The sequence below is a fragment of the Gorilla gorilla genome, chromosome 15 (assembly GCF_029281585.2).
Source record: "Gorilla gorilla gorilla isolate KB3781 chromosome 15, NHGRI_mGorGor1-v2.1_pri, whole genome shotgun sequence".
NCBI classification, from domain to species: domain Eukaryota; kingdom Metazoa; phylum Chordata; class Mammalia; order Primates; family Hominidae; genus Gorilla; species Gorilla gorilla.
This window is the reverse complement of record NC_073239.2, coordinates 99,540,954-99,613,042: the sequence shown is the minus strand read 5'-3', so window position 1 is coordinate 99,613,042 and position 72,089 is coordinate 99,540,954. Positions and strand designations below refer to the sequence as shown.

At 35.1% G+C, this 72,089-nt stretch overlaps 1 long non-coding RNA gene and 1 pseudogene across 1 annotated transcript; one reads left to right on the top strand and one right to left on the bottom strand.

Annotated features, from left to right (window-relative positions):
• Window positions 1–18,534: 18,534 nt before the first annotated feature.
• On the bottom strand, window positions 18,535–71,383 carry LOC115930578 (uncharacterized). Its single transcript, XR_004067208.3, has 4 exons — window positions 71,281–71,383; window positions 62,929–63,001; window positions 26,088–26,143; window positions 18,535–18,613 (listed from the first exon to the last, which is right to left on the bottom strand). It is a non-coding gene; the product is annotated as an uncharacterized lncRNA (long non-coding RNA).
• Window positions 20,254–21,354, top strand: LOC101133625 (alpha-endosulfine-like; annotated as a pseudogene).
• Window positions 71,384–72,089: the final 706 nt, after the last annotated feature.

Below are 72,089 nucleotides of genomic sequence, written 5' to 3'. Positions count from 1 at the left end.
AATATTCATTACAAAGTTTTCATGCTATTCACTCCCAGTAATGCAGTACATATGGCATCTAGGAACTAACAGACTTCATTTGAATTTAGGAGACTAAGATTTAAACCCTGACACAAACTGTGTAATCTGGATCATGTTAGTGGTTTGAAGTATTCAATATTGTAGTCCATAAAAATAAAAGTACTTCCCAGTCCTTGAATTTGGGAATGCCTTCTGTGCATAAGGTACTTGCTGTGTGTCAAGCAGAGTGTTAGACACCAGCAGAAAATTTGCAGAAAGTAGAATAAGAAACTCCTTGGTTAATATATTATAACCTCTTTAAAGTTGAATATTTCCTCTCAGAGCTAATTTCACCTTGCTTGTACTGTCCTTGAAGCCACTCAAGACTACTAGATTATTTGGGAAATGTGTTGATGCTCATACATTCATAATGGGAGAAGTGCATACTTGGATGGAACCCTGATTCTGCTTTTCAAAGTCCAGCACTAATTAAAACCCATGCAGTGGTCTGTGATTCCTCTCCTACTTACTTGCTGGCTCTATCACTTCACCATCCTCATGTATGCCTTCATTTTGTGCATAAAAGTCAATGAGGCTTGAAAGGGTGACCGGTGGATGTTTCTCTTAACGAACTCTGCTTGTTTCCAGCATGGCAGCTTGGATATTTGGAATAAGCCTGCAGGGCATTTTGTTTGCAAATATTGTCACTTTAGTCTCTTTTTACTTCCCAAAAGTGCTTGAAAATTTCAGCGGAAACTGTGTGCACAGCTGTCATCTCTGGGGCCCCTGCCATGCCCCCATCAAATGTTCCATTTGGCTTTGCAGTCTTTGTCATAGCAGCCACTTGTCTGTCTGCCACAGCATCTGGATATCTGCCCTGGTGTAGTACCTGGGCATCATAGGACTTACTACCACTAAGTATCATGGGGCAAGTTGCACAAGAATCACTAAAGTGGATTCACGGATTAATAATGAATAGTACATGTCCCCAAAAGGCTCTAACCATCCATTAGGAAAGATGGGCATAAGCATAAATAACAACAGGAAATTAGTAAGATAGAATGCCTAATGATAGGGCAAGCAAACCAACTTCAGTATTTCAAATCGGCTCACTGGAGCTATATAGTGCGACATCCATTGTAAAATCTTAGCGTCTTTGGGTTTAGTTTCCTCATCTGTAAAATAAAGATTGGACTTTATGTATCTAAATTCCCGTTCACTCCTCAAGTCTCATGTCATTGCAAATCAATACACCTTTCAGAGGTTGGATTTCTCCATTTTTAAAATAAAGACTTTAAAAATCACTAGCACAAGATTGGCACATAATAGGTAACCAGTAAATGATGTCTATCTTTGTAGTATTTGCTATTGTTATTTGAGTATAGATGGTCTGGGTGGTAAGATTTGTGGATCTAACTGTTGGGTTTTTTGAACCCAATAAGTTCCATTGTTCTTAATGTGTTTTGTTTGTTTGTTTGTTTGTTTGTTTCAGAACACCAAGGCTTTTGTTTTTAAGAACTTTTCACTGAAATGCTGGCAAAATGAAGGTGTATATTATTGTTTGATGGGAATAGGGATAACTTAAACCTGTAAGCTAGTACCTCTAGTATCAGATATCATTAGGTAGAAAAAAACAAAGTAAAGAGGGAGGGGGAAGTCTTTGAGCAGCAGTACAACTCCATCAAGAAACTGAAGAAAATAGGAGCAAAATTTCTTGCAAATGATAGAAGCCAAAAACCAGACTCTGTTATCGGTGTCCATCCAAGGATCACTTATAATGCATACAGTGGACAGGAATGGCCACTTAAGAGTGAGAAGTCTACAGCAAGAAGATTCCAGGTGAAACAAGGAGAATGACCCCAAATGGAACAGCATCCCTCAGCTTCGGCAATTGTTTGCTATGTGAGAATGAGTTCCCAGGGCTGTCTGGCATCTGTTCATTTGATTGCTTTTTTATCAAAAGCCAGAAATCAAGATTCTTATGATAAGCTTCTTAAGCTTTAAATACTAGCAAATTATTAAATGATAAAAAAAATCAATGAATATAATCTTAATGAAATGTATATTTGAGGTAATGTTCCCAGAGTGCGGTCAGATAGACATGTCTGAATTTGGCTTTCAGGCAAGTTATGTGGAAGCAACACTTAAGAGAGAGAAAAAAAACAAAGTGGTGGGTAGACAGAGTAGACTTCTCTTCAATCTAATCTAATCTAATCTCTTTATCATTGAAAAATTAATAGCACTTCACTGTCCCTTAGATGCACTTCCTATGTCACCTATTCAAAGGATATTAAACATGCAATTCTATGCGTTTTCAGAGTGTAATGCGAGGGAGGCTGATGGTGACTCCCCAAATCGGAGATAAAGGATCATAGGATATTAGAGCTGGAGTTGCCTTCATAATTGTCTCATGCAGTTCACATTTTAACCCTGAAACTGAGTTTCAGAGAAGTTAAGAGATTCATCTAAAATCACACAACTTGTTAATAGCAAAGCTGGTACAATAATCCGTGTATTTTCATCTTGCTTGTAGAGAGTCCATATCTTCTGAATTTAGATCTTCTTTTACAAACTGTCCACTTATCCCAACCAGATATCAAAAAGTCAACCCTCTTTTTGTTATTAAAAATATAAAATCACTTGGGCCTGTCTTCAAAAGTTTCTCCACATGGGCAGAGGTTAGGAGTGTGAGGAAAATGGCCTCTGGAGCAACAATGATTTAGAGCTTGAGCCGTAGCCTTTGATCACTAGCACACTTTGCCCTGCTGTGAATTCCACAGATGGAGTTTTCTCGGGGAGCTATATAACTTTCTTGCTTATGTAGTTGAAATAAATCTCCCTCTAAACCCACTTACTTTGCTCTCCTGCCCAGTTTTTATTAACTACAGGTTGCAAGGCAAGTTTGGAGGCATTCGCTCCAGCCAAGTTTTGTGCATGGTACGCCACTGCCCTCTACTGGTGGTACTGTTCAAACCCCTCCTTCTGTCTCCCAGGGATGTGATGTGTTTAGTCCCAGGTTAAGAGGGAAATTTTGTGATGCAGACAGTTCTTTTGCCTCCAAGACATGCAAATAAAGGGCAGTAACAAATGATGTATTACATTAAGGAATTTATTTCAGGTAAATGAGTTTCACCATTTTCTGTGTTAATGTTTCTGTATCCCTGGTGAAATCAAGGATAAATTTTGTGTGTGTGTGTGTGTGTGTGTGTGTGTGTGTGTGTGTGTCTACATATTGGAGACATCAGGCCTGTGGGTTCATAACTGTGGAAGGAGAAATTAAACCAAAGCAAAACACCTGTTAACTTATGCCAGTTGGTCTTCTGCGGTGAAGGTGGAGGGAAGTTCTTTGAAATATTTACTGGTTTGTATCAAGCATAGTTTCAAGTATAGTTGAGTTTTAGTCCTAGACCTTACTTAATATATAGGTAATGAGGTTCATCTGGCTCAAAATATTAAACAGAAACTGCATTTTGCAACTAGTATAATCTATCTTCTTTCTCTCTTTTGAAACAGTGGTTCATAGATAGTCAAATGTATTCTCTTCTGTTTTTCATTAATGCTAAATTGAAGAAGAGTTGAATTTATTTTTTCTATATTAATAGCACATGGATTCACACACTGAAGAGCCAATGAACACGAATTTTGCAGGAAAAAAACAGGATTTCTCTGTCAACATACCCAGGGTCTCAACAGTTTCTAGGTTATTAATGTGCCTCAAAAACCTGTAAGAGCTGCATATGTATTAAGACAGCTAATCATTTTTCCATCAGCTTTGTGTAATCTTCCAATTCTGGATGCAACCACTTTTCAACACATTGTGAAAGAAAGGCAAATGCTCTTGCAACTGGCCTCATGCCATGTAGCAAAACACAGACTCGGAACAACTAATTTGAAGCTGAAATTAATGCCTTTTTTAATTCTGGGGAAACTGTTCTCTTGAGAAAGGTGTTTTTCCTTTTTTTAACCTATATGTTACATGAGTGTCAGAATTACATATTTTCTCACAAGATTTTACATCAGCCCTGATATTTCTATGCTGATAAAAGTGAATCCATGTGACAATGGAAATATTTCCTATAGAGCATTTAAAATAAACATATTAAATAAAATTAGAATTCAGAGGGATCTCAAAAATAATACTTTAGGATTGATTACATAGGCACTCCTTTTATTTTGGTTGATCTATGTATCTATCTATCTATCTATCTATCTATCTATCTATCTATCCGTCTATCTAACAGTTAAATTGTAAATGCATCCATTTTGAATCCTATGGTATTTAACAGACTTGAACAGTTGGAATGGTCAAGTTATACTTTTTATTTCCACCTGCCTGAAATATACACAGTTATATGACAGTGGCAATGAAAATCCAATTTCTGTTCCACAGATAAGAAAGTAATTACTTATTATTCAACTTTTTAAGTGGTCAAATGTTTATTTCTTAATTGGACAACTACACTAAAAGTACTTGTTTGCTTGAAATAAATCTTGTGCCTAATTTTTTCTGTGTATTGGTGGCTAACTTAGTCAATTCCATCTTACTCTTCTTCAAAAAACGGCTTTATTGAGCTATCATTCACATACTATACATTTCAGCCATTGAAAGTTGCAGAATTCAGAGGTTTTTAGTATATTCACAGAGATGTGCAGCCATCACCAAAATCTAACTTCAGAAAATTTTTGTCACCCCAAAAAGAAACCCCACTCGCATTGGCAACCACTCCCCCATCTTCTCTCCCATCCCCCTCCCACCACCCTTTCCTATCCCTAGGGAACCATCAATCTACTTTTCTTGTCTATAGATGTGCTTTTCTACATATTTAATTTAATAGAATCATACCATATATAGTCTCTTGTGACAGGCTTCTTTTACTTAGCATAAAGACTTTGAGATTCACCCATGTAGTGGCAGGTATCAGGTACTTCACTGCTTTAATGTCTGAAAAAAGTATTTCTTTGTATGTATACACCACATTGTATTTATCCATTCATCACATAACAGAATAGACATGAGGCTTTTTAAAATTTTTATTATTATTATTTTTTAGACAAGGTCTTACTCTGCCATCCAGGCTGGAGTGCAGAGGCACGATCATGGCTCACTGCAGCTTCAACCTCCCCAGGCTCAGGTGATCTTCCCACCTCAGCCCCCTGAGCAGCTGAGACCACAGGTGCAAGCCACCATGCTTGGATAATTTTTGGATTTTTTGTAGAGATGAGGTTTTGCCATGTTGCCTAGGCTGGTCTTAAACTCTGGCCTCAAGCGATCGTCCCACCTCAGCTTCCCAAAGTGCTGAGATTATAGGCATGAGCCACCGTGCCTGGCCTGACATTTGGCTATTTCACTTTTTGGCAACTATGAATAATGCTGCTGTGAGCATTCATAGATACATTTTTCATTTCTCTTGAGTGTATACCTCAGAGTGAAATAGTTTAGTCATATTATAACTCTTTGTTTAAATTTACGAGAAAATGCCAGCTGTTTTCCAAATAAGCTCCAGTATTTTACATTCCTACCAGTATTATGTGAGAGTTTTACCTTTTCCATATAATCTCCAGCATTGTCATTGTCAATCTTTTTCATTATAACCTTCCTACTGGGTAAAACTGGATTATATATCTCTTAGTTATTGAGTTGTAAGAATACTTTATGTATTCTAGATGCTAATCCGTTACCAGACATGTAATTTGCAAATATTTTCTCCCATTCTGTGGGTTTATCTTTTCATTTCTTGATTATACAATTTGCAGCACAAAATATTTTAGTTTTGATCAAGTTCTATATATATATAACATGTGCTTTTAAATATATATATATATTTAATGGGCATATATATATATGTATATACACACACATATATATTTTTAACATGTGTTTTTGGTATAGAGAAAACACTGCCTGAACAAAGGTCACAAAGACTTATTCCTCCATTTTCTTCTAAGTGTTTTTCGTTTTAGCACTTACGTTTAGGTCTATAACCCATTTGAGTTAATTTTTGTATTTAGCATAAGGAAGAAGTCCAACTCCATTTTTTGTATGTTGCTATCCAGTTGTCCAGTACCATTTGTTTAAAAGACTATATTACCCCCAAATTAATTCTCATGATGTCTTTGTTAAAACTTCATTCACCAAGAAGACAATGGTTTATTTCTGGACTCTCAAGTCTGCTCCATTGACCAATATGTCTACTTTATGTTAGTGCCATACTGTCTTGATTACTGCAGTTTTGTAGTAAGTGTTGAAATTGGGAACTGTGGGTCTTCCAACTATGTTCTTCTTTTTCAAGTATCAATTATATTTTTCTTAATTGGACAACTTAACTGGAAATATCTATTTGCTCTAAACTGAATGTTGTAGATGTTTCTTCCTATACATTGGTATCTGCTTTAGTAATTACCATCTTGTTCTTTTTGGTTAAAGCAAATTACTTGGTTTTAATCTTATGTCTGGCAAAATTTACTATGCAATTTGAAACAAACATGAGGAATTTTAAAAAGATTGTTGCTTTTTAACTCACGTAATTTTGCTTCTAAACGTTCTTCCAAGAAAGGTACACACTGTGTGGTCTTCTTTGATGCAACTGGGCAAAGAGCCAGGATTGGAACTATTAGCTTTCACTGGGCCCAGGTCAGTTGCAAGTCAGGGGTTCCATAATTGAGAGAAAAGAATGAAAGAAACTGTCTAGGAAGAAAAGAAGAGTACCAGTGTAACAGGAAACAGAAACTAGCAAAATGAAGTAAGTTAACTTTATATTTTTGCTCACTTTTCTTTCCAAAGAAGCATTAAGTTTGATTGTTAGAACTGTATGATGAGAAGAAAAAAAGTTTTGGTGAATGACCTTGTTCTCTTTATAGCAAGGAGGAAACTAGAATTCTAATAAAATCTAGAATAATTTCAACATTTTCAAAAAACACTGTTGACTACTCCAAGATTCTAAGTTTGAAGATAAGCAAGAACCCTAGATGAGATAAACAAAATTGTCCAGATGGCAGACACCCAAGCCACTACTGAAACTAAGATCTTTTAGCTCCCAGGTCAGATTTAATAAAGGTTTACCTTCAGCAGAAGTTACAACAAATAAGAGTTTTGTTTTAGAGGAAGAGTTGAGAGGAAAATAGAAAGAAACAACAGGAGACAATACAACCTTGTATAAATTTGGCATTCCTAAATTTTATATATATGGCACAGGAAGTCAGGGGTATCAATGAAAACTTGGGTTTATGTCTCCCAGTGAATCATATTGTCTGCCTAATACCCTATTTTAAGACTGTGCTAGAACCCCCATCCAAGACTGATTGCAATAAGCAATGACTGACCTGCATCTCTCTCGGCTGGAGCCCCCAGGAAATAAACAAAAGACCGTTGGCTACAACCACTACTAAGGTCCTTTCTTCTGCTGCCTCAAAATTGAGAAAAAAGCAAACGACTTGGAAAACATATTTTAGGATCTTATCCAGGAACACAGGCTCAGTGCTTTGTGTTTTTCTCTTTTGCACATGCTCCATTCTTATTCCATAGGATGATAAACATAAACCCTAATGTCACCTCAGAGCTGTGGATGGCAGCTCAGGAGTGCCAAGCCGTAATCTACAGCCAGCAGTCAAGTGGGAGAAGAGCCCACGCTTGCAGAACATTGAGAGGGAACATGACTGCAACTGTGAAGAAATATATGAGAGCCACACGACTGAGCAAGAACCAACTACCTGGCCACTATGCCTAAGTGCTACTTACTGGATCACACCTCTGAGCTTTAAGTCCAAAAATACCTCACTAATATAACCTGTGAAACCAAAGACAAGAAGTCAGCTATAAATAAAAACACTGCACAAAGGCTCAGCTACGTGAAAACATCCAGAAAAGAAGTCTGTTAACTGTACCTAATCTACATCACAGTTAAAGGAACACCTACATGTAGATATGAAAAAGAACTAACTCAAGAACTCTGGCAACTCCAAGGACCAGAGTGGCTTATGTCCTCCAAATCATTGTACCAGTACTCCAACAAGAGTTCTTAGGTTAAGCTGGCTGAAATGACAAGAATAGAATTCAGAATATGGAATGAAGATCATTAGGATTCAAGAGAACATCAAAACCCAATCTAAGGAACCTAAGAATCACAATAAAATAATACAGGAGCTGACAGATGAAGTAGCCAGGATGAAAAAAGAACCTAACTGATCTGATAAAGCTGAAAAACACACTACAGGATTTTCATAATGCAATTGCAAGTTTTAACAGCAGAATAGGCCAAGCTAAGGTAAGACTCTGATCTTAAAGACTGATTCTCTGAAATAAAACAGTCAGGAAAAAAAAAAAAGAAAAGGAAAGGAAAAAGAGAAGGAAAAAACATATCCTCTGAGAAATATGGGATCATGTAAAGAGGGAAAAGGTACAAATCACTGGCATCCCCAAAAGGGATAGGCAAAAATCAAACGACATGGAAAACATATTTTAGGATATCATTTATAAAAACTTCCTGAACCTCACTATAGAGGCCGATAGTCAAATTCAGGAAATGCAAGGAACTCCTGCAAGATTCTACGTAAGATTACCCCAAGACACATGATCATCAGATTTTCCAAGGTTGAAATGAAAAAGAGAATGTTAAAGGCAGCTAGAGAGAAAGGGCAGGTTACCTGAAAAGGAACCCCATCAGGCTAACAAAAAACCTCTCAGCAGAAACCCTCCAAGTCAAGAGAGACTGGGGGCCTATACTCAACATTCTTAGAGAAAAAATGTTCAACTAAGAATTTCATATACAACTAAATGAAGCTTTCTACATGAAAAAAAATAAGATTGTTTTCAGATAAGCAAATTCTTAGGGAACTCATTACAACCAAACCCATTTTACAAAAGATCTTGAAATGAGCACTAAATATGGAAAGAAACGACTAACTAGCCAATAGAAAAAACAGTTAAATACACAGACCAGTGATACTATGAAGCAACTACGCAAACAAGCTTGCATAATAACCAGCTAAAAATGCAATCACAGGATTAAATCCACACATATCAACACTAACCTTGAATGTAAATGAGCTAAATGCTCCATTTAAACAGCAAAGAGTGGCAATCTGAACAAAAACGAAAGACCCAATGATATGCAGTCATCAAAAGACCCATCTTACATGCAGTGACACCAATACACTCAAAATAAAGGGATGGAGGAAAATCTACCAAGCAAATGAAGAAAACAGAAAAAAAAAAAACAGGGGTTGCAACCCTAATTTCAGACAAAACAGACTTTAAACCAACTAAGATCAAAAAAGACACAGAAGGCCATTACATAATGGTAAAAGGTTCAATTCAATGAGAAGACCTAAATACCCTACATATACAGCACTCAACACAGGAGAACCTAGATTTATAAAGCAAGATCTAAAAGGAGACTTATTTAGACTCCCACACAGTGATAGTGGGAGACTTCAATGCTCCACTGACAGTATCAGACAGATCATTGCAGCAGAAAATTAACAAAGATATTCAGGACCTTAACTAAACATTGGACCAAATGGCTCTAATAGACCTCTGCAGAACACTCCACTCCCAAAACAACAGAATAGACATTCTTCTCATTGCCACATAGCACATACTGTAAAATCAAGAACACGGTCAGAAATGAAACAATCCTCAGCAAGTGCAAAAGAACCAAAATCATATCAAACACACTCTCAGACCACAGCACAATAAAAACAGAAGTCAAGACTAGGAAAATCACTCAAAACCATACGACCACATGGATATTAAACAATGTGCTCCTGAATGACTTCTTGGAAAATAATGAAATAAATGCAGAAATCAAGAGGCTATTTGACACTAACGAGAACAAAGATACAACATACCAATGTATCTGAAACACGGCTAAGGCAGTGCACAGAGGGAAATTTATGGCAATAAATGCCCACATCAAAAAATTAGAAAGATCACAAATTGGCAGCCTAACATCACAACTGAAAGAATTAGAGAAGCAAGAGCAAATCAACCCCAAATCTAGCAGAAGACAACAAATAATAAATATCAGAGCTGAATTGAAGGAAATTGAGACACAAAAAACCGTTCAAATGATCAATCTTTCACTGGTTTTTTGAAAGAAATTAATGAAATAGTCCACTAGCTAGACTAATAAAAACAGAGAGAGAAGATCCAAACAAACACAGTTTGAAACAGCAAAGAAGATGTTACCACCCACCCCACAGAAACACAAATAACTCTCAGAAACTACTACGTACAACTTTATGCACACAAACTAGAAAGCCTAGAAGAGATGGATAAATTCCTGGACACATACACCCTCCCAAGACTAAACCAGAAAGAAATTGATTCCATGAGCAGATCAATAATAAGCTCCAAAATTGAATCAGTAATAAGTACCCCACCAACCAAAGAAATCCCAGGACCACATGGATTTACAGCTGAATTCTATCAGATGTACAAAGAAAAGCTAGTACCATTGGTATTGAAACTATTACAGAAAATTGAGGAGGAGGGACTCCTCCAAAGCTCATTCTTCGAGGCCAGCATCATCTTCATAGTAAAACCTTGCAGAGACACAAGAAAAGGAAAAAAGAAAACTTCAGGCCAATATCTTTGATGTATTTTGATGCAAAAATCCTCAATAAAATATTTGCAAGCCAAATCTGGCAGCATATCAAAAAGTTAATCCACCATGAAGAAGTAGGCTTTATCTCTGGGATGCAAGGTTGGTTCAACATATGCAAATCAATAAATGTGATTAATCACATAAACAGAACTAAAACCAAAAACCACAGGATTATCTCAATAGCTGCAGAAAGGCTTTCAATAAAATTCAATATCACTTCATGTTAAAACTCTCAATGAATTACATATTGAAGGAACTACCTCAAAATAATAAGAGCCATACATGACAAACCCACAGCCAACATCATACTGAATGTGTAAAAGATAGAGAAGTGTTCCCCTTGAAAACTGGCAAAAGGCAAGGATACCCTCTCTCACTACTTTCATTCAATGTAGTATTGGCAGTCCTGGCCAGAGTGACCAGGCAAAAAAAAAGACATAAAGGGCACCCAAATTGAAAGAGAGAAAGTCAAACTTTCTCTGTTTGCAGAAGACATGATTCTATATCTAGAAAAACCCATGGCTGGGCGTGGTGGCTCACACTGTAATCCTAGCACTTTGGGAGGCTGAGGCAGGAGGATCACCTGAGGTCAGGGGTTCGAGACCAGCCTGGCCAACATGTTGAAACCCCATCTCTACTAAAAATACAAAAATTAGGCAGGAGAATCGCCTGAATCCAGGAGGCGGAGGGTGCAGTGAGCTGAGATTGCGCTACTGCACTCCAGCCTGGGCGACAGAGTGAGACTCTGTCAAAAAAAAAAAAAACAAACCCATAGTCTCAGCCCAAAAGCTCCTTCAGCTGATAAACAACTTCAGCAAAGATTCTGGATACAAAATCAACATTAAAAACTCAATAGCATTCCTATACACCAATAACAGCCAAGCCAAGAGCCAACTCAGGAGTGCAATCCCATTCACATTTGCCACAAAAAGAATAAAATACCTAGGAATACAGCTAACTAGGGAGGTGGAAGATCTCTAGAAGGAGAACCACAAAACAGTGCTCAAGGATATCAGAGAAGACACAAACAAGTGGAAAAACATTCTATGTTCATGGATAGGAGGAATCAATATCATTAAAATTCCCATACTGTCCAAAGCAATTTACATATTCAATGCTATTCTTATCAAACTAACAATGACATTCTTCATATAATTAGAAAGAAAACTATACATATACATATACATAACATACATATGAAGCCAAAAAAGAGCCCAAATACACAAGACAATCCTAAGCAAAAGGATCAAAGTTGGAGGCATCATGCAACCTAACCTCAAACTATACTACATGGCTACAGTGACCAAAACAGCATGGTACAGGTACAAAAATAGACTTATAGATAGACAATAGAGCAGAACTGAGATCCCAGAAATAAGGCTGCACATTTACAAGCACCTGATCTTCAACAAAGCTGAGAAAAACCAACAATGGGGAAATACTCCCCTATTCAATAAATAGTGCTGGGATAACTGGCTAGCCATATGCAGAAGATTGAAACTGGACCCCTTCCTTACACCATATAAAAAATCAACTTAAGATAAATTAAAAAGTTAAATGTAAAACCCCAAACTATACAAAAGCTGGAAAACAACCTAGGCAATACCATTCTGGGCTAGAAATGGGCAAAGATTTCAGGATGAAGATGCCAAAAGCAATTGCACCAAAAGCAAAAATTGACAAATGGGATCTAATTAAACTAAGGAGCTTCTGCACAGCAAAAGAAACTATCAACAGAATGAACAGACAACCTACAGAATGGGAGAAAATATTTGCACACTATGCATCTGACAAAGGCCTATTATCTATAAGGAAATTAAACAAATTTACAAGAGAAACCCAAAGACCCCTGTAAAAAAGTGGGCAAAGGACCTGAGCAGACACCTTGTAAAAGAAAACATACATGCAACTAACAGTCATATAAGAAAACCCTCAATATTACTGATCATTAAAGAAATGCAAATCAAAACCACAGTGAGATATCATCTTATACCAGTCAGAATGGCTATTATTAAAAAGTCAAAAATAACAGATGCTGGCAAGCCTGCAGAAAAAAAAGAAATACTTATTCACTGTTGATGGGAGATAAATTAGTTCAACCATTGTGGAAGATAGTGTGGTGATTCCTCAAAGACCTACAGGCAAAAGTATCATTGACTCAGCAATCCCATTAGTGGGTATATACCCAAAGGAATATAAATTATTCTACCGCAAAGGCACATGCATGCATATGTTCATTCTAGCAACATTCACAATAGCAAGAACATGAAATCAACATAAATGTCCATCAGTGGTAGACTGGATAAAGAAAATGTGGTGTACATATGCTGTGGAATACTACACAGACATGAAGAATAATAAGATCATGTCCTTTTCAGGGACATGGATGGAGCTGGAAGCCATCATCCTTAGCAAACTAACGCAGAAACAGAAAACCATAATTTTCTGTTATTTTGTATGGGTATAAATATTCCTTGCCTCCTGGAGATTAGTAGAAAAGAAAAAATAAGAACATAAAGAGCTTAATTAAATCTCTTTGACAAACTAGTTCAATAAAAAAGGTTACATTGATTTTCCTATCATTCAGTCTTCATGCACACTGTTGCATTTTTGAAGGAAAAAGAGAGTATGCATCTTTTATTTTTTTTAAATATCTGAATTTACTGGCTTCCGCTTTCCAAGCCTGAAATCTCTGAGATGTTTTGAGAAGGAGAAAGTAACAAAGGCCACCATGTTCTTCCTCTCTCAAAATTATCCTCCAAGGAGAGTTTTGCCACTTCACATTTTCTCAAGTATGGCTCATGAAGCAGCCTCTTAGGAAGAGGGAAAAGAAAAGAAATGAAGTTCATTAATAGTATTAAGTTACAACTAGGAAATATGTTTCAGAAAGTCCAATAGCATCAGCCTTAACAGCACTTTTCTCTCAGTGTCTGCCTTTGTACCAAGCTGTCATATTGCCAAAATAGCACTACAAAGAAAGCATAATTACTTGGTGGCATCTGACAAATTTCTTGTTCTTTTTTGAGATTTTAAGTATTTCTCCACATTATATGTTAGCAATTGATCCTGGCCTGAGGATGTTCCTATGTCTGTCCACTGGGTCTTCTCAATTCTCACCCCTACTGCCAGGCATTTCCCTCCTCATATTACTTGAGATGGTCTGTTTTCTTTCTTTGCACCTAGGTCCTTCTACATCCTTCTCCTGTAATGCACATCTTCCATCTTTCCTGGTGCTTACATACAATTTCTTTTTAATGAGTAAAAATTGCTTCTTTTAGCCAAGACTTTTCTATGTGTAACCATTACAGAAGAGGGAAAGTCAATGTTAGGGAGGAAGTACAATGTGTGCTATGCTTGTACAATTAAGAGAGAAACATGAAAATTATAGAAAAAGACCAATGGCTATAAAAGCAAACAGAAACATGATTGGATGTTTATGTACAGTTGCAGGCACTGGTGGTAGCTTTTCCTATTTCAAGGATCCTTTTCTTCTGATGTAACAAAATATTAATTTTGTTTGGGTTGCCAATGGGCTTTTTACAAGGATTCAACCCCCAAGACTTGCTTGTAAGTATATGTAATCATGTGACACAGATCTGCCTGATGGGATTTGAAAAAAAAGTAAATCTGTTTGACATTTTACCTTTTGTCTTTCTTCTTCTTTCTTTCTTGGAATAAAGATATGATTCCCAAAATGAGAGAAATTGTCTTGCGACCTTAAGGAAGAAACCACAGAATATTGTTGGCTGATAAAAGATACCAAGACTATCAACCACACACCTCTTGACACATCAGAAAAATGAACTACCTTGCTTGTGTGTGTTATTGAGTACTTGGAAGCATCTAAGTAAAATCCCAATATGTTTGTGCATGAGTATATGTGTCTCTGTATGTGTATTATAAATTATAATACCAACTATACTCCTAAGTCTAGAAATAACCTTTTAAAACACATTATAAGTGTTTCATAAATGAATATACCAACATTTATTTAACTAATGCCCCATTACACATGTTTAGACTACAGCTTCTCAAACAAGGCTAATATTATTCTCCTAAGGGGATAGAAATATGTGTCGGTGGAGTGTTCCTGGTTGTTACAAAGGTTGATGTAGGCACATTTCTGGAATTTCATGGATGAATGAAAGGAATGTAAAATCTCCTGATACACAGGCCAGGCACACAAATGAAGAACTGCTCACCTAAAGTGCCAATACAGCCCGATTGATAGCCATCAATTTAGGGGTTTTATACTTTTTTAACATTATAAACAATATAAAAATGTTTTGATTAAAATTTGTGTACAAGCAGCTAATTATTTTCTTAGTGTAAATGACCTAGAGATAAAAATACTGGGTCCAAATTCAGTTACTTTAAGATTTTAGGATTCTGTACACGTGCATGTATGTATATACAATGTTTTCCAGTTGTTTTTCAGAAAATCTGTGCTAATATAAGTTTTGAAATTATTTACATCTTGCCAATTTAAGGAAATTAGTCTTTTAACAGTAGTAGTTGCTTAAAGCAAGGGTTAACTTAATGGTGGTAGAGATGATGGTAAATAATGATGGTTAACTGATAGTATAGAGTTCATTTCATCCCTACCATCAGGTTCCATGCCATCGCTGCTGTGTAAACCATTGTGGGGCTTTCAAACTAGGTGTGCGGGCTACATCTGAGGGCTCCTGAACCAGGTGCCCATAGGTAGCGTTCCCATGCTGTCCTGGGCAAGCCTCACAGGAGTGTGCACCGTGATGCGTGCAAGTGACTCCAGGACATGTAAATGAACTGGTCTTGTGTCCTCAGGGGTGGAGCAGGTATCAAGAAAGGCTTCATTTTTCCTTTTTTAAAAATAGCATATTAGTAGTGTCCCATAAGTTCAAATAAAAGAATATCATTTCTCCTTTGGGGTTAAAGAGCCAGGGAATGCTTCTTTGAGATGCTCTGAACCATTGCTTGCTGAAAGCTGACTCTCCCTTAGCAAAGGCTGCGATGTGCAACCTTTCATCTGGTGTCCAGCGCCCTGGGTGAGACCACCCCAACTTCCATTCAATCTTTATTTTCCACTATTGGCTTCCATAACACCCATGCCCTCCTGATCGAAGTAAAATTCAAATGCCATTTTCTCCATGAAGACTTCACATAAAGAAAAATACATATACATTTTCCTAATCTTCTCTTAGAAACAATGAAGTCACTCTCTCAATAATAGTAACAATGAAAACAGAAGAACAAACATTTGCATAGAACTTTGTGGACTACAAGCTGCCCTAGGAGGTACTTTTATTTTTTTAATTTTAAAGATGAGGAAATAAAATATTGACTTGTTTGTGATAGGAAGGAAAAAAGAATGAAGCTTCTTAGAAATTCCTGTTGTAAAAATGAGTTCAAATATGCTGTGAATTTCTTTGTGACATAAAATTATCCTAGTAAATTATTAATAAATTATAATTATTTTGTTTAGTGTGATTCTAAAACTTAAAATGAGGCATGCATATTATATAAAATTTAGGAAATAAAGCCTGAACAAAGAAGTTTAACATCACCATGATGACTGTTAATATTTTGGGGTGTTATGCATGAGTACAAATATTTGTATTTGTGTATTTGCATATATACATTCTTTTGTACATATCAGATAATGAAGTATATACTGCAATGTGTGACATATTCATCCTTTTATTTCTAGTGTTCAGCATGTATCACGGCAGTCAGGGGACCCTCAATATCTGTTGAATGCTGTGCCTGGAGGAAAAATGTCAGAATTGTTTTAGACTGTGATTTTTTCCATGTGTACAACATTAGAGTTTGTTTTCTCAAGTACTAAACATCTGCTCGCATGACAACACAAAATATGAGTTCTCTTTTACGGATGAAAGTACTGAAGTTCAGAAAAAAATGATTCATCTCACATTGTGCAGTTAATAAACTAGAATGCAATCGGAGTCTAGGTCTTCATATTATAAGTTCCGTGTCTTCACATTTTGAGTTCAGGATTTCTAGCACAGTTTCCTCAAGTTCCTTTGATTTCCTGGTTAAGATTACATTAAAAAGTGAAATACAACTTACTTTCATGAATTTAAGAATGCTGCAATAAAAATGAATGTGTGTGTGTTTTAGTTTTAGAATCACACTAAACATACATACATAAATATATAAATTTATAGAAGGATTAGACTAAACTGTTATTTATCACATCAAATTTAACAAACTCTTTATAAATGTACACACTGAAATTGCCTGGTTACCTGAAACTCTGTGGGTTTCTGCCTATAGCCATCCATATCCCTGCGTGGCTAGCTATATCATGTGCAGACAGGAGGAAGTCTGACTTTAAGATGGCATCTTGTACGTGAGAAAATGTTAATGGCAACGCTTATACACAAACTGTCAATGCTATTCATACTTGGGGAAAAAAAGACTAATTGTGCCCTTTGAACTAATACTATGATATTGTGGTTTACTGGGATACAAATCAGGAGCTCTGATTATATCATGTTACTGTAATTTGTATGTCTCATTGCCAGAATTATTTTTCTGTTTGCAGTTTTTTTTTTTAATACTTGCTGTTAACGGCACAATTGCTGACGTGAAAGACAGTAATAGAGTGTAAATCTTTTTTCCCATACCACTCCTCATTGACCTAAATACTTCTACTCTTACTCCTCACCACCATTATTTCAGCCTTTTAATTTGGATTCCCTGATGCTACAACTGATTTGTATGTCAGTATCTCAATTTTTTAAACATAAATTTAAAGTATGTGCATTTGACTGCTCTTTCTTACCCAAGAATAATAAGATAATATTAAAGAGGGTTAATGAAAAAGAAATGACCCTTATTTACTTTGGGAAAATAAGAAGGAATCAAAATCCAAGACTTCTCAAAGGAAACAATTCAACTTCAAAGGTTGTAGAAAGTAAATGAAGCACCAACTCTGCATTTAACTGGATGATAGAAGAAATGTCCGCCATCCACATTTTACTCACAGGAGCTTTTGGGTTTCATCCAGAAACAACAAATACAATAAAAGATACAAAATAGACTACATGGAAAATATAATTATATTATATAAATATATAATATATACATCTTTATCTATAAAGATAGAATTGTAAGTGCTTAAATAAGTGATACAGGGGCCGGGTGCAGGGGCTCATGCCTGTAATCCCAGAACTTTGCGAGGCCGAGCCAGGCCGATTGCCTGAACTCAGGAGTTCCAGACCAGCCTGGCCAACATGATGAAACCCTGTCTCTACTAAAATACAAAAAATTACCCAGAAGTGGCGGCATGGACTGTAATCCCAGCTACTCGGGAGGCTGAGACAGGAGAATCGCTTGAACCCAGGAGGTGGACATTGCAGTAAGCCGAGATCGCACAATGGCACTTTAGCCAGGGTGACAGAGCAAGACTCCGTCTCGAAAAAAAAGAAAAAAGAAAAAAAAGTGATACAGGTATGATGTATAAGAGTTTGAGGGAGCAATCAATTTAATTTGGAAAGATATATAATTCTGATTAAATCTTAAAGGTGTTTTGTATACCACACATGTGTCTCATATGGACACTCTCCAAGGTCGAAACAATACCACATCAGAAATTCTACATTCTTTTCTTTTTTTTCCCCTGTGAACAAGAAAAAAAATCAGGCCGTGCTTTATTCTCACGTAATCACCTCTGGGGAACACACTGAGAATTTTCTTCTCTGAATCACGTTGGGTGGCATCACACATGAATACTGACATGAGGAATTCGAGCCAGAGCTTCCTTTTACCCATGAAGGTAGGTGAGCATCACCTTTAGGGGTGGGGAAGGTCTCCTGCCATTGGCTGGTCACTGGTTTGCTTGTAAAAAACACAAGTCCACTTTCCCAACTGTGTAAACATGAACAGATTTGCTGCCTTCAGCTTTGAGTAATATAATTTTCAGTACCTCAGGCCTTGCCTTTCAGAACTTGTTGATAACCATTGGACTCTTTCTCATCTAGGGTAGCATCTAGGCCCTGTGACCCCTGTAAGAAATGTTGAGTGAAAGAAAATTCAATGAATACCCAATAAAATATGAACTCTATTTTCTCATTCTATGTAGTTCTGGATATGCATATTTTTATTGGGTTATAAGTTAGGAGGTGTATTTAGAATGGTCCTTGAACTGAAGTAGACTCACATTCAGGTAAGGGTAGTATTACTACAGTTACAATCTTGTTATCCTCATGCTTGTGTTGGAGATCCTACACAAGAACAATTTGGTTTGTGTAAACATGGTATATTTCTTGGCCAATAAAATAAAATTAAAACTTCCTTTAGCCAAATGGAAACAGTTTAGATTGACTACTAGGAACCCAAACCTCCAAAGTAAATGTAGCAAAAAAATTAAGGAAATACAAATTACATAGCTTGATGGGGACATGGAAAATATAATTATATAAAATATATAATACACACATGATTTTTATATATATCATATATATAAATTGTATATAAAAAATCATATATATATCAAATACATATATCATATATATTTTTATATATCATATATAAAATATATTATATGTACATATTATATATTTTATATATCATATATTACATATTAAAATATATAGGATGTATATAATACATAAAAATATAAGAATCACTTGGAATTAAAAATTCCTTAGTTGACTTTTTTTTTATTTTCCAACATGTGGCTATACTATTCATGATCTTTAATAAGAGACTTCTCTCTCTCATGGGAAGCAACACACTGTAAGATTCCTCCCATCAGCTGACTGTGGAAAATGAATCTGTATCAGTCCCCCAATGCCAGATCAAAAGGACTGGCAAAAAATGTCAGTACTTGACAATGATAACCAACCGTTATTATGTACTTCCTATTTTCTAAGTGTGGTCAGCTGTTATTCTACATATATTCTATAGATGTAGATGTTAATCTACATCTATACTCATTTAATGTGAATAACACCTATTACCATGAAGTCAGAAAATATCTGAGGATAGAAACCAGACTACATGAGAGTTCACTCTACTCGAGAAAGAATACAACATTTTTACTGAAGAAATGAGAGAAATGAGGTTGAAATATTTGTTACAGGAAAATATTTTGTAACAATGATCTATTTTAATATTAAGAAAAAAAAACCAGCCAATTTAACACTGAACTAGGGGATTAGGGTGATTGCTATAATCAAGAAGATTAATGTGACTTTCAAAGTCCTCATGAATGCCCAACCTACAAAGCTATGGCGCCCATAATCACTGTTTATATAAGGAAAAGTGGACAGTTTAGGAATTCACAGTGTTGGAATACTGAATAAGAGCTAGGTTGGATATAGAGGTATCCTGGTAAATTAGAAGACACTCTAGTTTGTAGAAAATATTAATCTGGTTGAAATCCAAATGAGATCTATTTTTCTATATTACATAAGAAGTTAGTACAAAATGGAGAGTCCATAAAGTTAAAAATTAAATTCATTAAATGAATTCCAAAGCAACTATATTGACCAAATTAATAAATTCAAAAATATGCTCTGAATCCGCTAGGGGTTAAACCAACCATGCCAACTGCTCTTGGACTGTTATTGCTGTTGTGTCATTGCCATTATTTTACTAAACCTATACTGTTGAAAAGCCAGAACAGGGGCAAAGGCCGCCATTTTGACTGAGCAACCCTAGTGACAGGAGCCGAAGCAGCAGCGCAGGTTGTCCCCGTTTCCTCTCCCCCTTCCCTTCTCCGGTTGCCTTTCCGGGCCCCTTACACTCCACAGTCCCGGTCCCGCCATGTCCCAGAAGCAAGAAGAAGAGAACCCTGCAGAGGAGACCGGCGAGGAGAAGCAGGACACGCAGGAGAAAGAAGGTATTCTCCCTGAGAGAGCTGAAGAGGCAAAGCTAAAGGCCAAATACCCAAGCATAGGACAAAAGCCTGGAGGCTCCGACTTCCTCATGAAGAGACTCCAGAAAGGGCAAAAGTACTTTTGACTCAGGAGACTACAACATGGCCAAAGCCAAGATGAAGAATAAGCAGCTGCCAAGTGCAGGACCAGACAAGAACCTGGTGACTGGTGATCACATCCCACCCCACAGGATCTGCCCCAGAGAAAGTCCTCGCTCGTCACCAGCAAGCTTGCGGGGTAACCTGAGCCCCCCTCTCCTCCCCTTCCTCAGCCACTGGACTTTTATATATTATAGGCAGGGATGAAATGGGCACCTAGTCAGATCTTCTCAGCTTGCTAGCCAGAAATGACTGTGATTCTGCTGGGGGCTGCTGAGAAGGTAATGTAGGTTGAAAAGGGGCTCTAAGTTTATTTCTTTCATTAGATTGACACTTCCACACACTCCCCGTAGTCCAGGTAGGGCCCAGAAATAGGAAAGGCTAGGATTGGACAACGCTGCAAATGCTTTTTTTGTGTGAGAAACTGGAGAGATGTGATTTCTTCTTTTGGGAGAGAATGTCCCAAAATTGATTAGGCTGAGCCTTGGGAATAATTTGGCAGGTTTAACATCCCAAGGCTAACCTAACATAGTTGGGAAAGGTAGATTGAATGAGACATGTTTTCTGTGCTTCTAAGTGTTCTGTCCCTTCGGCTGCTATTGCTTCATGTTTCCATTATGGAGGGTTTAGAGAATCCTTAAAAAGAAAAATTGACTTGCTTGCCTAAAACTACAGTGCCCCCTTAGCCTCCATTACTTAGTATCTCTTACAGTTTGCTCTGGCTCTCAAATAATGTAAAGATTGATGAACATTATTCACAGAAAATGGGCACCTTCTCTCTCTTTTCCAGCATGTTGCTTTTGAAAGTATCATGGGATAGTGGGAAGAGCACTGGTTTAGGAGTCAAGATGTCTGGGTTCTCACTCTACTCAGTCCCAGCAGAGCTGTTGTATAACCTTGGTTAAGTCATTTAGCCTCTCTGGATTTCTATTTCCTCATCTATAAAATAGAGTTAAATGTATGTAAGATTGATTCTGATTCTGAAGTCATAACTGCCAGCAGAAAAACTCCATACTGTTCATTGTAAAACTAAAAGTGAGGAAGGCTCATGGGTAGTTAACCTCTGCTCTGCAATATTGGGAAAGTACTACAGAGGGGAACCATTTGAGGGATGCATGAGGAGAGAGTAAATTGAGGTTTGGGGATTATAAATTCAGGCAAGAGAATCTTATAGATATCACAGTCTTGAGGGTCAAAAAAAAAAAAAAATACTTAGGAAGCTAGCCATGGAAGCTTCTTACCTCTGACCCAGCCCACTTTCCCAGCCTACCTCTGGGCCTTAGCTGCTAAAAAGCTTCTCTGGCAGCAGAGCTGCAGGCCTGAGGAAACATGCTCAGTCATGCACATATGTTCACTCATGTTTCAGATGCAGTCTGATGCCAGGTATATTGTTAGGGAAAGAGGAAGAAGGGTAAACTGAGCTAGCCCCTGGGGCTGAGTACTCCTGCAGGGCTGGAGGAGCAGGTTCTTAGAAGATGATTCACCTTGGAGGAAGCTGGGGAAAGTGGTTAGGGAGGGAGAGGAGGAAGACTGAGAAATCTCTGCATTCCCAGAACTCAGCAACCCAGCTCTTTTATGATGAGGAGAGGTAGCCATGCTGACTCATGAACAGGTGGAGGGAAGGGGTTGCAGGTGACCAGCATCTTCAATCTAGTTATCACCAGCTTGGCTAGAATCTTATTGAACGCAACTTGCTAGTTATGACAGAGAGGGCCAGGGTGAGAACTAATGTTCAAGAGCATGAGATTCTGTAATCCTCTTGCCCTCTCACATCACAAATTCTGATATGCCAAACATTTGGCCCACTGAGAATGACGGATAGACTTAATGATGCGCATGTGCGGGGATGAGGTGTGTATATACTTTCCTCCTGACTGGCCATTCAGTGTTCAGGCTGTCATTCAATTTGGATAGGAAAAAGTTGGTGAGGAAGGAATGGAGAGAGCAGGATCCCTGGACTCCTTGGTCCCCAAACTCCTTGACTGTCACTTGTAATTGTATGTATATAATTTTTGTGTTTCTTGCTCCATTTCCTCATGCTGTCATCCTTAAAATCCATGTGGGAAGGGGAAAATGCTGAACACCACTGTATAGTTTCTTCAACTGTCCCAGCCATGTTGTACATAGATATGTCATGTTATTATATATATAAATATATATATAATTTTGTACATTTTCTTCATCTCCGATTTTCTCGAATTCTGTACTTTTTTTTCTTTTCTGTCTGAGCTGACTTCTCTATCATTCAGCTTGAGTCCTCAAGACTACTGGTCACAATGAGTCTGATTTTTAGGAAGGAATAGGAGGAGCAGGGAAATCAGAAAAAACTGCTGGTCTCACTCTGTCTCTCTACCTGGTCATCTTCAATGCTAAGAAAACAAAGAAACAAGCTACATTCTGTATTTGCCAGTTTCCACAGCATGAAGTACATAGCTTCCTTAGCAAGGAGGGGTCATTCCAAAATCCAAATGCAAATTGCTTTGATTAAAACTAGATTATTAAATCCAAAAAAAAAAAAGAAAAGCCAGAACAAAAAAGACCTCTTTCTTCTCATTTTGCCTTGGATAATGCCCAAATGCAAAAATTTACAATAACAGTAGCTAACTTATTTAGTTCTTTCTATGCGTCAGCCTCTACTCTACATGCCAGGCAAAAATAAACTCATTTCATATTTAAGTCATTAGTTTTCCTTTAGATGATGGGATATGCTAGGGACTTTCAGTAGTATTGCATCAGCCAGTGGGGTTGCCCATTAGCCATTTTCTTTTTGGTGATGCTTTCTTCATTTATGAGAAAACAGAATTGATATACCATCACTAGGCAAGCATAGTTCTATAAGGCTTAATTTATTCCATTGTGAGATAATGTTTATCATTTTCAACCAGAAGAGAAAAGAAAAGCATGATGCTACTTCAGATAAATATATCTGCTGCTTTATAATATTAATTAAAATAATTTGCCCCATTTAGTAAGGGAAAGTTATAATCATATATCCTCACTTTCAATCATCTTGGGAATAAAAGAAAAAGATGGGTTTACTTCCAGGGAGATCATGTCCATAGGTTAGACAATGAATGATCCTCTCTTCCACTCTTTCCAAATGGTAAAGTCAGTAAGGGACTTCAGTTTTGCTTTGAAATAGAGCAAAGATACTTCATTTAATTAATTGTGAAAAATAATTATGGGCAATAACTATTAATTATTATTTCAGTAATGAAATGAAAGTATTTTTGTTGTATATTTATTTGAATAATGCCTTTTGTAGATTTCTGAACAATTCTTCCACTGCCTTATAAAAAGCATCTATGTAATATAGTAACCGATAAGGAATTGGGAGTTCCTCCAAATCTTTATTATATTCTGCTAGGATATAGCTTTAGGCAGCTGGACTAAATGATAATTCCCAGGATGAAACACAGTGGTTTGTTCCCCCAAAGAGCAAACTAATTTCAAACTAACCACACTTGTTCTAATGAACAAAAATTCCATACTACTCCCCTAGCACCTCAGGAGATGTAGACTTTCCAGAATATTAATATTAAAAAATAAAAGATGATCATATCAGTTGTTCATAATCATGATAGAAAGTCTTAATATATATTTTATCAATGGAAGACCTTTTACTGATCACAGAATATTTCTTCCACTGCATCCTACAAGTATTCACACAGAGGAGTCATCCCTTTCATCTTTGCTTAGATGGAATATAGTGATGAAATATTCACTAATAAAAGCAAATCCTACATTTTGATAATGTTAACATACTAGCTTAAAGTGAAAAACGTTGCAAAGATAACCTGATGAGCCTTATCTCAACAGACTTCTGGTGCCTATAGAAAAATGAAGAAATGGGGAAAATATCTAGCAGGAATATTTTTTTTTTTTGCAATAGAAGAGGAAGATAATTTCCAAACACAAATATATTGGCAGATTCTTATTTAAAATTCAACTCTCATTAAGGTGAAGGTCCTAGTTAGCAATTGGGTGTTTCAACTAGGAAGCCATCAGGATATTTTAAAAGTGTTTGCTAGAAGATGCTCATGTTTAATGAGGAAAGAGAATTGATTGTGTATTTAAGGAGGAAAGAGAACTGATTGCTCAGGCACCTCTTCTACTGCTCACAGACAAAACATATAATGAAAAAGGGTAAAGGCAGCTTTGTGAGACAGAGAATCAAATGGAAGCAAATATCATTTGTTTATCTGAAATATCCAAATACTTATGAATACGGGAAAGCAGAGCCTAAATCATGGAGATTTTGACTCAGCTTGTCACTCATTTTCCTAATATCAGCAAACACTTCAGCTACGTATTTAGTACAAAAATTCCCAAAAAGTCACTGTCATGGTTTGAATTCCTCCAGAAGCTAATCCCAAGGCAAGCATTTGAGTTCAAGTGATTTATTTAAAACATGATATTATAAGACATAATTAGGAGAATAAAGAAGTGAGAGAGAGACACAAGGATAAAGGTTGAATTGCCAAGACAGCATTCATTCTGAGCAATTGGATCTCATTCTGATTACAGAGCTTCGAGGAGACATAAGAAATAAGAGCGCTCTCAACTGAGAGCTGAGGAAGCTGGTGCACTAATCCACTCATGCCCTATGTCACTAGTGGGCATGAGTGAGAAAAATAATGCTGTGGGTGGAGACCTATAACTTCAGTATTTTTCCACCTTCTTCATTCTGTCTCACCAGTTCACCTGAATATATCCCTGTTTAATAACCTTGTCTGTTAGTTCTAAATCTGTTATAGCTTCAATTTGGTTTTGGGTGATATCTTCCTGCTTCTCTGAATGTCTAGTATTTTTCTTTTGATGCTAGTCATTTTGAATTTTACCTTATTGGGAGCTAGATTTTTTTTCTTTTTAAATTCCTATTAGTATTTTTTAGCTTTCTTCTAGGGCATAATTCAAGGTTCAAAGCTTTCTTCTGGAGTACAAACTTGGAAAGAGTTTGATTTTGGAGGTAGAAAGAGAAGATCTTACTTTTAAGATTTGTTAGGAGGAAACAGGACTGTGCTTCCTTTAGGGCTATTTTTCCCCACTTCTGAGACAAAAGCCTCTGTGTGTTCCACTCAACAAATGCCCCCTAAATAATGAGGTTTTCTAGTCTGGTTGGTTGAATCAGTACAGTTCTAAACTCTATGTCAGTACCACAAACTGTTCCCTCCAATCTTTTTTGAGTGTTTTCCCCCCTCACTTTGGCATGGTTCCTCACATGCAAGTGTTGAGTAGTATTGGTTGAATAATCAAGTGAAACACTATAAAATTTTAAATTTCTCTCTTGTTTAGCTTTGTGTGCTATGGTTGGATACAGGTTTATCAACAGTCAGAGGGTTTTTTTTGTGTTTTTGTTTTTTAAGTACAGGATGATTCCTACGTAGCAGCTTGTTTAGGCATTATTGAATAGTTAGAAAATAACAACAGTATATTAAATATGCTACAGCATTTATAGCATTGAAATTATCTCAAAACTTTACAGCAATGGTACGTACCTGGTTCTTCCACGAACTGCGTAGCTCACCTGTCCACCATCATCTTCATGTTTCACCTTAAAAAAGAGACATCAATTTTCCCCCTTTAATCATCTTGCTCAAATTTTCATGAAAAACTCAAGTAAAGCCAAGTACTAATTTTAGAAATATCTTTAGTACTGTTATCTTTGCACTGTTATCTGTAACAACAATAGCAAAATTCCTGGTAGTCCTGTGATCGAACCTCCCTTCTGCAACCAGATCATTTCTATGTCTAATGAGTAGATTTTGATCTGACTACCCAAAATGTGGAGATAGAAACATACAGGTGATACTCCAGTTCTTATCTACTCTGTAAATGTGGTACCTTTGCACTGTTTACAATAGCCAAGATTTGGAAGCAAACTAAGTTGCCATCAACTGATGAATGGATAAAGAAAATGTTTTATATATATATACACACATACATATATACATATACACATATATATGTACATATATGTGTGTGTATATATATATATATTTATATATATAAAATGAAGTACTATTTGGTCATAAAAGATAATGAGATCCAGTCATTTGTAACAACACAGATGGAACTGGAGATCATTATGTTAAGTGAAATAAGCCAGCCACCGAAAGATAAACATTGCATGTTCTCACTTGTTTGTGGGATCTAAAAATCAAAACAGTTGAGCTCATGGACATAGAGCATAAAGGGATGGTTACCAGAGTCTGGGATGGGTAGTGGGGAGGAGGTGCGGATGAGGTGGGGATGGTTAATGGGTACAGCAAAATAGAAAGAATGAATGAGAGCTACTATTTGATGATAGTACAAGAGGGTGACTACCGTCAATAATAACTTAAGTGTACATTTAAAAATAATTCAAAGAGTGTAATTAGATTGTTTGTAACTAGGTGGATAAATGCTTGAGGGGGTAGAAACAATGTGGTAGCTTTGGTAAGAAATCCTGCCTTAATTGAGATAAAGAAAATTTTCTCGCAAATGAGCCATTAAAATTCTAGCCATAGATATTTTTAAAAGTTGAACTGAATTTAGAAAGCTGTGTTTGCAAATTATAAATATTGCAGAAGGTCTTAAATGGTTTCCATTGTGAGATGTGAAAGAGTTCCCTGGTAATAATTCCTGGGTTAAATGAGAATGAGTGATTCATCAGTGCTTTTTAAGTTTAGAGAAAAAGGTGAATAAAATGAAATGGGAAAAATTTTAGGGAAAAATAAATACTCACAAATTAAATCTCTTCAGATCTATAAACACTCTGTAACTCTGCGGAACATAACATTTTCTTCTTTTTGGTTCTCTATTCAAGGATAACTGCTATCTCTTTTCACAAATAAAAAGCCACAATGTTCACTGCCTGACATGAGAATTAAAATTAAGCCCAACGATCTTTTTGCAATAATCCGGGTCTTTCTTGGTGATATTTCCATTTTCAAGAATGTTATTTTTAATATAGCAGCCATCACAAAATAATTCATACCAGTATGTCTCAAAAATATAATATGTCCCATAAAATATTTATTAAAATGTTTCCTGAAAAAACAAAAGATTTCCTTGTCAAAAATGTTTTGGATAATCTAAATATTAGATAATTTTCTCAGAGACTTAAAATGCACATTGTCATATATTGAAGAGTTCTGTAGTAAGTCAACCTATATGATTGTTTAACTTTGCAATTCTTGAGCATATTTAATTTAAAACTGTGTATTTTCTATAATGTATAAATACTATTATTGAACATTCAGAGAATGTTGACACAAGTTGTCTTCAACAAAATCTTTTATTTTTATTGTTTTTCTAACTTTTTTTGTTTTCAGTTAAGAGCAAGCTTAGGAGAGAGGCATAGCCCTGGAGATGGTGGCTGGGCTTGAAAGACAATATTGATCACCTTCCTTATTAGACCCAAGGATACCACTGCTTGACTCACCCACGATCCCACTCGTAGATCCTTCTGGCCAGAAAGCCCAGGATTTCAGCCCCTGCAATAGCATTGCCTGAACACAGTAAAATTTATTCATCTCAATAGCTTGAAAAGTCACTGGCCCTGATTTATCTCATATCTGCCCCATCCAATTTCTGAGTTATAAAGTCAAATATCTCTCTGACAATAATATTGTGAATTCCTATATGTTTTGTCAGGGAAATTGGAGGAAATTTCATCTTCTCCTTATTTATGTGTATAGCCATAAAAGTTACAATTTTTTTAATATGATTTTCTGTGGCTTCTAAATGAGAAAGTATAACCTCATATTTCAAAACATGTAGAAGAGGAGGTAATCTACATTCTTAGATTTGTGATTTTTAAGAAAAAAAGCTCTGGAGGGAAAGAGAAATGGGAAAGAAAAAAAGTACTAAAATGTCATACTGAACTTCAACTTTTGGATTTGAATATCTTTACTAGAACTTGTGCAGATTTTACTCAGGTGATTTAGGGCTCAGTGTCTTCACTTAGATTTTCCAAAGCAACTAAACCTCAACTTGTTCAAAATTAAAATCATATTCGTCCTGCAGATCCTTTGTCCCAAGCTGGATATTCTCCCTTGGGGAACAGAATCACTATTTAACTAATTGTAAGATAGAATCATAAAGCAGATTCTTGCAACTTCTTCTTAATGCCTTAAATCTAATCTATTGCAAATGTTTTTCAGTTTAGCCTACTAAATATCTCATGAATACTTTCATGTTTCAGTTTATCAACACATGTCTATAGAGGCCCTACTAAGTGTCTGTCATTGTAATAATAGACACAGAACACACAGCTCTGAAGATAACAGACTTCCTGCACTCAAGAGTGTTTATTCTAGTGGGGCAAGGGTGCAGGGTGTAAACAAATAAGTAAATATCTGATACATCAGATGAAAATAAGTGTTATTACAAACAATAAAGCAGAATAAATCCAATAAATAATTACCATTGGACACATACCATTTTATGTGGCAGCTTTTTTTAAACTGAAAATTAGAGTCATATAATCCATTCAGTGAGTGAAGGCCAGCATTTGTAATAAATTGTATAAAAAAGTAGAATCCAGAAAGAAAATTTCAAGTGAGTATTTCACACAGTAAAAATGACACTACACCTTGTTTTGTAGTTTTTTGTTGTAATTTATTAGGGTTTATGTATGTGTATTTATGTAACTAATTTATAAGTCTCTCCTAAAATACCTTTTAAATATGTCTTACCATGAAGCATCACTAAAAGAAAACCAAAAATTCAAGGAAAAGAAAGAAAAAAATATATCATATTGAACCATTGTAAGAGAAAAACACAGCTATGTGGTGGAAGAATATTCAGAAAATAAAACAACTTGTATATGGACTCCAAGGTAAGAGATGTGTTCAAGGAGCATCAAAGATCCCTGCATAGCTGCAGTTCAGTGAGAGAGGTGAAGTGTGATAGGATATGTGGCTAGACCATTTAGGGCCTGGTAGACTAGGGTTAGATCTTTCTAATTTACTCAAAGTAAGATAGAAAATCACTTGAGGGTTTGAACAAAAATGTCATTTTCTCATTCACTTTTTCAGAGATGTTCCTGTCTGGTATGTGGAGAAATGTAGGGAGTCAAAGATAGAAGCTAAGAGAACAGTTCGAGGGTAGAGCATGTAGAGTCTAGAAAGATATGAGAATTGACTTGAGACCAGGAGGTAATTGTGGAGAAACAGAAAAGTCATTTGATTCTGGTCCCATTTTGAAAGTATGGCCTAAATTATTTCCTAGTGAATTGGATGTGGATGGGAGAGACATAGAGGAATGAAGAGCACCAAGAGGTTTTGGTCTGAAATAGAGGAAATAGAGTTTGCATGTACTGAGAAATTCTATGAGAGGGGCACTTTTATAATCTGTAGGGAAGATAAGTGATCAATTGAGATTGAATTTTGAACAAGCAGTAGGGCATATCGGCTTAGTATTTGGGGATGTGATTTAAATTGGAAGTTAACAGAAAATAAATGATATGTGAAGTCTTGAGAGCTAATGAAAATAGCAAGGCAGTTTATTTAGACAGAGAAAGAATGCAAAAAAAACAGAAAGGAAGGAAAGGGAAAGGAAATGAAGGAAAGTTAAAAAAAAAGAGATGTAAGGACTCAGCCTTGGGGCATTCTAATTTTTAAAGGTTTGGATATTGAAGCAGAAAGAGCAGCCAATAATATAGAGGAGAAAAGAAGAGGAAGTAGAATCCTAAGTAGAAACTAAGAGAGAAAAGTGTTTCATGAAGGTGGTAGTGATCAAATATTTCAAATACTGATAGGTCAAATAAGATTGAATTTTTTAATGCAGATATTGGTGACTTTCGTAAAAGCGGTTAGATTGGTAGAAATTAAAGCATCACTGGAGTTTTCTACAGAAAACTGGAGCAGTAAAAGTGGCTAGTAAGTAAAGTTAACTTCTAAAGCTTTAATAACAAAGGGAGCAGATAAATGGAAAAGCTGATCATTGGTGGGGTATGTGGGAATGAGATCTAATTAACAGATAGTGGAATTAGTCTTAAATAGAAGGATAAACCTTTTCTCCATAGTTTCAAAGAGAGAGGAACAGAATATAGATAGAGACACAGGCAATTTAATAGAGGTGTGTGAACGTTTTCAGCTGATTTCTTTCATCTTCTCAGTAAAATATAAAACAAGACCATCAAGCAATGTTAAGAGGAACAAAAAGGTGATGGGGGCTTAAGGATTATTCATTAGGTCTTTGAATCTTCAATAGCCATCTACTTTTGCTCCTAATTAAACTATTTGTCCAAGTATCTAGAGTACTTCTTCAATTCGATCTGAAAATGGTACTATCTAGAACCATTTAAAAACTTAAAATTTCAATAGCTCCCCATTGCTCTTTAAATAACACCTGTAATATTTAAGTGGCTTATAAGCACCTCCAAGAACTGGCTCCTTCTGCATCTTCACCATCATCTCTCACCTCTTATCTCTCCAACTTTTAAGCAAAACTGACCATGAAATATGATTTTTTTGTTGTTGTTATCAGAGCCTTTTGGCCTGCTATTTTCAATACTCAGAAAGCCATCTAGCCTTATTCTTGCCTATTTAGCCTATTCATCCTTTGCAGCTTAACTCAAATGTTTCTTCCTCATAGAGTCTGTTTCTGACAACTCTCACTACCTTCCCACTCACAAGACTAGACAACATCCATTTGTTATATTCCCTGTTGGCTATTTTGATTTCTACCATTAGATTCTTATCAGTTTATAATTCTTTAATTTTCTCAATAAATACCTGTGCCCCTCTGTGGTTTCTTTGGGAACACTGTCCGTGATTGTTTTGATCAATTCTGAGGTCTCTAAAACAGCCCACTATAGAGTATCCTTCTTTCTTGACAGAGTTCCAAAGTGATTAAGAAACAAGACAAAGGGTAAACCTTATGGGCACCAAAATATCACCCTTATGATTGATAAAGTTTAAATAGTAAGATATACCTTGTATCTGAAGGCATATGAGCTCTCTAAAACTTATCCCCCAAACCAGGCAGACTCACATAATTGTGGCAGATCCTCCCTCCCTCTCCAGAAGCAAAGAGTATTAGTTTTCTGGAGCAACTCACTTCCAAACATAATGCAAGAGAAAGGTGTTAAACTATACATGCCCATTATTTTATTTCAAAATCACTAATCATATTAAACCACTGCTCTACTCTTGGGAAGAATGAATGAGAGGAAAGAAAGAGGAAAGAGCTCTTTCATTATAGGAGAAAACATCATGAGTAGGAAATAAATATTCCATGCTAACATGGATATAATGCAGCACTGGAGTTTATTCAAATCAGTGTTTTGTTTATAGCATACAAGCAACGCAATTTGTAAGAATGAGTGAATTAATGAGAATTAGTCATTGGCTTCTTGGCTTTCAATTCTTGTGGCACTATTCACAATAGCAAAGACTTGGAACCAACCCAAATGTCCATCAATGATGGACTGGATTAAGAAAATGTGTCACATATACACCATGGAACACTATGCAGCCATAAAAAAGGATGAATTCATGTCCTTTATAGAAATGTGGATGAAGCTGGAAACCATCATTCTCAGCAAACTATCACAAGGACAAAAAACCAAACACCACATGTTCTCACTCATAGGTGGGAATTGAACAATGAGAACACTTGGACACAGGAAGGGGAGCATCACACACTGGGGCCTGTCATGGGGTGAGGGGAGGGGGGGAGGGATAGCATTAGGAGATATACCTAATGTAAATGACGAGTTAATGGGTGCAGCACACCAACATGGCACATGTATACATATGTAACAAACCTGCACATTGTGCACATGTACCCTAGAACTTAAAGTATAATAAAAATAAACAAATAAAATAAAATAAAATTGCTTTAATACCCTCAAACCCTAAGTCCATTTGGGTAGTCATATCACTCATTTAGATTCTCTTTTTTACCTTATAACGGGGGTTGGCAAACTATGACCCATGGGCCTAGTCCAAACAACTGCCTGGTTTTGTCAATAAGTCTTTGCTGGAAGAGCATTCATGTGTATATTGTCTATGGCTGCTTTTGTATGGCAGTGGCAGAGCTGGAGTAGTTGCAACAGAGACTGTGTGGCCCACAGAGCCTGAAATATTTAACCTCCTATGCTTTACAAAAATAGTTTGCTGACTCTTGCTTTAGAAAGTCAAGAAAAGGACATGGTATGGGATGAGCAAGAGCATAAGCGACCACATATTCTAGATGTAAACCTGGAGAGGAAAGAGGACATTTAAGAAAATTCAGCAGGATGAGGAAAAGAGAGGTCTTGGTGGACAGTTACACTTTGGCACTGTCTTTTTATTTGATTGATAAATACATGGAGACAGCTGCAAAGAGAACACATTTTAGCAGGAGGCAGTGGTTTGGCTCTGGCTTGGAGAGTGCTTTATGGTTACCCTTATTGACCTCTCTCACCTGGAAGTAAGCTTGAATATCAACTCAGCTTCTCCACTTCCACCTGCTTTATTCACTCTCAGGAAAGGATTTCAAGCAGGCAGTTGCTTTTACCTGAGGCTGAAGCAAAATGCTGTCATACTAATGGCGTCCTGCCTGCCGATTCCATAAAGCTATAGCTATACGTATTTTTAATCTTCCTTGTTAAGCATCACTAACCATGTAGCTGAGAGATTCAGACAAACAGAGAAGGTGTCTTTTTATAGCTTTGTTCATAATATATTTCTATGCAGCTGTGTTCTTAGCAGCACCTCTGCCAGTTTCTGTAAAACTACCTTTTCAAAATAAAATGGAAAACGACAAAACAAGAAAAATGTAGTCTAATGCATCCATTCATCTAATTATCTCATCCTATAACAGGTAGGGGGGGGTACCTATAGTTTCTATTAGAATATACTTATATTTTTAATAGATTGAGTTTTTGTTTTTTTTTTTTGACAGGCGCCCGCCACCACGCCCAGCTAATTTTTTGTATTTTTAGTAGAGATGGGGTTTCACCGTGTTAGACAGGATGGTCTCGATCTCCTGACCTCGTGATCCACCCGCCTTGGCCTCCCAAAGTGCTGGGAGTACAGGCGTGAGCCACCACACCCCACCGATTGAGGGATTTTTTTAAGCCACAAAACATTAGCTGTGATACTGGGTTTCTGAAATACCTTGGTGCCTTGAAAATATGTGCAGTGGAGTTGAAAACAAAAAAAAAATAATAATAATAATAGCTAACATTTATTGAGAGCTTGCTATATACCAGACAATGATCTAAGAATTATTTTACTTAATCCTTATAGAAAACCTTGGGGGTAGATAATACGAGAAGCCCTATTTGATTAAAAAATGGCCATGCCCTTGCAATCATTAAGCAATAAAGGAGGGATTTAAAGATCTTATACAAGAGACTCCCTGATTTTCTTGGTTTATGGCATCCTTACTATTCAACTAATTTTTTACAATGCTCCAGTCCAGAAGAAATACCACACCACACAGTTTCACTCACTAAGTAGTTATGTCCAAGAATGTTAGTTAGCATTTATATCCTCTGAACTTAGTAGCCATTTAAAAAAAAATAAATTCAATGAAAAAATATTTTTATTTCATGTTTACACAACCACAATCACATACCACAATGAGATGTGTATACCTGTTGGGCACTACACAGCTTCTCAAAGCTTGGAATCAGATTGGATCCTATCAGCATAATTTTTGTTCCACATTGATTTTCACATGGTCCTTAATTTGTATCTTAGCAACCTCCACAAATTTTTGCATAGTTATGGCATCACCAAAAGGAAAGCAGCGTGATCTCATTTTGAAACCATAAGCTACTTAGACCTAATAGTTTCTGAGGTGTCCGACAGTTGTTGTTGTACTTCCCTGGGGTATTTAAACTTTCCCATAGTGACCTTATAAATTTATCATGGCATAGTGGAATGAATTTGGTACACAGTTCAGGAACTCCAGCCTTTCACTTTTCATAGCCTTCCATGTTGACTGTCTGCAAGGAATAGTAATCTGCGGTATGGGGAATTCAAAGGACCGAACAAGTAGTTCTTACCTTCTGGTAAGTGAGGAAGATAAGAGAGAGAGACATAAACAGGAACAATGGAGAAATGATGGAACTGGTGTCAGGTGAGGGAGTATGACAGTCCTAAATTACCACTGAGACCCTATACTACTGCTAGTCTAAGCACAAATGTGTGCTAATTCCTGCCACAACTTACAGGCACACAAAGAGTTTCTTATTTAGGATAAACTTAAATGATAAAAATCCAATAAATATTAGAGGCAGAATTAGGTACCCTCCATTTCTACCTCAGTAATAATTCCTAAATTCATTCTGTATTTTGCCTTTCTGCTATGGTTTCTTAACTCAAACATTTGTTACTGTTGTTTATTTTTCAATGAAATTCTGGAGTCCTAGGATCCTAAACATAGTTTTTGCTACAGTGCTACTCAAATGCAGTCTACAAACTACTGTCAGTCTGTGGAAAGTTTGTTATTGTTCTGCAACAATATAAGGGCAGGAATTGATGTAAGGATGTAGAAACTTTGATAGCAATTGGGCAAAGGAATTTAATTTTTGTTGGATCTAACAATAAAAAATTAGATCTTGCATTTTATATGTCACCCTTTAAGGTTTCATTTCTCTAGTAATTAATTTTTATTATGTTTTACAAAAGTTTTGTAAACAGCAGATTGGAAATTAAAGGACAAAATAAAACTGGTTCTTCACCATAGACAATTTGAGAAGCCCTGGTCTAGAAGGGGCAACTGGGTGGGCATGTTTCTTGGCCCTGTAGACTACTGACCCCATGGGGAGGGGCATGGCTTGGAGAAAGACAGGAGCTCTTTCTCCAAGGCATAGGACTCAGGATAAAGCCCGAGGTGCCCTGATCTAAGTGCTGCACCGATTCTGCTCAACACCCCAGCATCTTTCTAGGATAGAAAGGTAACTCATTTCTGTCTTCACAGCATCTAGCCTTATAGTTGGTGTATTAAAGGCACTAAATAAATAATATTTGAATGAGCAGGGGATTCAATACAATAATGATAATGATGATCATGGCGATGATGATTTCTATCATTTATTTTAATTGTGCTGTGGCAGGTGCTATGCAGAAAAGTTTATATAAATCATCTCTAATCTTCACCAGAACCACCATAACACCAAAATAGGTGTTATGCTCTTTACTGAGAGAGGATGTTATAATTTTACAATTTCAAAGAGAGAATGTTCTCTTGAGGTTATGCTTGGGGGGATGGAGTGGTGGTTTTATTGAAAAAAATGAGATTTTACTGAGTTTTAAAGGTGGAGCAGAGCTGTTGGAGTAGAGATAAAGAAACACCAGGGTGTATTTGGGCAGAATTATACAAACCAAAACATTCTAGACAAAAGGCACCTTCAGAACCAGAAGAATAAAAAAATATATGAAGTGTCTAGACGTAAGATACTAGGGCCTGGGAAAGATCATCATCTACATTAAGAGGGAATGTTTTAGTTAAAAGTATTCACATTTATTAAAAGCAAAACAACAGAAACAAAATTAAAACATTATGCCACTGAATGAAAAGGCTTTTATGGGCCTGACTTGGTGCTGGGTTCCTGATTTATTACATCAGAACGTGTTTTCCTTGCCTTCTTTCTATCTCTTTTACATATCCTGTTTAAATTTCCTATGCAAAAATGTATCACTACTTGAAATGCTTATTTATGGTGTTTCAGTCCATTTTTTATTTATATATATATCCTTATTCTCTACTTTCTAGGCTTTAAGCTCTATGAAATGAGGGTCCTTGTCTACCTCTTATTAATGAATACCTAGCACTTTGAAATGCTTCTAGCACATGCCTGATGCATCAACTACTTTTCCTTGTAAGAAACTACCAGTACTTACCAACAAATACTTCATGGCTTAAAACAACTTTATATTGTTATTGTCATCACAATTTTGGGGGCAGGAGGGGCAGTTTTGCTTCTGGTTTCACCTGGGTTTACTCCTGTGGCTGTGCTTAGGTGGAGGGTCAGCTCATCTGGCAATTGGTACTGGCCATCCGCAAGGATGCTTCATCTGTCCTCCACATGGCCTCTCCTCCTGCATTAGGTTAGACTGCCTTCCTTATGGGGCATTCTCAGGGTCATATCTTAAGAGGATAAACACAGAATCTTCAAAGGCCCTAAAGCCCAGCCTTAGAAGTTGTGCAATATCACTTCTACTGTATGTATTGATGAAAGCAGGTTATGTCAGCAGTCCAGATTCAAGGAGTGGGGAAACGATGCTACTTCCTAATAGAAGAAGATGTAAAACATTGTGGCCATGATTCTTAATCAACCCCAATTGAGGTTCAATAAAAAAGTATGATAAGAATGAATAGATAGTGTGATTAAAGGTATGACCAGGAAAGATTTATAATTACTTATAAATCTTTTAATTTATAAGTAATGATTCGTGTATTAGAGCTCTCTAGAGGGATCGAACTAATGGAATATATATATAGGAATATATATATATGAATATATATATAGGAATATACATAGGAATATATATAGGAATATATATGTAGGCATATATATGTAGGAATATATATAAGAATATATATAGGAATATATATAGGAATATATTTATAGGAATATATATAGGAATATATATATAGGAATATATATATAGGAATATATATCGGAATATATATATAGGAATATATATAGGAATATATATAGGAATATATATATAGGAATATATATAGGAATATATATAGGAATATATATATAGGAATATATATAGGAATATATATATAGGAATATATATAGGAATATATATATAGGAATATATATAGGAATATATATATAGGAATATATATAGGAATATATATATAGGAATATATATAGGAATATATATATAGGAATATATATAGGAATATATATATAGGAATATATATAGGAATACATATAGGAATATATATAGGAATACATATAGGAATATATATATAGGAATACATATAGGAATATATATAGGAATACATATAGGAATATATATAGGAATATATATATAGGAATATATATAGGAATATATATAGGAATATATATAGGAATATATATATAGGAATATATATAGGAATATATATATAGGAATATATATAGGAATATATATAGGAATATATATATAGGAATATATATAGGAATATATATATAGGAATATATATAGGAATATATACACATAGGAATATATATAGGAATATATATACATAGGAATATATATAGGAATATATATACAGGAATATATATAGGAATATTTATAGGAATATATATAGGAATATATATATGGAATATATATAGGAATATATATATAGGAATATATATATAGGAATATATATATAGGAATACATATGTAGGAATATATATAGGAATATATATACAGGTATCTACAGGAATATATATAGGAATATATATACAGGAATATATATAGGAATATATATAGGAATATATATACAGGAATATATATAGGAATATATATACAGGAATATATATAGGAATATATATACAGGAATATATATAGGAATATATATACAGGAATATATATAGGAATATATATACAGGAATATATATAGGAATATATATACAGGAATATATATATAGGAATATATACAGGAATATATATATAGGAATATATACAGGAATATATATATAGGAATATATATAGGAATATATATATAGGAATATACATATGGAAATATATATAGGAATATACATATGGAAATATATATGGAAATATATATATAGGAATATACATATGGATATATATATAGGAATATACATATGGATATATATATAGGAATATATATATATGGATATATATATAGGAATATATATATGGATATATATATAGGAATATATATATGGATATATATATAGGAATATATATATGGATATATATATAGGAATATATATATATGGATATATATATAGGAATATATATATATGGATATATATATAGGAATATATATATATGGATATATATAGGAATATATATATATGGATATATATATAGGAATATATATATATATGGATATATATATAGGAATATATATATATATGGATATATATATAGGAATATATATATATGGATATATATATAGGAATATATATATATGGATATATATATAGGAATATATATATATGGATATATATATAGGAATATATATATATGGATATATATATAGGAATATATATATGGATATATATATAGGAATATATATATATGGATATATATATAGGAATATATATATATGGATATATATATAGGAATATATATATATGGATATATATATAGGAATATATATATATGGATATATATATAGGAATATATATATATGGATATATATATAGGAATATATATATATGGATATATATATAGGAATATATATATATGGATATATATATAGGAATATATATATATGGATATATATATAGGAATATATATATATGGATATATATATAGGAATATATATATATGGATATATATATAGGAATATATATATGGATATATATATTCTTATATATATGGAGATATATATATAAGAATATATATATATGGAGATATATATATAAGAATATATATATGGAGATATATATATAAGAATGTATATATATATATATATATGGGAGTTTATTAAGTATTAACTCACGTGATCACAAAGTCCCACAATAGGCCATCTGCAGGCTGAGGAGCAAGGAGAGCCTGCCCAAGTTCCAAGACTGAAGAACTTGGAGTCCAATGTTCGAGGGCAGGAAGCATCCAGCGCAGGAGAAGGATGGAGGCTGGGAGGCTAGGCCAGTCTCTCTTTTCACATTTTTCTGCCTGCTTATATTCTAGTCGTCATAGCCACTGATTAGATGGTGCCCACCCGGATTAAGGGTGGGTCTGCCTTTCCTAGCCCACTGACTCAAATGTTAATCTCCTTTGGCAACACCCTCACAGACACACCCAGGATCAATACTTTGCATCCTTCAAGCCAATCAAGTTGACACTCAGTATTAACCATCACAATTAGTCATATGGATTCTTGAATATAAGGTGACATGATCAAAGTGGAGTTTTAGGAAGATTAATTTGCCTGTAGCTACAAGAGGAAATAAAATAGAAAAGAACTAGATGCAGGAAAGTCATTTGAAATCTGACTTGATAAACCAAAAGTAGTAAAATGAGTTACTGAGAAAGCCATCATAAATTATATTCCTATTTCCCATTTACTTATTTGGGATTTTACGCAATGTATGATGGTGGTATATTGCTAAATGATTGTTTGCCTTGGGAAAGATGTATGGAACCTGCCCGTGTATTGCAGGAGAATAAATAAAAAACATCTGGAAAGGGATTTGGATAATACTCATATCTGAGTGGCTCCAGCCAGTTATCCACATATTTATCAATTCGCTTCAATTTATTGGCAACTCAAGGTAGTTCAAGTAATGCAAGGGGAAATATGAGATCTGTTCTTTTGAAAAAATAACAACTTCCTTGTGGTATTTTTTTAACTCCCAAAGACATTACATTTAGAGGTAGTACTTTGTGTACTTTAAAGTACTTAAAGTCTCTTAGCCATTGACTAAGAACTGGCTGATACAAAGAACTAGAAATATTAACACATATAGCATTTCAATTTTCCCTAGAGATATCCTAATTTCGTGTCTTCCCATGTTGCTAAAAACAGAGTCTAATAAATCTCTATGTGTTTTCACTCTGGGTGCTTATGCTTGTCAGTTCTTCTCTGGTTCAAAGATAGATTTGAAAAACACCCCGTTTTTAGGAATGTTTTCCTCTAGAAAAAACTATTATTTTATTTCTTAGAAAAGCAATAGGAAGACAATTCAAGCTTAACAGGAATCAAGTCATAAATTTATCTGGGGAGTTCTGACATTTGTGCTTCACCATAAGAAAAAGAAATTGATGGATATAGTCCTTATTCTTATGTATAAAGCCAATATTTCAGAGTTTGGAACATTAAATCATTTTTTAAAAATTATCTCATTGTGAAATTAGTGAAAATTAAAATTTTAACTCTAATGCATGGGGCGTAGATATTAAAATCCTTTATATAATCATAAATTTTTGATGGCTAAAAACAATAACAATGGAAAATGTCAATACATTTTGGCTAATTGAACTTTTTCAAATTAAAGCCCTTGAATTTGTAGGTATAAGAATGTAAAATTGGTATATCTTTTATGTATTACTCACAATGCAATTCTATTTTAGCTCTTTTTAAAAGCATTTTTGTTGTAAGTACTTTTTGACCTTTCATAATAAATATAATAATTCAGGTTTCAGATCTTCTTTTCATCTTTAGACTTCCAACTGCCAATTATACTACTTTACTTGGCTAGATGGAGATTTTTTTGCTTTTTAGTTTCTCTGAGAATTGTAAGCCAGTGAGTCTGTAAGTTTAGTCCATCAAAAATCTACATCAAAATAATCAGAGGCCCCATTTCAAAATACAAAATCAGAATCTTTAGAAATGTAGTTCATTGAAATTTTTTAAAAATTAATTACTTATGTAATTATTTTGAACAATTACAGCTGCTCTGTATTTGACTCCCAAGAAATTTGTCCAACACAATCTAAAGTAGTAGGAAGTAATCTTTCCTTTGAAAACAAAATTGGAGTCACCTATGTATTTTACAAATATGTATTAGGTGCTTTCTTTGTATCAGGAAATGCCCAAGGTAGCAGAGATTTAGGCACTAGTCAGATCAATTGGCTGCCCTCAGGAAGCTCTAGATCCAGTGAGATAATTCAATCACAATACAATCAGAAAAATGCCATGAAACATGTCAGTATCCCCAACCCTAAGAACTTCAGAAAAGACTGAACATAGAGATGTTAGGAAAGGTTTTCTGGAAGAATAAAAATCACAGCATAGTTTTGAAGGCAGATTGTAAGGAATGAGGAATTTTGCATAAAGTTGAAAGATATCATGGTCTTTTCAGTTAATACTATCTGTTCTGTATTACTGGAACAGAAAACATAAGTAGAAAACTAATAAGAGATAAAGAAGTCTCCTGGAGTCATTTGTGAATTTCTTTTCTTATTCTGTTTTCTAAAACATTTTGAAATTTATTTGGCCAATAGACCCAGTATATGAGGGTATCTGATATCAGCCAACTAGTTTGTACAGACTATTACTAGAGAATATGATTAGTATTATTGTCAAATATTTTGCTGAAGTAAAAATCTCATTCTATAGGAACATAGAATATCTTGTTTCTAAGGTGAATCTTTTGGTACATAAAAGCAGCTTTCTGCCAAAAAATCTAGTCCTCAACTTGTTCCCATTTTAGAAAACAATCATTCACAACTCTGATCTTCATCTTATAACTCACACCCATTCTATCAACAAATTCGTTGGCCCTGCCATCAGAAAGTATACAGAATTTGACTACATTTCACCATTTGTATTACAACCACCTGGGCCTAAGCACCCATGTTATTCTCTGTATTTGAACAGTAAACCATTCCAGCTTTCATCCTTGTCTGCCTGTAATTTGTTCTCTACACATAATCTAGGATGAAACTAAAGTGAGTTTTCTATTACATAATGGGGTCAAAGAGAAAACTGGCTTTCAGCGGATCCACTTGAGGGCCTTGTGTCATTCCCTTCCCCAGTTTTGTTGGTAAATGTGCAAATGTAGCAGGCATGGCCTGAGGAGAACATGGTGACAAGGGCTCAGATGATTGTCAGTGAAGCTCTGCATCACCCCCCACTAGGTAAGTCCCCCAGATCAATAGAGGGACAGCACAAAGCTAAATCTAGAAATGGCATTAAAGGAGGAAATACTGAATATCAGTTGTGGCCTTATGACCAGCTCCATCTTTGGAGTTACAGTTTTTTGCACAAACCTTCCTCTCATATTGTTTTCCCTCAAAAATCACTCAAGAGGCCTGGAGAAACTATTGCTAGAAATTATACCAATAGATCTAGGCAACATGAAGGGTGAGCTGTAGTGGGCAATGTGCTGTGTCATCTAGATCTGCTTTCAGACTGAAAAATTATTCTCCTTGGAAATTGTTGTTGGCTAAAGCCCTCAGCCATCAACATTCTGGGGTTTTATCTTGTCTGAAGACTACCATCTTTCCCAAGGTCATGCTTCCTTTCCATTAATTGTGTGTAACCAATGAATGAAGGATGCAATGATGACAAAACCTGGCTCTCCTGTCCCAATTTCAATGACTCTGGAGTAACACTCTGGCTTCAGAGTGCCCCATAAAACCAGCTGAAGCTATAACTTTTTTGCAGCCCTACTTTGTTCTCTTCTCAACTGGTTTCTTTCTCCTTATCACATGTGTTCATTCTAAAAGCACTCACAATAAATACTTTGTATGTGAATCTATCTCATATTCTTTTTCCCAATGAATCCCATCTGTAACAATACACTACATAACTGCACAATAAAGATCTATTTAGGCATAAATTGAAATGGCCCCCTCGGCCTGAAATTACATTTCTTGTTTCATCCTCATAGACAACTTCAATAATAGTAATATTCATTATTATCATTACTATAATGGTAATGTTTACTAATGACTTAAGTGCTGACTTTGTTAAATACTTTATGTACACTTATTTATCCTCCTGCCCCCCACCTACCAGTTGAAAATAAGTTTTTTGGTGGCAGAGACATATTCTAAATGGTCACCACTGAATCTTCAGCACCTATTAGAGTAAATAGCACAACATAGTTTCTCAATAAACTTACCCTGAGTGAATTATTTTAAAATAAATTAACTTTTGTAACTAATATGTGAGAATTTTTTTATCAGCAGAATTTCATTATATCAAACATATTTAGCATAAGCTACCCTCAAATGTATGCATTTATACAAGGCAGATTGTTTCTTCTTCTCTTTTAATATATACTTTTCTCAATACATATTTAAAAACCTTAGTGAGTTTTATAAAACAATATCTGGTCTATTTTTTCTCATAAGTTTTAGATTATTCCTAGAATGTTCACCATAAAGTACATTGAATAAGGCAACTGGTTTACATTTTGAATCTCAACTGAATCTCACCAAATACTAATGATCTCAACATTTTTAATTTGCTTACTGCCAATCAGAAGGGAATATGGAATTAAAAGAGTTTTTAATACAAGCTTAGGTTGTTTTCCTTTGAGAACCCTTAGAAAATGCTTTTGGAGTAGCTTGACAGGTGCTTAGGTCTTAGACATATTAAATTTATTCCTCTCAGATGAGAGAATCTAGTCTCTGAAAAGAATAAACAGAATTATCCAGCAGGAAGGAGGAGACACTCACACACTTTTCTACTACTGCTCTTGTCCTTGAAAATATAAATGTATCAGGCAAGCCACTGTTCCCTTCTCTCTATTAATGTGATAATCTTTCCTAAGTCACATGCTTTAAATAAAACATATTTTGTCATGACCTGTACTTCCAAGATGTACTTTTGTTTCTGGCCTGACAAAAAATGGCAATATGCCTCATTTCATTTTCTTGTTTTTTAAGACCACTTCCTTCTGGTTTCAAAAATACAGATAATTAAAACTCAAAACTGAAGAAAGAATGTTTAAGGCAATAGTCAACCTCATTAACCTCATCAAACCTCATCAAAATACTTCCTATGCAAGGAGATTAATGCCCACCTTTTCTAAAAGCTCCAACTTTCCCATGACATTTTGACTCCACACATATGGACAAACATATGGTTTTTTATTTGATTTTTCCTGAATGTTGTAACACTCTCCTAAGCCGAGGTGAATTTGAAATTATGAGCATAAACATTAAATAAAAGATTTTTTGATTCAGAAACAATGAAGAACTTCATTCTTCACTGCTTTATTTATTTATTGTTTTGATAATTCTTTGGCCACTAACTATTTAATAGTCATTGGACAAATATTAATAGTAAAAATAATATACTTTGAGACTTACGGGCACCAAATACAGCTATATTTTGATTTACTGGTTTATATGCTTGCATGTTACCTATCTTTTTATATTCTAAATTTGGAATATAAACTCAGAACATTTAGAAAAATTCAAGACATTCAGGTTTACACAGTAAAAATAAGTCACAATATAAAAGTATAAAAGTCCTCAGATTGCACATTCAGAAGATCAACAAGTGTTTATGTGATTTTGATTAACTCACTCTTTGGATCTCATTTCTGTCGTGTATGAAAATATGTCACCTAAAAGAAATTCCAATTTCGGGATTTGGATCTTACGATTATTAAAGTTTCTTATACTAACTCAGTAAACATATCTGAAGCATCCCCAGGCAAAATCTGTTCAAATCCAAGGGACTTGAAAAGCAAATAAGATTAGATTAAAGTGAACATTATGGTGCATTCTATTATTTCTTTAGAATTTATAAGTCACATATCACAGTAAAAATATATTTACCTATTTATTCTCTGATGGAATATTAATAAATATGTCAGATTGTTGTTTGTGCTGGTCATGCTTGTTGATTTTGTTGGATTGTTAGAGAGAAAAATATGGATTGCTGTCACAGGCTTCCAAACAAGACGTATTATGGGATAGACAGATAATTATTTATTCTGCAATGTGCCCTTCTTCTATAATAATAGAATTTAAGACACCTAGAATAATGAACATATTTGTCAGCCTTCTTTGCAGCAAGACTAAGAGCTTGTCAATAGCACATAAATGGGAATTTTTTATGTCATCCTCTCAAATCATCTTTAAGGTCCTCTTGTTGCTTGTTCTTTGCTGCTGCTGCTTTTTCTTCTTCTTTTCCTCTATCTTTGTTTAGCAGAGTAAGGCCCAGATTACACAATCTAGGATAAGATCAATACCTAAGGGATTGTGAAGTGGTCAGCTGGAAACTATGTCTCTGAGAACTTCACTGTCAGCTCTTACATGCAATAGGGAATTGCTTACTTTCACTGATGGAGGCAATAAATATACTCCTTTTCTGTTTTGGCCATAACAACTCTGGGTGTCTCTTACACCCCACTGAATGGAATCTTAACTAATATATCTATTTTAGAAGTTTAGCAAAGGAGCAAAGTTAATTTGCACTTAATGTTTTCGATATAATATTTTTATGCAACATTAATGAAAAACAGAATGAAAACAATAAAACCCAAAAGAAATAAATAAAGTAAATATCCTGTCCTCTCACCCACATCCAATTTCCTTGTGACTAAACTTTACTTTTTTAAAAATATGGAATTCATTGATAGATTGTGCCCTATTTAAAAATTAATTAACTGAGTTCAAACAAGCCCTTTGGCCCAACTCCTATTAAGAATATTTATGATGATTTATACCCTCCATTTAACAGATAAATTCATGTGAGTGTTAAGACAGTATTGGCTGAATTAAATCTAAAATCACTAAGTGAATGACTTTATGTGGGGACTGCAGAAAGACATAATTTTTTTTTCTTTTTTTTTTCTTGGTACAATGTTATTTTCTACAACTCAGAGAAAGTCTCAAACAGCAATCTTAATCTTTAATTTCTTCCCCAAATATGTGCAAATATAACTTGGATATTTTGAAAAGAAAAATGGGGAAAGGGTGGTATATATATTTTTCTTAGTCTTGGTAACATTAGTAACTGACTTTCTAAATCAAAAGTAATGTTACAAATTAGAAAGATCTTGCATGAAGCCAAACCTCTGTCTTAACTCTCAGGAGTTCTTGACGAATGTCCAAAGACTGGCTACACCCAAGGTATTTCCTGCTTCATTGGTCGGGACTTTCAATAAACAAGTATCTTTCTTCTCACATTAATATTATTTATTAGGGAGCTTGTCAGTGAAAGGAGGCAGCCAAATGCCTTCAGAAAATAAAAGACCAGTATCATCGTGTCTAAACATTCAATGTCTTTCAGGCCTGCCTTTCCCACACCTGCAACCCCAATTGTATGTTTTATCAAGGTGAATCTTAACAAAAGTTCATTTACATTCCAAGTTTTCTCAATTCTTAAATTTTTAGTGTGGCTCATCATGCATATGAATGGAGTTTAGGTGAGGTGGGAAATTAATTCTACCCTACTTCCTATTCTTCTCCTCTACAATATTTTTCCTTTGACCGAGTTCCCGTATTTATGACTCAGCTATTTGAGCAATGATGTGGGTTATCTTTCATGAGTATCACCATCCAGACTTTCACATCTTCCATCTTTCTTGGGCTAATGCTCTGCCCTATTACTCTGTTCAAAGCCCTTTGTGTCTACATGTGTTCACACAAGGGTTTGTGCACTCAAGTCGAATGATCTGTTTATTCTGGAACCAGTCAGAGTACCATATTTGCCAATGTGAGATCATTGGAATAACTTTTGCTGATGTCTTCCACATGTTGGCTAACTATTTGAATTCTAGTTTAACCAATGTGTGTAGTGTCTCATTTCCCACATATGCTGAGCAAGGCTCTTATTCAGAAGGTGGAGGAATTGCCAAGTGTCTGATAAAAGAATTCTGTGAAAATGTTGCCTTATCTAAAAGAAAATGTGTCCTTAAACAATCTGAGATCTCTTATTGTTAAGCTAGTCATACGTGAAAGCAACTTGGAACAGTAATATCTTTTCCAGATTTCTTGGATTAATAATAATGAAAATGGAATAGGCAAAAAATTGAATAAATCCTATGATGCAAATGATTGTATCATCCTTCCTTAGAAAGCTTAATGAGACTCATAAGGCATTGATGGGAATAATTTATATGCAGTATCTTGTTTCAAATTTGATTCTATCTTGTCTCTATTTCTTGAGGAACATGGTTGTTTTGTGCTGGTAAATGACAAAGAGGTGATAATTCTGATTTTTCATGCATTCTTGCTGTTGAATTTACCTAGGTCTTGTATGAAATGTAATTGGTCACGCTATTAAAATGGTCTATTTTTTGCCCATTGTCATGTTATTTGCTAATCTACTTCAGATCTTTGTCATAGCTATAAGGTGACGTATTTCAGAGTAAAATGGTAACAGTATGTACATATTTTTAATAATGTTGAGTTGGAATGTTTTGCACTTTTTTGGTTAAGAATAACACTATAGGAATGTAGACATATCGTGACCAACTCTATTTAACTTTCTCTTCAGATTTTCACTGAAATTTATTGATTTTTTTACTCATATTCAATTTATTTCTGCCTTATAATATCTCCTCATAACTCAGCTCATTAAACTTTTTAACCTTTGATCATATCACTGATAAATATATTCTCATCATATATTCTTGACCTTTATCTGTTAAGGTTACGCCAAGTTCCATTTGAATAAATTAATTGGTAGAAAGTCACTATTTGAAGCAACATAATCTATAATCTTAATATTTGAGAACTGGTATCATTCGTTTGTTGTGACACAACAAACAATAACAATTCCACTAAAAAAACACACAAATTTTGGACCTTCTGGGAAATATCAAGAATAAAAAGGTTGATATAGTTAGGGCTACTGTGATCTTCGGCTGTGAATTTGCCAATTTACTGCCTGTCACTTGAAATAACAATACAGAAATTTTCCGTATATGAGGAAGTAAAGTGAAATTTATACTTTATGTTGAATACAGAAGTTGACTTTGCAGGAACCTTCTGAGAACAGAAATGTCTAAACCTGGAAATCATTGAAAATAAATCCATGATGTACAGTTATTTGTGAGCTTAAAAGAGTCATACATTTTCCCTAAGTCACTAAAATTAGACTAAAGTATCTTCAGGCCCACAACAGAGAGTCAATATTTATGTCTATTAATATGCCCCTAATTATAAAGATGTCTTTTTACCTTTCTTGTGGTTTCAATAATACTGGTGATAGAATGATGTGATTAAAGGGTATGCAACTTTGGCTGCATAGGTAACAAATAAATCCTGTGCTTTTCCGAGTAATCTTGTGGATAGGTAGCTATTTGATCTGGTATGCACCTCTTGTTTATCTATTAACCCTATTAACATCAAAAAAGTAATCACTATAATACAAAGATAGCAGAATCCATGTCAATGGGCATCCAGTATTGGAAATGGAAGAGTATTATGGTATGTAACTAGGAATACTATTGAATTCTTAGTCCAACTCCATAGCATTGTTGATAAAGAAAACAACCAGTTTCTACTAGCTCTGGCTGCAGTGCGTACCGAAGCAATATATGCCACTACGGCAGCCCGTTTGGGAACATGAGGGAACAGATATATCTATGTCAGCATATCTGACTTGACATCAATTTCTGCCAGTAAGAGGTCAATCTACTACAAAGGCAATATACTGAAGATCATCATATGAAAGGTACAATAAAACCAGGGATCTGGATGCCTGGATGCTTAAGTCTTACTATTGTTATTTGAAGACGAAAGTAACCTGACCCATAAGTCTATTTTCAGCTTCATGTTTTATATAGTAATAGCAGATTTAAATGCAAATAGTCTAGATGTCCACTGTAAAATTTTGATTCCCCAGCACACTCCTACTAATCCAAGTAAATATTAAGTATATAATACAGAATATATAGGAGCCTTAAGGGAAATATGATAACGTAAAGCTTTCATGGGCTTTTACAAACTATGATACAGACTTGGTGTGATAGTTAATTTCATGTGTCAAATTGACTAGGTCATGGAAATCAGATAGCTGATTAAACATTATTTCTGGGTGCACTTGAAGGTGTTTCTGGAAGATACTAGCATTTGAATTGGTGGACTCAATAGATTGCCTTCCCCAATTTGGGTGGTCATCATCCAGTCCATTTAGATCCTGAATAGAATAAAAATGTACAGGAAAAGATGATTGGCTGGTTATCTGACTGACTGCTGGATCTGGAATATCAATCTTCTTTTGCCCTTGGAGCTCCTGTTCTCAGGTCTTCATACTTACACTGAAACCTACATCATCAGCTCTCTGGCTCTCAGGCCTTAGAACTCTATCACTGACTTTCCTTCTTCTCCAGCTTGCTGACAACAGATCATGAGACTTAGACTGCATTACCTATTTATTTTTATTTTTTATTTTTGGAGATGGGGTCTCGTTCTGTCACCAGGCTGGGTGCAGTGGCGATCTTGGCTCACTGCAACCTCCGACTCCCAGGTTCAAGCGATTCTTCTGCCTCAGCCTCCCAAGTAGCTGGGATTACAGGCACGTGCCACCACCCCCGGCTAATTTTTGTATTTTTTTAGTACAGACGGGGTTTCACCGTGTTGGCCAGGATGGTCTTGATCTCCTCACCTCGTGATCTGCCCACCTGGGCCTCCCAAAGTGCTGAGATTACAGGCGTGAGCCACTGCGCCCAGCCTAGACCGCATTATCATGTGAGCCAATACATTAAAATAACTCTTTTTGCATATATATATATATGTGTGTGTATGTGTGTGTATAATGTGTCTATATATAAAACATGTATGTGTCTATAAATAAAAAATACATATGGCCGGGTGTGGTGGATAACGCCTGTAATCCCAGCACTTTGGGAGGCTGAGGTGGGCAGATCATGAGTTCAGGAGTTTGAGACCAGCTTGGCCAATATAGTGAAACCCCATCTCTACTAAAAAATACAAAAATTAGCCAGGTGTGCTGGTGCACGCCTGTATTCCCAGCTACTCAGGAGGCTGAGGCAGGAGAAATCGCTGGAACCTGGGAGGCAGAGATTGCAGTGAGCCGAGATCCCACCACTGCACTCCAGCTTGGGCAACAGAGTGAGACTCCATCTCAAAAAAGAAAAGAAAAGAAAAAAAAATATATATATATATATAAAACGTATATATTATATATGTATCTATTTATCTGTGTGTGTGTGTATATATATATCCTATTGGTTCTGTTTCTCCGGAGAACCCTAGTACACTTGAGAATGTGGAAAGAGGTATGGTATAGGATGAAAAAGCTGAGATGCTGTGGTAAATCTTATTTCTTCCAGGTAATACCCTCTCTCCGTCACTATGGTGAAACAGGGTTAGTGAAATTTGTTTTCCTCTTAATGTCTGTATGCTTACCCTGTACTTTATACAAGAAAACACATAAAATCCAGGTCATGCAACCTCCAGTAAAACATAATGAATTTTGGTGGTTTAGGGAAGTAGTGTGTGGTGGGCTTGGCCTGTTTTTTGTTATTTGCTTATTTTAATACCAACTGCTTTAATTACAGATTTTACAGATAGGGAGGGATAATAAAGAGTTTCAGAACAGACACTCAAGTTTACTGCCAGTCCCTGATAAACTAAATTATAAATGGTGAAAAAGGTTTCAATATTATCAATTAACTCATTTTTATCACACTTTTCTGTTGTCTAATACTGTCATATTTACTGTTATCTATTTACAAGGAGAATGGAAAAGATGGTGCTGTCTTAGGTTTGTTCCATTATATGGGATTTATCCATAAATATGATTTAAAATTTACATTCTGGTTGAGGTTGAGGTTTCTTTATTTTCCCTGATAATTAGCTGTTGAAAAGAATGCTATCTCTGTATGATTCTAAAAATGTTATCATTAAAAAGCTAGTAAGTGATTCTTGCTCATGAGTTCCCAACAGAACAAAAGGATTTAACTTATAACTTTATTTCTCAGGGTATGCTTAAGTTTGTCTGGCATCCTGTCTGAATTTTAGCAACAAGACAATCCAGGGAAGGACAAGTCATCAAGCTACATGAATGACTGGTTAGAGTGTTTATTGAACCTATAAGAGAGAGGGTTAGAGCCTTTGCTTAGATTCCATCTGTATTCTAAGTAGACACTGGGAAAGTCAAATAAAATATCTGAAGAGTGAGCTATAGGCAAGAAAGAAAATGCATTCCATGTTAGCATTGACAAGCAGGGGTAGAGGCAGTGCTAATGGGGGCTGGTTCAATGAGTGGGCTTGTTTCTTCATATGCAGAATAATCAATGACTGTGGATACCAATGACCTTCCTTTGAATGCAGTTATTATCCTGGCAATAACATTTATAATTTTTTCTTTTAACAAATTTTTTTCAGACTGGGGTAAATGTTAGTAATGTATACAGACACATACATACAAACACTGGCGTGCACACATACACTCATACACATGCCTTACTAGCACATATATGTTAATCACCTTTCCCTCTAATTCTTTTAAACAGAAAAGGAAAGAAAGTTGGAAAAAGAATGAGTAATGGTGCTAAAGTTCTTCCTCACAGGCTTGATATTAGGTTCCCTGGAATTTCTCCACTCTCCTCGCACCTGTACACACTTCTGGCATAGCACTTATGACACTGCATTCTATTTACTTATTTATGTATCTATCTCTCTTTTGAAATTATGAGATTTTTGAAAGTCAGGACTGTATGCTGTATAATGGGTTGGTAAAATTCCATAAAATGAATATATTGAAGGTACATGAATGGCTCCACCTACAATAATCCTTCATTCAGAAATGAGGATCATTTCACTACTGAATGACTTACTCCCATACAGTATGGAAAAACACGGTTGGCTTCATTTTTTTTTTCATTTGCCTTATTCATTAAAAAAAAAGCTTTGGCTGAGTTTTCCAAATTATCAGATAAGCAAAAAGAAGACTGATAAAAATTGATTTCACTACTCTAAGTGACTTTGAATATAAGGAATTCTAAGACTATTTTGTTTGATTTTTTAGAGGACAGGGCAAATGAAAAAAAGCAGAAATTTAAAATGAAACTGGAGGTTTGACATGACATCTGGTGGTATAGGTGAAGCTGCTTATCTAATTCAAGTCTTGGGAACTGAGACAAATATTTGACTTTATGCTTTATGGAAACTTCACTGGAAAAGCACTACATACCATTCATTATGGAGGACAATCAATCTCTTTCAGCATGATTTAGTTACTAACATACCAAAAACTGTCATTATTAAAGACGGAAACCCTTCAAGTGATTGTAGCTGTCTACCAAACCTGAGGATAATTTTCTGATAAGTGCTAGTATGTTTGGGAAAAAAATACTTAATTTACAGTTACAGAATAATGATTAATGAACACAGGGTGACCAAGGAGATGAGACAGCATATATATCTATGTCAGCATATCTGAGTTGACATCAATTTCTGCCAGTAAGAGTGTAATCTTAGACAAGATGTTTAACCATTCACTTCCTCTGTTTCTTTATACCTAAACAAAGAGGTTGGGTTAGATTAGATTTTGTAAATTGTTTTCTGAAAAACATGAGTATGATAGGAGGCTAAAGATTTAATACAACATAGTTTCTCTGGCTAAGAAAGTTAAACACTTGCATTTTCTGCAGGATCATCCACAGCCTTTATATGTTAATGTGCACTGTGGCTCTTTAAGACAGAGAATACAGTAGGTAGCTGCAAAGTTATATGATTTTACCTGGTAGTAAGCCAGGCTTGGTCACTTCTCAACCCTAAAGAGATGAATTGTTTTGAATTGTAGAAGTCTTCTGCATAAAGAAGTACTAGGCTTTTAAAGTGCCAGGCCTTGGAGGCCTCAAAATATTGCATGAATGGAAATCACATTTTACATTCACTTTTAAAACTACTAATGATAAGGCTATATCTCCATCCATTAATGGTAATCTAAAAGACAAAATACTTTCTCATTAGCTAATGCCCAGCCCATTATTAATTGATATTAATATGTTAGTGGTAACATTAGGGTGAGGTTATTTCTTGAAAGTACCAAAAATTAGAGTATTGTTTTTATGTGATACAATTGGATGAGTTTTTTTTCTTTTTGATAGTTCTGTAAGACACTCTAATAGATATCAATCATTTTATTATAATATGCAACCAAATGCCCTTGCTCTCTAATCACATTATGAACTATAGGAAACGAAAAAGGTCACAGTCAGTAATTCAAGCTATGGGAAACATCTAAGAAGAGGCAAACACATTGACAGGTTAGTTTGTGATTTAAGAAGATACAATTTTGCCTAGTCTAATACTCAAAAAGTGTCCTTCTTCATGCACATATAGCAATAAATAATGGTTGAAAAATGAAATTTAAATTCTGGGTGCACAGATAAAAGATTCAGAAAAAGCCTCCTAAATTTTATTAATAAAAATATAAATAATACTTTAACTTTTATGCCATGACTTTAGCGCAGGGGAATATTTTGTAGCCAATAGATTCCAATGATGTTTTACTGGCACTGATTTCATGGAAGATGGAGTGACGATGGACTAAAAATAGAGATTATTAGTAAATATGTAAAGCCCAGAGAAAACAGTGGCCGTGATATGACTTTGTACATGAGAAGCAACAGTCTAAGGAGGCCATTCGTCATTCTCAGTTTTTAATGTTCCATTTACAACAAATATAGAATAGGTTAAAATTTGTTGTGAAAAAAAAATTTTAGACTGAAAACTGAAAGGATTATAGGGCAGGACAATATTTCACTGAAGATACAGAACCATTACTACTAATAAATATTTATTGAATGTTCACAAAATCCATGGCCATCTGACCAAAGTCACAGGGAGAAAAAACTAACTCTGGTCCACTTTACATTTAAGAGAAATATTTAGTTCACAACCCGTGAATGAATAACAATCCTCTGGAGCTTGAAGAACGATCTAGATGAATTATACTTCTTCCCAGTTATGACTCTACAATCCTTTTTCTGTTCAATAATTGGTGGTGTTAGCCTCTGCTGTACTGCTTTTTTTCCAAGTGGATAAGTCCTTTCTAATAAAAACTCCCCCAGCTCATAGAGCATTTCTTCTCTCCGCATTCTCTGATTCTGCTGAGGGGTGTTAAGGATGTTGTTCAGCAGAAGACATTTCTCCCCTAGTGCTGACTAATATGACCTCCAGTGTTATGTAGTTTTAGGATTGCATTAGAAACATTAGTTACAATAAATTCTGCCATACAATAACCGCGAGGACAGTTTTGTAGGATGATCCTTTAATAAGAGCATCTCCTCTTGCTCCTGCTTTCCTGTCAGCAAGCACGGTCTTAGTTCTTGCCACTCACTTTTCCATCTTTGGTATCATTAAATCCATCCCATCTATCTGTCTCTCATTGCATTGCAAAACATTGCAGACTTAAAGATTTGCCTGAAGTGCGGAATTAACTAGATTCTTAAAATATAATAGTTCCAAAATTGTAACAAGAAAATTTAATATTAAATTAAATAATTCCTCATATCCTCAAATTATACGTAGTAACCCAGTGTCCTGAAAACAAAATAGAAATCCAGAGTTTTGGTGAAGAAAATTTCCTAAACTTCCAGCATATTGACAAGTCATTACACTTAGTAATGATATGGTTTTTTAATGATATATTTTTATTTTTTAATTTTTAAAACATTTAAAAAATAACCATAGCACTATATAGATCCGTTGTAAAATATATAGCATCAAAAGAAAATGGCAATAACCCAAAACAAAACCACCATCAAATATGGACATTTTAGATCATTTCCTTTTCTCTATTTATGGTGCACGTTTTTTATAATTGAGATCAATAATGTATATAAACTGCATAGCCTCCTTTCTCACTTATATCATAATATTTTTGTCTGTTTAAAAAATTATAAGCATTAGTTTAAAAGCTTCATAGTATTTTATAGTATGCATATGCCCACTTTATTTAAATATTTCCTGTAAAAATGAACATTTATATTGAGTGTGGTTTTGGTTTATCTAAGTATAAATCTTTGAAAAGAATAATCAGACCTCTAAGATTTTATTCTTAGAAATTGAATTATTGAAATAAAAAATATAAACATTGTGTTCTTTATTCAGTTCTCTTTATTCATAGAGAATGTTTATTACTGAAAGAGTGTTAATGGTTTATCTAATTCGTGGAAGTTTACCAACTGAATTATTAAGATGTCCTGCTCTTTCACCAGTTAGTTATTTTGTAAATAACTATTTCTCAAGAATTGCATATGCAAGATGTTTTCTAAGTTATTTTATTACTGTTGATGTCTTTAAACTTTTATGAGTAAAATATTTTTAATATGGATAGATAATAGCAAATGAGTTCATACTTTTTTCCATTGTTGTGGTTTAATGTCATGCAACAAATGTTATCATGAACCTGAAACATTTAACGTATCTTAAAAGAATGATCTCTTTATTTACTTATTAAACTCAGTTATATAGGTAGATAGTAACACTTTTTTCCTTGGCACATGGAGAGACTAACATCCAAATAGCTAACTTTATTGAATAGATTACACTACTTTAAAAATCTAGTAGATTTTTGGAGACACGCTGTAGGCAAAATATTACCTGAAGCTCATATCAATCAATACCTATCTTTCTCTTTAGTAATATATTTGAAGAAGGCTTTAATGTCAGTGAACATAGAAGTACTCTTCCTATTTGCTTTTCATGCTATAACTGTTTTTTTAATTATCAAAAATTTCCAAATTGTAGGAAAGTAAATTCCTCAATTTTGAGATGTTTTCATTTTCAGATAATTTCATATTTTGGTGTTTCGTTTTAGTCTAGATGTACAGAACTGTAAAGGAATTTAATGGAGTCTTCTATTATTTACAGAAGAATCAATACTTAAAACTTTTCAATTTAATGGGATGGATATTTGAGTAACAGACATCCCTCATACTTTTAAGCATAAATTATCTGTAAATCTCTTAAATTGCCAAGTTCTATGGTGAGGTTTATATTTAAATATTAACAAACTAAACATTAAAACCCAGTCTAATTACAGCTCATATATTCTAAGACTTTTAATTAATTTCTACCACTTTAATACTTTCTACATCTCTATGTAACTTTCAACTGCTTTCTAAACTTTTCAAGTACTGGGTATTCTTTGATCTGAATGATAGATAAAAACACATTACACCAAAACTTTAGTTTCCACTACTGTTAAAATACACTGCAGGGACCTATGAAAGTGCTGTCTACTATATAAATATATGTTGATGTTTCATGTATAATTGCTTCCACAGGGACACTAAATATATTCCATAGATTGTAAGGCAATCATAAGTCAGAAGAGACATTGAGTGTGTAAATAATGTAAATGCTTGTCTTGAGTCATGGGGGAAAACCCCTGAACCATTTTTCTTACCATATTTCAACAGCTGCAGTCTTTGTCTGAGAGGCAAATAATTGGAGGTACTTATGTATGTCATGGTTATTTCAGAATCCCTGTGTTCCTCTCCAGGCAGAATCCCTATGAATTTTGGCTCTTACTTATGTGTTCTCATGATACTGAAATTCCAGAGAGCGAGGGTGCAATGATAGCCCCAGAGAAACATTTCCATCCTTAGAAGTTAGTGAGCTTTGGATTATCAGCTTGATCGTATCCTTACTTCAAATTCAATGGTATGGATCTTATAAATCCTGGATCTCCATATATAAATGGCTCCATCTGACTCAGTATGTTCCTTCTCAGGCTAGTTTCAGTTTCTGGGCATATTTAAAACAAATGTATTTTATAATAGAGCCAAACAATCCTGAATAAACTCTTATCCACAATTCTTGAAGTAACATTTAGAAAGAGAAATAAATTTAAGCAGAGAAAAGCAGAGAAAGTATTTAGAAGCTTAAAATTAGAAAATTATTTATAGAAATAAAGCATTTGTGTTGATAAAAAGCAATAAAATAAAATCAACATTTTTCAGTACACGATTTTTGTAGACATTTGCATAAGGGTCAGTAATTATGTATGATATAGTACAAGGAAAATGATGGAGCAAACTAGTTTATTTTGTAACAACTTGCTCAATAAACTGAAATATAAAATAATAGCACATCACGAAAAAACTTCTCTTCCAAAGTATCTCATCTAAATATTTACAAATCATATATCTTCTTTGTAGTTTGGTTATATCATCTGTAAAGTGTGGGAGAAAAACTAGATAATGTTCTAATTTTGTTTTTCACTTTAACTTTGATTTTAAGATCTCATATTGATAATTTGTTAATATTTTATATCATACTTGAAAGATTTGATGTGCTTCATGAAAGTAAACACAGCAAAATCACGTTTTCTAAGTGAGAGTTGAAAAAGGTACGGGTAAGTTAAAAATAAGACAAAATAAGAGAGTTAATGCACATACCTACATTTTCTAATACTGTATCTGTTTACCTGCAAGAGTAATTTGCAACCTCAAAATAATTACAATTGACACTAACTACATGATAGGGTAACTAATCATTTTAACTACAGAGTGATTGAAAATCTTAACCTAAATTATAGAAAGTATTATGGGAAACCATTTTCCTGCTATTTTTGTTCAATATGGCTGCTGATAGGTTTGATTTTTTCCTATGGTAGGTTACATAAAAGGCCACAACCCTTCACCACTTCCTATAAAGCTGACCTTTGCAATGTAACTTTGTATTACCTGCCACTAAAGAGGTATAGTGGTATTGCTTTATCACTTGAGTCTAGACTTAACCATATAATTTGTTCTATGTAATACAATGTTAGCAGGCATAATATTACTAGGAAAAAAATACTCTTATGGAAAGTACTTGTACAGTCAAACTCACTCTTGTGCTTCTGCCATGGCCAAGAGATAGGCATGCCTAGGCTAGCCTACTGGGCCCAGGAGAAGAATAATGGACATATGACTTAGAGCTGCCTAGTTGTACACAGGCTAGATAAGACAGCCTTGTGGTGAGATGTGTGACAAATCAATTTTGCTATATATTACTGGGATTTGTGGACTATGCAGCATTAGTATTCCAATAATTCCGAGTCTGGCATTATTATCTCCAAGGGGTCATGGTACTCTATGGCTTAGACACACAGATGAGAAGTATGTCTTCCTAAAACAACAGCACATGGGAACACTACAGGGTCAAGAATGGCCTGGGTCTCCTACCCAGGACTCATGTTCTGTATTGGAACTGAGTATCTTAGAGATTGAAGGCATGAAGGACGTGCCGTTCTAAAATATGCCTAATTAGTATACTGATTCTTTCAAGTTGAAAACAGTACAGAAATTGCAGTTTTAGAAAGGGCTATCTAGCTTGTTTCTTGCTGTGTGCACAAGCCATAAAGATTTCTCTGGGAGGGATACTTTTCCTGTGCCAGAAGAAGAAAGTAGCCTTTATCATCACAGACTGGGAATTGGAGGCTTCAGAGGACCTGAATAATTATGCTTACCAAAGTAATGCTTATCTTCAACTAGTTTTACAGCCCCCTCCCTTGCATATATCTCCTAGTGACTTTCCTAGAAATTTACTTCTAGGCAGATCACCTTTGTTATGTCATATCTTCTTGAATTTATCATCTTTGTCTAAAAAGTATAAAAACATCCGACTTCATGCTCTTGTAAACATCCTCGAGTACATGTAAAACTAATACAACCTGTATGCTTTTCTCTTGTTAGCTTGCCTGCTGGTTTCTAGATCCAGCTGAAGAGCCCACATGAGAGTTAAAGGGAGGTTGGAGGTGATCTCTGGCTTCCCTATGGGATCTAGACAACCGAGCTAACACACAAGCCATTCTGTGAATAAGCTGACTTGTGACAGAACTTAGGCTTGAGAGAACACCACTATCTAACATCTGCTTGTTTTTATTTCCATGATTCTTGCTAGGATTTCTTACATTCTATTAATAACATTTTTATTTTTGTAATTCAGTATATTGCTCTTTTCCTCTCTTTTTAAATAACGTGTTTCTTCTTGTAGTATTAATTCATTTTCATCGTCTTCCTTTTCTGCAAAGTTTATTTTTTATTAGATTCTTCATAAGCTTGATTTTTAGCCAGGAAGAAAACATGTTTGTTGGCAGATTTCATCATTCTCCAACACCTTGAGTTAGTATTAATGAAAATGTCTGTTTTTTAAAAAATATTTAGTTTGGTAAGCAATTCATTTTGGTTCCATAGCATCCATATTTGGAATGTGTACCTCACACTAATCAGAAAGAATGATGCCATTATCTGTTGTAGTGGCAACAAGATACTTAATATCTAGTGATAGACACACTCAAAATTTCATTAATTATATTATTTAAGCTTCTAATTACACTCCAATATACTTCCCCATTTACAAAACAAACTGAAAGGATTCCCCAGCTCACTGTCTCTTGCTGCTATTTATTTCCCAGGAAGATTTATCAAACGCTATGAAAGCTATGAATTGAAATTACCTTGAGCTTTGTTTTCTTAACTGCTTTTCCTTTCTCTGTTCCACCAATAAAATCTAAATAACAAAATAATGGGATGCATTATTTCCAGCTACCTTTTTTCATTTTCTGGTCTTGTATTGAGACCAGGATGCAACCCAAGGAATTAAAAGCACACAGCTAGCTATCACCTTCTTCCTGATCTCTTAAAAAAAAAAGGCAACCTCATTCACAAGAGTTTTCATTTCATATTATAATAATCAGGATCAAATTATTGAGGCACTCCTTCTTCTGTCACTTGGGGAAGAAAACAGAAACACTCTTTGCTAGTTAGATTTACGTGACTTCCTTTGGAAGCAAGATAATAATTTATATTTAAATGAAATGATGATTAGCATAAGGGTTTATCATGGCAGCCAGCCCACAGCAAGCTTTATTTGTACTTACCTGATGCAACAGAGATAAGAAATGTTAAGTGCAGTCCTAGCTCCTTCCCCACAATTAAAGCATTTTGAGGCTTTAGTCCCCAAATGACAGGTTAACCAAAATGATTTTAAAAGAAATGTTAATCTACAATTTTTGTAATGTTCTTATAGAAAATCATGATGTGATTAAAAACAACACTAGCTCAGAGACTTATGGCAGCTGTTAACCCAAGTTTGTATCAATTCTGGAAAGACAGTGTATGTTTCCAGCTTCCAAGTCCTCTTTTTATAAAATGGAAATTTCAGAATGTTTTCCTAGGTTTCTTCCAGATCTAAAATTCTGGATTTCTGTAACCATAAAGAGGTGAGTTTGTATCATACCTATTTAACTCACTGTGAAGAATTTGTATTCTTTCAAGAGATGGTACAATTTCATTTTACAGAAGAGTCTCACTTTTTATTATCTTTCTCAGCTTTTCCTATTGACTTGTAATAGGACAAGTTGTGTAAGATAGGTGATAGGCTGGGGTGATTAAAAAGCCAGATTCTATGGCCATATAGCCTGATTTTAAATCTCGGCTTTGTCGCACATTGCTGTGGACTTTGGATAATATATTTAGGTTGCCTATTTCTTAGCTTTTGTTAAAAAAAAAGAAGATAATCATGGGGCCTGTCTAACAGGGTCTCTTGGTATTTTTGCCTGTATTAATACATCTATGAGAAGGGTGAATCTTAGCACTGAGCACTTAGCCTCAGTAGAAATACTGTAGCAATATGGAGTTCTTTTTTGAGAAAGAGCCTTTCTTAACTACCCAAATATAACTGTGGGAAACTATCCTTGGGTATCCTTCTCAAATTACTAAAACTGAGTCATCCATCACAATAAAAACAGAATAAAATTTATCTTTTTTTCTATCTATGAGAACTTTACCCAAGTAAAGTTTGAAATATGCAAAATTTTGGTTGCACTCTTTTATATATAACTTACTTTCCTACCTTCACAGATGCTACAGGGTAATTCTAAATCCTAAAGTTTATTACTATTAGTTATTATACATTAATCATTGCTTTGGTATCACTCTATTTTTACAAATGTTTTCTTTAAAATATCTATTAAAACTCTGCTTTTCTAGGCATATCATAAAACGTTCAATATGATTTATCCTCAGAAAATTGCAAATTAAAGCAAAAATGAGCTATTGATATATAAGTATTAGAATGGCTTAAAAAAAACTGAATAGGCTATGGGACAGTAGAAACCTTCTTTCATCGCTAATGAGAATTCAAAATGGTACCATCGTTCTGGAAGATATTTTGGCAGTTTTTTACAAACTTAAATATAGTTTTAATATACAATCCAGCAGTTGTGTCCCTGGCTATTTATCCATTTCAGTTACAATTTTATGCCCACACAAAATCCTGCATATGAATATTTATAGCACTTTCATTCATAATCACAAAAAACTGGAAGCAACCAGGATATCTTCCAATATGAATGGATACACAAACTGGGATTCAGTCATGCTATGGAATATTATATAGTGGTAAAAATGAAATGAGCTTTCAAGCCACAAAAAGACATGGAGGAATCTTAAATACATATTGCTAAGTTAAAGAAAAGGCTATATACTATATATTCCCAATTATACAATGTCTCAAAAAAGGCAAAACTATTGAGACATTAAAATGATTATTGACTCCCAGGCATTAAGGAAAGGGAAGGCATGAATAGGTGAAGCACAGTATTGTTTTAGGGCATTGAAACTATTTTGCCTGATACTATAAAGGTGGATACATGACATTATGCATTTGTCAAAACCCATGTAACTTTTTTTTTTTTTTATACTTTAAGTTTTAGGGTACATGTGCACATTGTGCGGGTTAGTTACATACGTATACACGTGCCATGCTGGTGCGCTGCACCCACTAACTTGTCATCTAGCGTTAGGTATATCTCCCAATGCTATCCTTCCCCTCTCCCCCCTCCACCACAGTCCCCAGAGTGTGATATTCCCCTTCCTGTGTCCATGTGATCTCATTGTTAAGAAAAAAACAAACAACCCCATCAAAAAGTGGGCGAAGGACATGAACAGACATTTCTCAAAAGAAGACATTTATGCAGCCAAAAAACACATGAAAAAATGCTCATCATCACTGGCCATCAGAGAAATGCAAATCAAAACCACAATGAGATACCATCTCACACCAGTTAGAATGGCAATCATTAAAAAGTCAGGAAACAACAGGTGCTGGAGAGGATGTGGAGAAATAGGAACACTTTTACACTGTTGGTGGGACTGTAAACTAGTTCAACCATTGTGGAAGTCGGTGTGGCGATTCCTCAGGGATCTAGAACTAGAAATACCATTTGACCCAAAACCTATGTAACTTTAAAGCATAAGGGGGTAAACTTTAAAATTAAAAGTTAAGAAAAAAGAAACATTTAGAAGGTCCAGGGATTCCAAAGTAATGCATGCGCAACAGGAACATTTAATTGTATGGCAAATAATGGTGAAATTACACCTGTGTCTCTAGTAGATTATTGAAACAATCTCACCGAAGATGGTGAGGAGAGGAAGATGCTGAGCTGAGTAACTTTGCAAATGAGTAAAGTCTGTAAGAGTAAGGGCAAAAGAAACTGCCCGTAAGCACTGTACTCTATTTGGTAAAGTAGCCTCCTGGCAAGCACTAGTTACCAGCTTTGAAACTACTGCATATATGCCCTGGAATTGAACAATTAAATAAAGGAACAGTGGATGGTGAGAGCCAAACTTCTCACTGTTGGAATAGGAATTTACAGATAAAGCAAGGGAAGGAGATAAGCATTATCCAAGCAATCATAGATTGGCTTTGGAGAAATCAGTATAAACTCAAATTTAGCTTAATCTAGAGGCAAATGGTTATATACAGAAGTTCTCTGTGAATCTAAAACTGCTCTAAAAATAAAGCCTAATATTGAAAACAAAATTTATTTCCATATTACCTTCATATTCCTTCTCAAATTATTTTACTTCTTCTCCTCCTTATTTTGTTCCTCCTACTTCTTCTTCTTATACCTGTAGGGAAATATTTTAATTCAGCTTTTCTAAGCATATTAAAAGTTCCTCAGTAAAAATAAAATCAATATTATACACACTATATATTTCACATATTGGGTTAATTTCTATAATTTCCAATAGAAAAGAACATTATTTGTTTGTTTTGTTCACTGCTAATTCCCCAGGACCTTGAATATTGTCAGACAAACAATGGTTCATTTTTTAGCATAAATATTTATCAAATATTGCATGGAAAATATTTCATGGGACATACTTATACTAAAAACAATATTTTTGTCTATCTGAAATTCAAATTTAACTTAATGTTCTGAATTTTTGTTTATTATGTGTTTGTTTGTTTTAACTAAATCTGTCTACCCTACCTGAAACTTACACAATTTCGGACACCCACTTTATTAAAAATGGAAAATTACAAATTAAAATTATATTGCCCAGAATGAGGTCCATGTAAATGAAGATTCCCAAAATTTAAGCTTCATTAGCTTCATGGAAAAATCCATCTATAGGAAAACAGCTGTAATTTTTTACCCAGATGGAGTTTGCAGAATCATGTTAATAGAGTAGCAGTTTTGCCACACCCACGTGCTGCTGCCATTAGCATTGACAAAAACTCTAAAGATCCTCAGAAAGTCAATGTTTGAGTTACTCTTTAGAAGACTCTTTTGCCATGTTATAAATTGAGTTCAGCAGCCCTTACCATGGAGTCTATTATCTCGTTGATGATCCCTTAACTCCATGAACATTAATGTCAAATAATATGCCACATCCTCCAAGGGACAAACCTTTTTAGAGGTCTGTGAAACATGAAATGAGTGCTTTTTACAGAGCAGAGCCAAATTGTGATCTCATTGGTACCTAACAAGATTTCAAACACTGAGAAACAGCAATACAAACTTTGCGAAGGGGAACTTCAAAAGAAACACTCTAAGTAAAGGGATAAAGAGGCAAACCATTAACTTTGCTAAAGGATTAACATCAAGGATGAAACCTCAGTCTTCCTGGGAACAAACGGCAACCCACACATCCTTCAGGAAGAGACAATGGCAGCTCAGAATGGAAAGCAAGACTCAGGAACAGACTAACATGGAGGTGAACCCTCCGGGATAAAGATAATGCTTCCCTGGCCCAGTGTCTAAAGAACCTGCCGTCTTCAGAGTAGGAGAACTACGTCTTCCTTTTAGTGTTAAGCCCTCCTCTTGGAGCAACTTTTATTATAATATTAAATCTTGCTTCCATGGCTAACACACATTTTACAGTCCAGAGATTTGCCTAGTAACCCATATAATTCTAACTCCAGTGTGAGTAAAGATTACCTGAAGAAAATAGAAGACTGCCTCACTGTGTGTGTGTGTGTGTGTGTGTGTGTGTGTGTGTGTGTGTGTGTTCATGTATGTATTTTTGAATTGCTTAATATGGGAGACTATTTAAACTCTAAGTACAGACAGAAGTAAGTTTAAAGACATCCTTAGGTGTAGAGACATCCTCGTGGTCCCCTACAATGGGCTCACTACAAATGACTACTTGTCTGAAATTCAGAGTTTATGTTCTAGTGTAAATATTCCTGCTTTTTACTAAAGCACTTTTCTCCTTTTTCTCTTCTCCTTCTGTTTACCTCTTCCACCTCTTTCTTTTTTTAATTAACTTTGAGGAGTTGATCTGAAGTCTTAGCATTAAAACTATAAATCAATCAGTTAAAAATGCTTTATCTTTATATGGAATGCTGGATTGGTTAATAAAAACAAAAGAATGAGTAGTGGTTTAGAAGTCCACTCTTTTTAGTTCTTCAAGATGCTTAAATCATCATATAGTAAATCATGAAGTTTCACATTTCTTTCAGTTGTTCACTCTGCTTTTTGTACTGTCTCTTCCTTCCTCATCCTCCTCCAGCCTCTTTTTTCCACTATTGCTTTGGACTTTTCCTCACCTCCAAGGAGCTATTTACAGTTCCCTTTCTTTATTTCTATTTTAACCAATTAGACTGATAGTGGAAAAGTTTAAGTTTGTGGTCATGAAAAATGTTTCCATTTGCTGAAGCCTCCTGATTTGGGGCTTATTTGCTGGTTCATCCTCCAGAACTGGTACCCAAAATTTGTGTTTCGGTGACATTTAGAGACATCCATTTCTCAAATTTTAAGAAAATTAAGAAAACAGGACTATAAAGTTCAAATCAGATAAGGAAAAGAATGAGGACAAAGCAAAATACCCAAAAGGAAATGGGGTTTTTTAAAGTTTGCACCCCTAATATTTGTGAATATATGATTATTTTGTCTCCAACTTGGTGTGGTCCTGTGAGGTCCTATCCATTCAAAGGCAGAGGCTGCACCCAAGGCTCCGTATGGTTGAACTGACTTTTAATTGATCAGTGAGGCTGGTGAGTTTTGCAAACTCTCCAGCATGCAAAATTATACTTTGCTTTTCCATGTTTTAGTCTCATCTTTGTCAACTGCACAAGTTTGATTACCTGTGCACAGCACATCACAGCAATCTTAGTCCAGGCATCCTCACCTAGATTATCCTCAAGACAACCACGCTAATGACTGAGTACTTTAAGCAGCTGCGATGAAATTAACTGCAGCCATATATTTACCAACATCACATAAACAGATTCTTATTCATTTCTCCCTCTCTCTCTCTCTCTTTTTTCTTTTTTGAGACAGAGTCTTGCTCTGTCACCCAGGCTGCAGTTCAGTGGCGCAATCTCAGCTCACTGCAACCTCCACCTCCTGGGTTCAAGCGATTCTCCTGCCTCAGCCTCCCGAGCAGCTGGGACTACAGATGTGGGCCCCCACACTGGGCTAAGTTTTTGTATTTTTAGTTTTTAGTAGAGATGGGGTTTCACCGAGTTAGCCAGGATGGTCTCGATCTCCTAACCTCATGATCTGCCCAGCTCGGCCTCCCAAAGTGCTGGGATTACAGGCGTGAGCCACTGCGCCCGGCCTGTCTCTTTTACGTGTATTTTTTCCTTCCTCCCACAAATAAAAAATATCACAGTGCATTTAAACAAAACAAAAACCTATGCATGTACTTTGAAGCAGGTAGCTCTGTGAGCAGTAGCAAATTCATATGGGTCTGTAGTAACCTCAATTCTTGCCTCCTCAGAAGAAAGAATTCCACCGAGGGGCATAAGGCAGAGTGAGACAGCAAGGCAAGTTTTAAAGCAGGAGTGAAAGTTTATTAAAAACCTTTAGAGCAGGAATAGAAAGAAGTAAAGTACACTTGGAAGAGGGCCAAGTGGGTGACTTGAGAGATGAAGTACCCTGTTTGACCTTTGACTAGGGGTATTACATGTTGGCATACTTCCGAGGGGAGAGGGTTGCATCCCTTCTCCCTGATTCTTCCCTAGGGGTGGGCTGTTTGCATACACAGGGGCTTGCCAGCACTTGGCAGAGGAGCATGTGCAGTGTGTGTACTGAAATTGTACACATGCTCACTCGAGGTGCTCAAGAATGATCTTATACCTGTTAAACGCCACCATTCTGCCTCTGAGTGAGCATGCTTGAGCCCACTCGTCCAACCCCTGAAATCTTATCGAGAAGCAGTTGATCACTAGTTTCAGGTGTTTCTATCCTTTGGGAGACTGCCTTTTCCTGGTGCTGGCTGCAACCAATTGTTATTTTAGAGAGATACTGTAACAATCACCTGAGATATCTTGGTAAGTGAGTAGGGAGTGTTCAGCCCTCCCCTACCCTGGTCATGTCTGACTAGCTACCTACTGTAACAGCTCTGGATTTAACTACTGTTTTCTACAATTAGGTAAGTGGATTTCTGGTAAATCATTTATATTGATAAGCTCCTACTTAGCTCTTGCTAAGCGTTTTAAAGTTAAAAGTGCCTAGAACTGAGTTGATGCTTAAAAACAACAGCTATGATTAATTATCTTCTAATAACTGCTCCTATGTTATTCTTCTTCCAACCTGCTTTATATTTTATTCCTAGCATTCTTATTCCTCAATGGGAGGGGATTAACTTTCTCAAACATTGGATAAATCAGTAAAAATAAAACAGCCATGCTGCAAAACTGTCTACAATATTGTGACATAATATGAAATATGTATTTTATCTTTTTCCCCAGTTCCTAGCACAAGCACAAGAGCTTTCTAAAGCCTTAGGAATTTCCTGAGTGATAGGGGTAAGAGAAGCATGTTTAGTCATTCGTAATAAGCCTCTTTCAACCATACCTGAGTTTATGCCAAGGAAATCACTCTGGTGGCAGCCTGGATAGCTTAAATATACACCTGGTTGCCAGAGAAACAAACCAGATGATTAGAGGCTTGGAACGATCCCTTACTCCCTACTTCAGGGGAGACAGGGGACAGGGGATAGAGATTGAGTTAAATGCCAATGTCCAGTGATTTAATCAATCATACCTAAGTAATGGAATCTCCTTAAAACCCTGAACGACAGGGCTCAGAGAGCTCCTGGGTTGGTGCACACATAGTAGTGTTGGGTGAGCAGCATACCTGGAGAGGATGTAGAAGCTCTGCCCTCCTGCCCTATACCTTGCCTTATGCATTGCTTTCATTTGGCTGTTCCTGAGTTGTATTCTTTACAATAAAGTGATAAATGTAAGGAAAGTGTTTTCTTGACTTCTGTGATCTTTTATAGCAAACTGTTAAACCTGAGGAGTGGGTTGTGGGACACTTCCAACTTTACAGGCAGTAGGTCAAAAGTAGGAGGGGCCCAGAATTGCCAAGTGAGGGCAGTTTTGTGGGACTGAGCCCTTACTTGACATGTAGAGTCTGACACTGACTCTGGGTAGATAGGGTCAGAATTGAATTAAATTGTAGACACTTGGTTACAGTCTGGAGAATTGGTTGGTGTAAGAAAAACCATACATTTGGTGTCAGAAGTGTAGTAAGTGAAAACATATAATAGACTTTTGAAGAAGGGCATTAGCACAGTGATCAGACTCCCAGGCTCTGTCGCTAATCAGCTGTTTTGTTAGCTTTATAACTGTTTATTCACTACACCATTTTCTAAAGCATCTCACACATAGTCACCCCTCTGGGGAGCTTGATCTGACAGGGTTGAAACTGAGATGATAAAAGTTTAATTATTATCAGTGATGATGGTATTTAATAATTGTGCTCTCACTGGGAACAATTTCCAGGAGAAATCATCTTGCTTCATTACAATATGTGAATGATGAGTCTAATAAAATCTCGCATGAGAAATTTTAAACTCTAAGATAAAACTTTTCCTAATAAATGTTTATTACATTTACATAAGTCCCAAGAGCCTTTTGTTCAGGTCAAAAGAAGATGGCAGAATTTTTGATTTTCTTTGTTTCTAAAGGTCACAAAATATAATACTGATTTCCAATGAGGGGTGTGCGTGCGTGTGTGTGTGTGTGTGTGTAGGGAAGGAAGATGAGGAAGACGAGGGATAGGGAAAATGGAATTCACTTCACCAGGACATGAAGCTTAGACAGGATGGGCTTGGAGACAAGCTAGTCTCGACTTTGGAAAACAAATTGTCTTCAGTCTTTGAATTTTTTACAGATTAAATAGTATTGATCTTTTTTTCTGTCCTCATTTGAATGAACTTTAGCAATACATGGTAAGAAGTTGGCTGCTCCAATTTAACATGAAGGTGAAAAGGGTGCCAACCAAGCAGAATGTCAGTGAACCAGGATTTTGAAGTTTACCTTATTTCTCAGTAACAGCATTAATGCTCAAGTCTCCTTTAGGAAGATCCAATTCTATTATCCCAGCTCATTCTAGGTTCCTTGTAACCCAGAAAACTCTAGTATGGACTAAGGATGATTCTAAGTGAATGTTACTATGGAATGTGTGTGTGTGTGTGTGTGTGTGTGTGTGTGTGTGTGTGTGAATGTGATATTAAAGACCATTTGTAAAAAGCAGCATTTCAAATTTTGGTTGAGCTCTTTTTATTGTGTTATGTATCATCCTTGGTACATTTGGAAACTGTATTATGTTGTGGGACTGAGAAGCAGGAGAGCCTGATGCCAGAGTTTTAGTTAAGATTCACTATGTGATGAAAACATTATCTGAGACCATTACACTTAGGCAGATGATAAAAAAGGATCATACTTTTAGGTATCATCGCATGATTCTTGTTTATTTCTTCTTTTCTCTTCAAACTAAGACAAGTAATAAAACAGTGTTGACAGAATGACAAGGGAACAATAAATATTTTCTGATCTTGGGAAATCAAGCTCTGCCCTGCAGTGTCATGCTTGAGAAGTGAAGTGCTTCTTAAATAGAAAAAAAAAAAAAAAAAAGAACAAACAACCAAACAACAACCCGCAAAACAGAAACCTGGAAATCAAAGTCAAGTCACATCTCTAGAAAGATGATGACCTTCACTTCCAGGAAGGTCTTTGTGTGGTTGTGAATTCGATGTTCTTTAAATGACACCCTGTAACTGCTTAGTGAGAGCCAAGCCATTTTCACTCTCTTTTTGTGCCCAATTGCTGCAGCTGGTTTGACAAAAGTAGCTGGTGCAGATTTTTCTCAAGATTGCTTTAGCAATGTTTCAACCAAAGGTCTCACTTTTTAAGGCATGCAGTTCTTCACTTTAGATTGGCATGCTTCATTGTTAAACTGTTTTATTTGAGGAGAAAGTTTGAAAGGAATAGTACTACAATTAGAAATGAATATTTAATAAATGACCAAAAAAATGAAGTAATTGCACGGCCAGTATTCTCTATTTACAATGGAGCAAAATTAGAAATTATTAACAGAGCTGGAAACAAAAATCAAAAAGAAAATATCTAAGATGTTATCAACTGGTATTTTAATACTTTCATTACAAAAAATCAATCACCAGAATCACTGGATTCAAATAAAAATAAAAACCAATAGTGCCCAATATGGATAAAATGACAATAATAAAAGACATTATAAATCAGAATATATGGAAAGAATAAACATGGCCAAAAAGAAAATTTAGTCTTAAATTCACGTACCAATAAGCTTAAAAGAATGTAAATAAGTTAAGCAGCATACTCCAAGCATTACCAAAAATAACCAACTAAAGAATAAAAAATAGAGAAATGAATACAAATAAAAGCAGAATAAAATGCAAAAAAACAAATTTAGAACTAAAATATCCAAAATTTGGTCCATTGAGGGAAAAGTAACAGATGACTCAATAGTTTAATAATAAAGGGAAAAAAGGGAAGGAAGCATAAATATGTAAAATAAGAAATTGCAATGCGGAATTTACCAAAGACAGGAGAGAAAATAAAAGACCATAAGAAACAATTCTCTCAGTTTTATGTGATTTAATTTTAGAACCTAGATGAAATATATGATTTTTTAGAATATGAATTACCAAAATTTACCCCATGAAAGTTGGAAATTTTAAACAGACAAATCATTACCAAAGAAGAAAGAGAAAAAAAACAAATAAGATGCTCATTGGCTTAATCATTCTCCAACCTTTTGAGGAACAAATGACTTAAAATGTTAGATTATTTCAAGGAGTAAAAAAAGTAGGAAAATATCCAGCATAACATTGATACTCAAAACCAGCAAAGATAACACAAACCACCCCCCCCCAAATATTAGAAACCAATTTTACCTGTGAATCTGACATAGAAATCCTTTATAAATACTAAAACAAGGTCTAGAGGCACATTAAAAGAATGATACACTCTATCTAAGTGTGGCATGTTTCAGTAATGAAAGATATCTACTGACAAAATATTCATATTCACAGATTTGAAATCTTTGATTATCTTTATAGATACAGAAAAGTTACTGATAAAATTCAGTATCTTTTCATTTAAACAATATTTTAAATTTTTAAATATATGTATATTTTCTTAATATGTACATATATTACATATTTACTCATGTAGTTTTTATGGCTATATGATTATATATGCACACTAAAGATAAGTAAATATATGTATTTATTTATAAAACTATGCATTATTTAAAAGATTAGCATTATCTGTATATATATATATACACAAATATATGTATATATAACTAAAATATGTTCCTATATCAACCATACTAAGTATAACGTGCAATGGGAGAAAACAGTAGAGGCACTCCAGTGAGAGTTAAAACCAAAAGTGAATTTTTATTCTTCTATTATCCTGGAGATACCTGTTGACACATTTAGAAACAGCAATGGAAGGTAAAAACTTGAAGGAAGATAAACTGTATATTCTTGCAAATTATATTGTAGGAAAATCCTGGTTCTTGTCATATGGCCAGAAAATATTAGACTCGCGGACACACAGAAGGGTATGAAAAACGGAACTTCTTGGGTGAAAAGGGAGAAAGAGAAAAACTTACAGCAGAGCGAGAAGGAAGCCTGTTTACTGGCTCCGGCCCCATCACACAGGAACGCAAGAGGCTGGGCTCCTCCCCTCTGCAAATGGCGCGAACTTCCGTGGCTCCACCCCATTCTCCCAGTGCGCAGGCCCGTCCGAGGTTCGCCGGGAAGCCCTTTTCACTTGGCGGTCTCAATATGGTTGGAAAAGCAAAGAAAAACAACTGAAAATCTGTAAATATAATACATACTTTTGAGAAATGGCTGGGTAAACAATAGTATACAGAAAGAAATTGCTTTCATATAGTCAAATGTTAGGCAGCCAGAAGAAATAATTGAAATTAAAAATCACATTTTAAATACCAACTTTAAAAGAAATAGCTGGAGAAATTTGAAGAACTATACAAAATCCCTGGAAAGAAAACTAACATTACACTGAAGGACAAAAGAAAATTTGGACAAATAAAAAGCAGATCATGTTTTGATATCAAAATTAAACAGTCTAACTATGCCAATTATCCTGTATAAATGCATCAATTTAGCAAGGTCCTTCCCAAAATTACCAAAGGAGGATTTCAAACTCTCTAAATGATCTTAAAGGTGATGTCACAAAATAAACATCCGAGAAGGGTCAAGAAAACATTTAAAAGAAGGTTAATGGGAATGAGATGGAGACAAGATAAAATAAATACTAATCCAAATTCTAAATTTTCAACGACTAAAATAATTAAATAATGTCTAAATGGAAAAAAAGGTAAAATTTATAGATATACCCAAATGAATACAAAAATGAAGTATAAAAGTTAATTTTAAAATAGAGAGTTTTTTTTTA